The 72089-nt window shown below is 44.9% G+C and overlaps 3 protein-coding genes across 3 annotated transcripts; 1 reads left to right on the top strand and 2 right to left on the bottom strand.

Moving 5' to 3' along the window:
- Positions 1-25572: 25572 nt before the first annotated feature.
- LOC123431283 (pollen allergen Lol p 2-A-like) lies at positions 25573-26271 on the top strand. The gene has a single exon (XM_045115104.1). It carries the CDS (start codon positions 25612-25614, stop codon positions 25969-25971), a length of 360 nt encoding a protein of 119 aa, XP_044971039.1. The 5' UTR covers positions 25573-25611; the 3' UTR covers positions 25972-26271.
- A 23037-nt stretch (positions 26272-49308) lies between these two features.
- On the bottom strand, positions 49309-50659 carry LOC123428932 (classical arabinogalactan protein 4-like). Its single transcript, XM_045113026.1, has 2 exons — positions 50151-50659; positions 49309-49487 (listed from the first exon to the last, which is right to left on the bottom strand). Exon 1 carries the CDS (start codon positions 50657-50659, stop codon positions 50183-50185), a length of 477 nt encoding a protein of 158 aa, XP_044968961.1. The 3' UTR covers positions 49309-49487; positions 50151-50182.
- A 6703-nt stretch (positions 50660-57362) lies between these two features.
- Positions 57363-62761, bottom strand: LOC123428490. The gene has a single exon (XM_045112702.1). It carries the CDS (start codon positions 62750-62752, stop codon positions 57800-57802), a length of 4953 nt encoding a protein of 1650 aa, XP_044968637.1. The 5' UTR covers positions 62753-62761; the 3' UTR covers positions 57363-57799.
- Positions 62762-72089: the final 9328 nt, after the last annotated feature.

Raw genomic sequence — 72089 nt, 5'->3', positions numbered from 1 at the left:
GTCGTAGCGGACCAACGGTCGTCGTGGTCGTCGTGGAAGTAGTCGTACACGCGCCGGTAGTTGAAGTAGTGGTACACAATCTTCGGCGACGGTGGTCGTTCGCTTGCGTCGGTAGACGATCTTCGGCGTCGGGAGTCAAACATGTTTCCGAAGAGGTCGGGGTCGTCGTGGATGTCGTGGATCTCGTGAACTTGTCGGCGTCTCATGGTGGCGGGGATGGTGCACGCAGCGACGTAACCAGCGACAGCAAACAGCAACGCGACGCAAGCAGCGGGCAACCAACAGCATGGCAAACTAGCATGCCGCAACCGACATCCTAGCATCTATCTAGCGTCAGCCAGCAACAAACTGCAGCAGCTAGCAATTACTAACTAGAAGCAACAGGCTAGGCAACTAACCTAGAAGCAATGCACTAGGCAGCAGAGCAACTAAGCAACAACACCAGTACAAGCAACAACTACCCGGCAGCAAGAGCTACAACCGGCACACAGCGACATACACCAGCATCTAGCTCGGCAGCTACAACAACATCATTACGCAACAGCAGCAGCCGCTCGACAGCAACAGCAAAATGGCACGGCAGGCAAGCAACTAGAGCAGCAGCACGCGGCATGGCAGCAGCAACCAACAACAACAGCATCGGTACAGCTACAGCTAGCAACAAACAACAACTACAGCCGCAGGCCAGCTGCAAAACGGCGGCAGCAATAGGGACAGCAACAGGCAGCATCGGCAACAACAACAACATACTCGCAGCAGCTTGGCATCAGCAACAGCTTCGGCAGGGGAACGCCAAGGCGGCTCGGCAGGACGACAGCACACGGAGGACCAAGGCATGGCGAGGGACGCGGGGCGCGGGGCTCCTGCAGGCGGGCGGCGGCAGGGAACCAGCGCGGGAGACGGCGGGGCCGAGGGGGCGCAGCACGGGACTGCCGGCAAAGACGACCACGAGGCGGCGCAGGGAGCTGCTGCTCGGCAAGCTCCTGCTGGCGCGCGGGGCCTGGCGGAGACCAGGGCGATGACGGAGCACGGGAGGCCAAGGGCGAGGTCGGGGCGAGCCATGGCGGGGCGAGGGAGGCAGTGCGGGAATGGCGGCTTGCGGCGAGGGCGTCGGGGACTGGGGAAGAACAGAGGGGAGGCTCGCGAGGTCTCCGGTGGCGTGGGGGCGAGGCCATGGCGCAACCATGGCGGCGAGGCAGCTCGGGCCTGGCAACGAGGGAACGGCGGCGCAGCGCGGCGGGGTGGAGCAGCTCCTGGCCTGGGAGGAGGTATCGGGAGGAGAGGGGATCGCCGAGGGGGAAGAGGGGATCGGGCAAGGCACAGAAACAGAGGGAGAGGGAGCTACATGGGAGGAAGAGGAAAACGGCGCAGAGGAGGGGATCGGGAGGCCTACGCTAGGGTTGGGCCTAGGATGCTTGGGCCTCGGCCTGACCGACTGGCTCCCTCCACTTTCTGGTTTTTTTTCCTTTTAAAAAAAACAAAACACACCGCAAGAGGAAAAGGTTTAAAGAAAAGGCAATAAAATAAATGCTTTCGGGCTCCTTGAAAAATAAACCCCAACTATAAGAAATAGATTGGGCTTTTTTTTAACGAATAAAAATAAAACATTTTTGAAGAATAAGATAAAACCCCGTTTTAGAAATAGAAAGAGACTCTAATTTTAAAATAAAACAAGAGGAGAAAATAAAGAAAACCCAAGGGGTTGCCCCCACATTAAATAAAAGGATTTTAAAAGAAGACGAACTTTTAAAATGGGGTTAAAACTGAAATCTCTTTAAACAGCCACGAAATAAAACAAGAGTTGAGAGAAGGGTTTTAGGTCCACGGGCAATAGGGTTTTGAGGTGGCTCTCACGCACCCACTCTCATCACGCCAACAAATGACGCCACACTCGCATAGCACTCACACCCAACAACATGGAGCAACAAGCAGCACCGACAAAACACAGATGACATGATGCCATGCATGATGCCATGATGCAAACTACATGATGATGCAACAAATAAAAATAACACACGACGGAAACAGAAATAAAGGGGGAATCTTCTGGAACGTCGGTCTCGGGCTGTCACATCCTCCTCCTCACTCGTCGTCGCCGTCGGTGCGGTACGAGAGAGTGTGCATGCTGCCGTTGGGGAAGGTGATGTCCAGATCCGTGAAGATGTTGTATGTTGTGAATGCGATAAACTCGCATCCACACCAAAAAAACACGACCGAGGAGGTTGTAAGCATCGATGTTGTTGGTGAACCTCACAATAAGGCCGATAGGATAGCCATTGTTGGTCAGCTCCTCCACGTGGAACATCACCGGAGAACCCCTGGGGAGTTGGCGGTAGCCGGCGGAGAGGAAGAACTCGGTGAGAGCCCTTGCACCCCTCCACCTCGAGATCGCCCACACCCGTAGGGTGTTCTCCACCTGGACTTGGGGAGGGTAGAGCATCTCGGGGACGGTGGGCGGCACACGGTAGGTCATCCCGGTGTAGTTCATCTTCCGGCGTGAGAGGTGGAGAAGATGGACTAGGAGATGAAGAAGAAGGCCGGGTGGGAGAAGATGATGTTAGGGGGTGCTTAAAACTCGTGCTTAAATAGGGGTGCTAGCCATGGTGTGCATCGAGTGTGAAACGGCTACCGCATGGCATCGAGGGGGCATCGAGTGTGTACACACCCCACGTAGCACAGGGTCAATTAAAACAGGGTACACGTCGCACATGAGCAATTAAAACGAGCCGAAAAATGACTGCTGCGTCGGTCGGGTTGGGCGACGAGCTTCTGCATGGCTGAGCCGCTGCGTGCCTCTGTTGCGTCGGTCGGGTTGCTGCTCTCTATGGCGTTGGGCGTGCTCCCGCTCGATCGATGCGCATGCATGCAGTGTCGGTCCAACGGGCGAGCGAGGGGAGGCAGGGCAAGCGAGGGGAGGCACGGCTACGCGCATGCATGCAAGGTTGATACGCGTCTTCTCGTCAAACGGATAAAAGGGTGGGCCGCCTTTAATTAAGCCCAACAACGCATGCACGCGTCTTCTCGTCCAGCAATAAAAAAGAGGGCTAAAAAGGCCAGCCAATCAGAGTGAAGGCCACGGATCGCTGTTGACGTAGCCCTAATGCGCGATCCAGATCGTCCATTCACGGCGATCCAATGGTCCGATGGGGTGCTGGGTTTTGAGAGGTTTGGACGGGGTTTTGAGGGGTTTTGATGAGGTTTTGAGAGGTTTTCAAGGGTTAGGGTAGAGCATAACTAATTCAAAAAAAATCAAAAAAATATAAAACTTGTGCCAATCATCATTATATGTGACTAGGCTGCTAGGAAAAATAATAAACTTGGACTATGAAGTTTTTCATGAAAAACCCTTCACAAAAGTGGCTATAACGTACGAGGTTGTACGGTTTTCAAAAGTTAGGGTTGGCTATAACTAATTCAAAAAAATCAAAAAAATATATAACTTGTGCCAATCACCTTTCTATATGACTAGGTTGCTAGGAAAAATAATAAACTTGGACTATGAAGTTTTTCATGAAAAACCCTTCACAAAAGTGGCTATCATGTACGAGGTTGTACGGTTTTCAAAAGTTAGGATTGGCTATAACTAATTAAAAAAAATCAAAAAATATATAAAACTTGTGCCAATCATCTTTCTATATGACTAGGTTGCTAGGAAAAATAATAAACTTGGACTATGAAGTTTTTCACGAAAACCCTTCACAAAAGTGGCTATCACGTACGAGGTTGTACGGTTTTCAAAAGTTAGGGTTGGCTATAACTAATAAAAAAAATCAAAAAAATATAAAACTTGTGCCAATCATCTTTCTATATGACTAATATGTCAAGTTTCATTTTTTGGCTGATTTGAAGAAGGTCAAAAAAAAACTTGCTTACAAATGTGGCTTTGCAGGGGGCTTGGAGGGGGTTTTGGAGCTCATTTGGAGCACATTTTTCATGTCCAAAGTTTCACATAATAAAAGTTCTCCGATTAATCACGTAACATGTGTAATAGTACATAAATCATTGTAACACCATATGACATAACAAATAACTTCAAATTTGAATTTTGGCTCAAATTTGAATTTTGGCTCAAACTTGAAATTTGTCTCAAACTTGAATAGTATTACACAAATACATTTCATATAAAAAATACAACACCATACCACATACCAAATAACTTCAAATTTGAATTTTGGCTCAAATTTGAATTTTGTCTCAAACTGGAAATTTGTCTCAAACTTGAATAGTATCACACAAATACAATTTCATACGAAAAATACAATTTCACGCAAAGTTTTATTCTATAGCATAGGACAACACCCAGTTCACTTCACTTCAGCTTATTCTTCTTCTTCTTTTCATCACTGCATCAGCTGGAATATCATCAAGCTCAGTTGGCAACAGAACTTCCAATATAGGCTTAGTTGGCACCACATCTTCTGGAAAAACAGGGTTAGGCAACACAACTTCTAATATAGGCTCAGCTTGCACAACATCAGCTGGAAGATAATCATTTGGCACCAAATCCATATCTTGCTCATTTTGCACCACATCTTCTGGAAAAACAGGGTTAGGCAACACAACTTAGGCTCAGCTTGCACAACATCAGCTGGAAGATAATTATTTGGCACCACATCCATATCTTGCTCATTTTGCACCACATCTTGATTTTGCAGCACATCCAAGTCTTGCTCATTTTGGACCACATCTTCATTTTGGAACACATCCAAGTCTTGTTGCTCATTTTGCAGCACATCCAAGTCTTGCTCATTTTGCTCAGTTTGCATTGTTTCACCATAACTTCTCTTTTTTCTACAACCATTGCCTCTTTTCTTTTTCTTTGGCCAGCAATCTTCAACAAGGGGCTCAGCTGCACACTTCCTCCTAAAAAATTTAAGCATGTCAATTGGTTTGTAATTGAAAAATGCAGCCAAATAGTAAACATAAAAAACATTAGCACACATACTTTGGCCTTTTAGGAGTGTAACAACACTTGGAAGATCCAGCTCGGTGCCCAAGTTCCTGGCACAACTTGCATCTATTTTGGTTACCTTTTTGGGACCTTTTTGGTTTTCCATCCTTCTTTCCCTTTCCTTTTTACTACTCCCACCTCTCTCAAACCATGCCTTGAATCTGCTCTCTTTAGGCCTACCAGCCTTTCTTTTTGTTAGGGGAGGACACATGGAAAATTCGATGTCCACTTCAGGCCACTGAGACTGATCTGTAAGTGCTGGAATTGGAGTTGCATATGCAGCCCTGAATTTTTCTACCGAGTAATATTCGTGCAAATAAGGGTGCATGTTTATCTTTGGTCGGGAGGCCAAGAAAAGTATGGCATGATCACATGGTTTCCCAGTGTGTTGCCACTCCAAACAAGTGCACTCATGCATTTCAGTGTTAACAACATGCCTTCTACCACTTTTGGTATCTCTAACTTCAGCACCCCACACAAAAGATTTTTCAACACATAAATGTGTAAGATTTCTGCTCCTGTTGACCACCTGTTGTACCACTGCAGGAAGCTTGTCCCCTTGCAGACAATCACCAATCCTTCTTCTCAATTCCCACAAGCGCATGATCATGATCCTGATTTGGTCAACCATGTCATGCACAGGAAGGTTTTTCAAATGCTTCACCTTGTTGTTAAAACTTTATGCCAAGTTGTTGTTGATATGATCACACTTGATGGCAGTGTTAAATCCTGACCTATACCATAATAGAGAATGGTAGGTGTTCACCCATGGACCAAATTCAGGGCATGCTGTCATTATCTTACCAAGATGATATGAATATGTCTGTTTAGTGTAAGATCTTGTTGCTGGCCACATGCGACCAAATTCTTCCCCTCTAAACTTTTTGATCAAATTCATCCACATATGGCCGAAGCACTCTCTCTCTCACAATGGGGGAACACATTCTTGACTGCATTTTCTAGCCCTTTGCATGCATCTGTGTGGACTGCCAAAGGTGACACTGGACCTATGCATCTCTTCAACTGCATCATGAACCATGTCCATGCGACCTCTGTTTTTGACTGAAACAAGCCAATAGCAACAGGGAACACCCAGTTGTGTCCATCTAAAGCATTCCAAGCTGCCAATTGACCATTCCACTTGCCGGTCAAAAACGATGAGTCTATGCTCTAATATGGACGACAACCTGCCTTGAAGACATCGATGCAAGGCTTTAAAGCCATAAAAAACTTTGAGAAAAGGACTCGTCCTTCCTCTGTTACCTCAGTATCTATCTCCACAACACTGCCTGGTGACCTCTTCTCCACCTCTGCTTTGAAATTATAAAGCATCCTAAATGTATTTGCCCATTCACCATATAATTCTTTCATTGCCCTTTGTTTTGCCTTCCACACTGTGTTATACTTCACCTTAATTGGGTACTGCTTTTCAAAGTCTACTTTAAGTTTCTTTGCAGTAGTATTTGGTTTCTTGGCTAAAATAGGAGTGACCTTTTCGGCAATCGAAAGTTTTGATGTCATGGTTGATACTCTGTGTGAACTTGTAATACAAGTATGTTGGTGTGGGATTTGATTGACCCTAATGGTACTTCCATCAGGTTGGCGTCTAGCAGATATGTACCACTTGCTATTGGGGAACGTCGCATGGGAAACAAAAAAAATTCCTACGCGCACGAAGACCTATCATGGTGATGTCCATCTACGAGAGGGGATGAGTGATCTACGTACCCTTGTAGACCGTACAGCAGAAGCGTTAGAGAACGCGGTTGATGTAGTGGAACGTCCTCACGTCCCTCGATCCGCCCCGCGAACAATCCCGCGATCAGTCCCACGATCTAGTACCGAACGGACGGCACCTCCGCGTTCAGCACACGTACAGCTCGACGATGATCTCAGCCTTCTTGATCCAGCAAGAGAGACGGAGAGGTAGAAGAGTTCTCCGGCAGCGTGACGGCGCTCCGGAGGTTGGTGATGATCTTGTCTCAGCAGGGCTCCGCCCGAGCTCCGCGGAAACGCGATCTAGAGGAAAAACTATGGAGGTATGTGGTCGGGCAGCCGTGAGAAAGTCGTCTCTAATCAGCCCTAATTGCTCCATATATATAGGAGGAGGGAGGGGGGGCCTTGCCTTGGGGTCCAAGGACCCTCAAGGGGTCGGCCGAGCCAAGGGGGAGGACTCTCCCCCCCCCCCCCCCAAACCGAGTTGGACTAGGTTTGGTGGGAGGGAGTCCTCCTCCCTTCCCACCTCCCCCCCTCCTTTTTTTTCTTTTCCTTTGATTTCTTATCCTTGGCGCATAGGCCCCTTTGGGGCTGTCCCACCAGCCCACTAAGGGTTGGTGTGTCTCCCCAAAGCCTATGGGCTTCCCCGGGGTGGGTTGCCCCCCCCCCCCGGTGAACCCCCGGAACACATTCGTCATTCCCGGTACATTCCCGGTAACTCCAAAAACCTTCCGGTAATCAAATGAGGTCATCCTATATATCAATCTTCGTTTCCGGACCATTCTGGAAACCCTCGTGACGTTCGTGATCTCATCCGGGACTCCGAACAACATTCGGTAACCAACCATATAACTCATATACGCACAAAACAACGTCGAACCTTAAGTGTGCAGACCCTGCGGGTTCGAGAACTATGTAGCCATGACCCGAGAGACTCCTCGGTCAATATCCAATAGCGGGACCTGGATGCCCATATTGGATCCTACATATTCTACGAAGATCTTATCGTTTGAACCTCAGTGCCAAGGATTCGTATAATCGCGTATGTCATTCCCTTTGTCCTTCGGCATGTTACTTGCCCGAGATTCGATCGTCACTATCCGCATACCTATTTCAATCTCGTTTATCGGCAAGTCTCTTTACTCGTTCCGTAATACAAGATCCCGCAACTTACACTAAGTTACATTGCTTGCAAGGCTTGTGTGTGATGTTGTATTACCGAGTGGGCCCCGAGATACCTCTCCGTCACACGGAGTGACAAATCCTAGTCTTGATCCATACTAACTCAACTAACACCTTCGGAGATACCTGTAGAGCATCTTTATAGTCACCCAGTTACGTTGCGACGTTTGATACACACAAAGCATTCCTCTGGTGTCAGTGAGTTATATGACCTCATGGTCATAGGAATAAATACTTGACACGCAGAAAACAGTAGCAACAAAATGACACGATCAACATGCTACGTCTATTAGTTTGGGTCTAGTCCATCACGTGATTCTCCCAATGACGTGATCCAGTTATCAAGCAACAACACCTTGTTCATAATCAGAAGACACTGACTATCATCGATCAACTGGCTAGCCAACTAGAGGCATGCTAGGGATGGTGTTTTGTCTATGTATCCACACATGTAAATGAGTCTTCATTCAATACAATTATAGCATGGATAATAAACTATTATCTTGATACAGGAATTATAATAATAACTATATTTATCATTGCCTCTAGGGCATAATTCCAACAGTCTCCCACTTGCACTAGAGTCAATAATCTAGCCCTCACATCACCATGTGAATTACATTGTAATAAATCTAACACCCATACAGTTCTGGTGTCGATCATGTTTTGGCCGTGGAAGAGGTTTAGTCAGCGAGTCTCCCACATTCAGATCCGTGTGCACCTTGCATATATTTACGTCCTCTTCCTCGATGTAGTCGCGGATGAGGTTGAAGCGTCGTTTGATGTGTCTGGTCTTCTTGTGAAACCGTGGTTCCTTTGCTAAGGCAATGGCACCCGTGTTGTCACAGAACAAGGTTATTGGATCCAGTGCACTTGGCACCACTCCAAGATCCGTCATGAACTGCTTCATCCAGACACCCTCCTTAGCCGCCTCCGAGGCAGCCATGTACTCCGCTTCACATGTAGAATCTGCTACGACGCTTTGCTTGGAACTGCACCAGCTTACTGCACCCCCATTAAGAATAAATACGTATCCGGTTTGCGACTTAGAGTCATCCGGATCTGTGTCAAAGCTTGCATCGACGTAACCTTTTACGGCGAGCTCTTCGTCACCTCCATATACGAGAAACATCTCCTTAGTCCTTTTCAGGTACTTCAGGATATTCTTGACCGCTGTCCAGTGATCCACTCCAGGATTACTCTGGAACCTGCCTGCCATACTGATGGCCAGGCTAACATCCGGTCTAGTGCACAGCATCGCATACATGATAGAACCTATGGCTGAAGCATAGGGGACGGAGCGCATATGCTCTCTATCTTCATCAGTTGCTGGGCACTGAGTCTTACTCAATCTCGTACCTTGTAAAACTGGCAAGAACCCTTTCTTGGACTGTTCCATTTTGAACCTCTTCAAAACTTTATCAAGGTATGTGCTTTGTGAAAGTCCTATCAGGCATTTTGATCTATCCCTATAGATCTTAATGCCTAGAATGTAAGCAGCTTCTCCTAGGTCCTTCATAGAGAAACTTTTATTCAAGTAACCTTTTATGCTCTCCAAAAGTTCTACGTTGTTTCCAATCAGTAATATGTCATCCACATATAATATTAGAAACGCCACAGAGCTCCCACTCACTTTCTTGTAAATACAAGATTCTCCAACCATTTGTATAAACCCAAATGCCTTGATCACATCATCAAAGCGTTTGTTCCAACTCCGAGATGCTTGCACCAGTCCATAAATGGATCGCTGGAGCTTGCACACCTTGTCAGCATTTTTAGGATCGACAAAACCTTCGGGTTGCATCATATACAACTCTTCCTTAAGGAAACCGTTAAGGAACGCCATTTTGACATCCATCTGCCAGATTTCATAATCGAAAAATGCAGCTATTGCCAACATGATTCTGATGGACTTAAGCATCGCTACGGGTGAGAAAGTCTCATCGTAGTCAACTCCTGGAACTTGTGAAAAACCCTTTGCCACAAGTCGAGCTTTATAAACGGTCACATTACCGTCAGCGTCCGTCTTCTTCTTAAAGATCCATTTGTTCTGAATAGCCTTGCGGCCCTCAGGTAGTATCTCCAAAGTCCACACTTTGTTCTCATACATGGACCTTATCTCGGACTTCATGGCTTCTAGCCATTTGTTGGAATCTGGGCCCACCATTGCTTCTTCATAATTCGTAGGCTCATTGTTGTCCAACAACATAATTGATAAGACATGATTACCGTACCACTCTGGAGCAGCGCGTGATCTCGTCGACCTGCGTGGTTCAACAGAAACTTGAACTGGAGTTTCATGATCATCATCATTAACTTCCTCCTCAACCGGCGTCGCAACGACAGAGGTTTCCCCTTGCCCTGCGCCACCATCCAGAGGGATGAGAGGTTCGACAACCTCGTCAAGTTCTATCTTCCTCCCACTCAATTCTCTCGAGAGAAACTCCTTCTCGAGAAAAGCTTCGTTTTTAGCAACAAACACTTTGCCCTCGGATTTGAGATAGAAGGTGTACCCAACTGTCTCTTTCGGGTAACCTATGAAGACGCACTTTTCCGCTTTGGGTTCCAGCTTTTCAGGCTGAAGCTTTTTGACATAAGCATCACATCCCCAAACTTTAAGAAACGACAACTTTGGCCTTTTGCCATACCACAGTTCGTATGGTGTCGTCTCAACGGATTTTGATGGTGCCCTATTTAAAGTGAATGCAGCTGTTTCTAATGCATAACCCCAAAATGACAACGGCAAATCAGTAAGAGACATCATAGATCGCACCATCTCTAATAAAGTACGATTACGACGTTCGGACACACCATTACGCTGTGGTGTTCCAGGCGGTGTTAACTGTGAAACAATTCCACATTGTTTTAAGTGAGCACCAAACTCGAAACTCAGATATTCACCCCCACGATCAGACCGTAGGAACTTGATCTTCTTGTTACGATGATTTTCTACTTCACTCTGAAATTGCTTGAACTTTTCAAATGTTTCAGACTTGTGCTTCATCAAGTAGACATAACCATATCTACTTAAATCGTCAGTGAAGGTGAGAAAATAACGATATCCGCCGCGTGCCTCTACGCTCATTGGACCACACACATCGGTATGTACGATTTCCAACAAGTCACTTGCACGCTCCATTGTTCCGGAGAACGGAGTTTTAGTCATCTTGCCCATGAGGCATGGTTCGCACGTGTCAAGTGAATCAAAGTCAAGTGACTCCAAAAGTCCATCAATATGGAGTTTCTTCATGCGCTTTACACCAATATGACCCAAGCGGCAGTGCCACAAAAATATGGCGCTATCATTGTTTACTCTAACTCTTTTGGTCTCAATGTTATGTATATGCGTATCGCTATCAAGATTCAATACGAACAATCCTCTCACATTCGGTGCATGACCATAAAAGATGTTACTCATAGAAATAGAACAACCATTATTCTCAGACTTAAAAGAGTAACCGTCTCGCAATAAACAAGATCCAGATATAATGTTCATGCTCAACGCAGGCACTAAATAACAATGATTTAAGTTCATCACTAATCCCGATGGTAGCTGAAGTGACACTGTGCCGACGGCGATTGCATCAACCTTGGAACCGTTTCCTACGCGCATCGTCACTTCATCTTTCGCCAGCCTTCGTCTATTCCGCAGTTCCTGTTTCGAGTTGCAAATATGAGCAACAGAACCGGTATCGAATACCCAGGCACTACTACGAGAGCCGGTTAAGTACACATCAATAACATGTATATCAAATATACCTGATTTTTCTTTGCCCGCCTTCTTATCTGCCAGATACTTGGGGCAATTGCGCTTCCAGTGACCCATACCCTTGCAATAGAAGCACTCCGTTTCAGGCTTAGGTCCAGCCTTGGGTTTCTTCGGCGGATCGGCAACAGGCTTGCCGCTCTTCTTCGAATTGCCCTTCTTGACTTTGCCGTTTCTCTTGAAACTAGTGGTCTTACTCACCATCAACACTTGATGCTCTTTACGGAGTTCAGACTCTGCGACTTTCAGCATCGCAAACAACTCGCCGGGAGACTTGTTCATCCCTTGCATGTTGTAGTTCAACACAAAGCCTTTATAGCTTGGTGGCAGTGATTGAAGGATTCTATCAGTGATAGCTTCTTGCGGGAGTTCAATCCCCAGTTCAGCTAGACGGTTTGAGTACCCAGACATTTTGAGCACATGTTCACTGACAGACGAGTTTTCCTCCATCTTGCAAGCATAGAATTTATCGGAGGTCTCATACCTCTCGATCCGGGCGTTCTTCTGAAAGATAAACTCCAACTCCTGGAACATCTCAAATGCTCCATGACGCTCAAAGCGACGTTGAAGTCCCGGTTCTAAGCCATACAAGACTGCACATTGAACTATTGAGTAGTCCTCCTTACGTGCTAACCAAGCGTTCTTAACATCCTGATCAGCCGTAGCGGGTGGTTCATCTCCTAGCGCAGCATTAAGGACATAATCCTTCTTCCCAGCTTGTAAGATTAGCTTAAGATTACGAGCCCAGTCTACAAAGTTGCTTCCATCATCTTTCAACTTAGCTTTCTCTAGGAACGTATTAAAATTCAGGATGACTGTCGCGTGAGCCATGATCTACAACACAAATATATTCAAAGTGGACTTAGACTATGTTCAAGATAATTAGAGTTCAACTTAATCAAATTATATGCTAAACTCCCACTCAAAAAGTACATCTCTCTAGTCATTTGAGTGGTTCATGATCCACTTACACTATCCCAAGTCCGATCATCACGTGAGTCGAGAGTAGTTTCAGTGGTAAGCATCCCTATGCTAATCATATCAACTATATGATTCATGATCGACCTTTCGGTCTCATGTGTTCCGAGGCCATGTCTGCACATGCTAGGCTCGTCAAGCTTAACCCGAGTGTTCCGCGTGCGCAACTGTTTTGCACCCGTTGTATGTGAACGTTGAGTCTATCACACCCGATCATCACGTGGTGTCTCGAAACGACGAACTGTAGCAACGGTGCACAGTCGGGGAGAACACAATTTCGTCTTGAAATTTTAGTGAGAGATCACCTCATAATGCTACCGTCGTTCTAAGCAAAATAAGGTGCAAAAAAGGATTAACATCACATGCAATTCATAAGTGACATGATATGGCCATCATCACGTGCTTCTTGATCTCCATCACCAAAGCACCGGCACGATCTTCTTGTCACCGGCGCCACACCATGATCATCTATCAACGTGTTGCCATCGGGGTTGTCGTGCTACTCATGCTATCACTACTAAAGCTACATCCTAGAAAAATAGTAAACGCATGTGCAAGCACATATGTTAGTATAAAGACAACCCTATGGCTCCTGCCGGTTGCCGTACCATCGATGTGCAAGTCGATATTTCTATTACAACATGATCATCTCATACATCCAATATATCACATCACATCGTTGGCCATATCACATCACAATCATACCCTGCAAAAACAAGTTAGACGTCCTCTAATTTTGTTGTTGCATGTTTTACGTGGTGACCAAGGGTATCTAGTAGGATTGCATCTTACTTACGCAAACACCACAACAGAGATATATGAGTTGCTATTTAACCTCATCCAAGGACCTCCTCGGTCAAATCCGATTCAACTAAAGTTGGAGAAACCGTCACTTGCCAGTCATCTTTGAGCAAAGGGGGTTACTCGTAACGATGAAACCAGTCTCCCGTAAGCGTACGAGTAATGTCGGTCCAAGCCGCTTCAATCCAACAATACCGCGGAATCAAGAAAAGACTAAGGAGGGCAGCAAAACGCACATCACCGCCCACAAAAAACTTTTGTGTTCTACTCGAGAAGACATCTACGCATGAACCTAGCTCATGATGCCACTGTTGGGGAACGTCGCATGGGAAACAAAAAATTTCCTACGCGCACGAAGACCTATCATGGTGATGTCCATCTACGAGAGGGGATGAGTGATCTGCGTACCCTTGTAGACCGTACAGCAGAAGCATTAGAGAACGCGGTTGATGTAGTGGAACGTCCTCACGTCCCTCGATCCGCCCCGCGAACAATCCCGCGATCAGTCCCACAATCTAGTACCGAACCGACGGCACCTCCGCGTTCAGCACACGTACAGCTCGACGATGATCTCGGCCTTCTTGATCCAGCAAGAGAGACAGAGAGGTAGAAGAGTTCTCCGGCAGCGTGACGGCGCTCCGGAGGTTGGTGATGACCTTGTCTCAGCAGGGCTCCGCCCGAGCTCCGCAGAAACGCGATCTAGAGGAAAAACTATGGAGGTATGTGGTCGGGCTGCCGTGGAAAAAATCGTCTCAAATCAGCCCTAATTGCTCCATATATGTAGGAGGAGGGAGGGGGGCCTTGCCTTCGGGTCCAAGGACCCTCAAGGGGTCAGCCGAGCCAAGGGGGAGGACTCTCCCCCCCCCAAACCGAGTTGGACTAGGTTTGGTGGGAGGGAGTCCTCCTCCCTTCCCACCTCCCCCCTCCTTTTTTTCTTTTCCTTTGATTTCTTATCCTTGGCGCATAGGCCCCTTTGGGGCTGTCCCACCAGCCCACTAAGGGTTGGTGTGTCTCCCCAAAGCCTATGGGCTTCCCCGGGGTGGGTTGCGCCCCCCCCCCCCCCCCCCCCCCCCCCCGTGAACCCCCGGAACCCATTCGTCATTCCTGGTACATTCCCGGTAACTCCGAAAACCTTCCGGTAATCTAATGAGGTCATCCTATATATCAATCTTCATTTCCGGACCATTCCGGAAACCCTCGTGACGTCCTGATCTCATCCGGGACTCCGAACAACATTCGGTAACCAACCATATAACTCATATACGCACAAAACAACGTCGAACCTTAAGTGTGCAGACCCTGCGGGTTCGAGAACTATGTAGACATGACCCGAGAGACTCCTTGGTCAATATCCAATAGCGGGACCTGGATGCCCATATTGGATCCTATATATTCTACGAAGATCTTATCGTTTGAACCTCAGTGCCAAGGATTCGTATAATCCCGTATGTCATTCCCTTTGTCCTTCGGCATGTTACTTGCCCGAGATTCGATCGTCAGTATCCGCATACCTATTTCAATCTCGTTTACCGGCAAGTCTCTTTACTCGTTCCGTAATACAAGATCCCGCAACTTACACTAAGTTACATTGCTTGCAAGGCTTGTGTGTGATGTTGTATTACCGAGTGGGCCCCGAGATACCTCTCCGTCACACGGAGTGACAAATCCTAGTCTTGATCCATACTAACTCAACTAACACCTTCGGAGATACCTGTAGAGCATCTTTATAGTCACCCAGTTACGTTGCGACGTTTGATACACACAAAGCATTCCTCTGGTGTCAGTGAGTTATATGACCTCATGGTCATAGGAATAAATACTTGACACGCAGAAAACAGTAGCAACAAAATGACACGATCAACATGCTACGTCTATTAGTTTGGGTCTAGTCCATCACGTGATTCTCCCAATGACGTGATCCAGTTATCAAGCAACAACACCTTGTTCATAATCAGAAGACACTGACTATCATCGATCAACTGGCTAGCCAACTAGAGGCATGCTAGGGATGGTGTTTTGTCTATGTATCCACACATGTAAATGAGTCTTCATTCAATACAATTATAGCATGGATAATAAACTATTATCTTGATACAGGAATTATAATAATAACTATATTTATCATTGCCTCTAGGGCATAATTCCAACACTTGCAAGGCTTGACACTTCCGTCGAAACCTCTGCATCTTGCATAAAACTTTTTTCTGTCAGTCCACTTTGTCTTGGCATCAGACTCATGTTTGATGGCATAAGTCTTGAAACACATTCTAAATTCATCCATGTTTGGGAACAACTTCCCTACTGCAATAACAGGGTTTTCCTTGTCATAGACATTTACCAACTCATCATCATGTGCATCATCAACATCATCTGCAGCATCTTCCATCAGCTGTCCATCCACATCTTCACATATATCTTTTTGAGCATCAATAAGCGGGTTAGTAGTTTCATCATTCTCTTCCTTATCTTCAACAGGTATTGGAATGCCAAAAAATTTGGCCATCTCAGTGTCATCCATTGGTGCAATGACTAAATCAGTTGGTTCATTTAATTCAACCGAATTCCAATCAACAGAAAGAACCCTTGCAACACCATCAGAGCCCTCCTGTGCATCTGCATCAGCCCCCTCATGTAATACTGTCACCTCACCCGTAAACATGGGCATTATCTGCCTCTCTGAAGCCCAATCATCATCTACCATTTGTGCAGCCAGTTTTGAGGGAACATATCCAACCTTAGAATCTGATTTCAGATCAACCAGCTTTGCACGAAACGTAGTTTGTTTGGTTGTCCAGCCATTTTGTCGATCGATTTCATCAACCATCACTTCGCCATCCTCAATTCTCACATACTCTCCTTTCCAATTATCAAACCATAACAATGCTACCTCTTGCTCTGGACCCCAAAAAATGCTCTCCCCAAGTTTTGCCACCACATTCCTCACGGCCTTCTCTTCCATGCTTTGTAGTTCTTGTGGATCAATCTCTCATAATTCAACCTCCCATTTCACAATAGTATCTCCCTCTATGTCTCGCAAGCTACCATCACCTAGCTTCGCCTTAGAAGGAAAGAATTCGATAGTGAATTCAAATGTGTGAGCATCATCGGCCCTGTTTTTCAATGGCGCGCACTGTGAGCTAGCGGAAGCAGACGTAGCATCGCATAGGATGGAAAGGATGCACAGATTACCTAGTCAACGTTGTTGTTGTCTCTGGCGGCTCCATCACCTTTAGCCCCCCTCCGCCCCACCCAAATCAGGATCAAATCGACCAAAAAAACAGAGGAGGAAACAGGAACTGCAGTGAGATCTAACTCGACACAGAAGGGAACGGGCTGGACAAGGGTTCCGGATTCACTCACCACCGCCGCCGCCGTCGCCGAGATCGAAAGCTCCGCCACCGTCTTCGGCTCACCGCCGGGAGCAACAGAGCTTCAGACGGGCGGCTCAGACAGACAGGCCAGGCACGGGGACACGTCTCACCTGATGCACTGCCAAGTGGGGCCCGTTAGTAGATGCACTGTCAAGTGGGGCCGTAAGTAGACAATCTGCCAAGTAGGACCCACATGTCTTAAACATAACCTCACTCCCGTTGACGACCATTTTAATCGCCCGAGTGGGCCTTTGGCTATTTGGGCCAGAGAAACATCGCACAACACCCAATTCGCATCAAATGTGTCGCACAGGATCCAATTCGCATCAAATGTGTCGCACATGAGCTATTGACCCGCGTCCATACACACAAAAGAGTAATTGTTAATATTAATTTTGCATGTATGCACACATGCTACATTAAGGAACCTCGTATGGTTAAACTTTTGCATCTTGCAAAACAAATAAATAAAGCTAGTCTATCTAAATCTGAAGAAGCAAGCAGGCAAATTGAGTACAGGCCAAATAGTTATGTACCTTGGTTATGTTGAATAATAGGTACTATCCAGAGAGTAGCCAGATAGAAGCCAAATGTAGTTCAGGAGCCACTACAAGCTGGAAAGAGAGCAAAACTTAAGACGACCAAGGTTTCTGTACCAATGTATGTAGAAATGCCTTAGACAAGCAAATCGGTGTTATTCCTTCCACCTTTTTTTTTCTTTTGGTAAAGCCACCCATGAATCCTGTGCTTGTAGCTGCTAGATTTGAAGGCCTTCGAAAGGGATAAAGAAAAATGCAATGATTCCTCTCCTGCTAGTGTCTTGCACCTTTTTCTTTGGTAAAGCCACAAATCAGTACTTTGCTTGCAGCTAGTCAGTTGCAGAATCAGAAGATAAAGTTAAGAATAAAAGAAAGAGTACAATGATTCCTCTCTTGCTAGTCATGGAACTTCTTCGTGAGAATACACACCCATATTAAGGACAGTAAAACTGAACCTAATCCCAGTCCTCTCACACCATTAACAGTTTTGACCGTTGTCTGGCCATTTTCGACCATCTGATCGCTGCCTCACCCCGCTATCAATTGCTAAGTGGGGTAGCTGTCCTCAGGCTGGCTACTCCGGTGAAAAAATCGGTGCATTGTGGTTAACTGGGCTTGCTCCCGCACAAAGCCCATCGATCCGTAGACGCACCCTGTCCTCAGGTTGGCTACTCCGGTGGAAAAATCGGTGCATTGTGGTTAACTGGGCTTGCTCCCGCACAAAGCCCATCGATCCGTAGACGCACCGATTAGGTCTGCATCCCTTCCATACTATCGCTCCTCTCGTGAGCGCTCCTGTCCTGTCTCACGACCTGGATGAACCTAGGCGTGCATAGGCGATGCGGGTGGCACGTCCTTCCCGGTCGCGGAGACCATGCCGAGTTCGTTCGAGCCACCCGGCCCGCATGCCGATGCAGGTAGAGATGAAGCGGCGTTCGACTGTTCGATGGCGGACGACAGAAACTGTCTTGATGGGGTTAAAGGAGGCAATCAGTTACCTGTTCCTGGGAGCATTGACTAATTAAGGTGTGCGTTTCTTTTCCCCAATCTGTAGCTGCTTCCATTCATGTGTGTACATATAGCTTCATCTTCTGGTGCTCTCAACAAGCTGGCTGCCTATAACGTGAGAGTGGGGATTGATTGCCCGGTGGCCACACCCTAGATCGTCAAGCTGACCAGCGTGTAAAAGTGGCGGCAGCAAAGCTACGGGTGGCTTCGACAACGGTGGCGAATCTCCTCCAAGGAGCTCCTCGTCAATCCCTCGGGCTCGCTCCGTTTATGGATAGTTGATGGGGATTCCTCGATACCATCAATCTGCAGGCGACCGCCGCCTTCGGCGACCACCACATACACTGACGCACGCGCCCTACGACACCACATCCCCGGCTGCCTCCTTACCCTATAACCATCTGACCCGTTGTCGTCCTCCCAAGCCTGGGGCTGTTTCCCATCTATGTGACGTAAGCACCCAGTAACATGCTGCGCAACCGAGCATCCCACTCCCCTTCCTCCATCTGCAGTTCATAACAAGGTGAGCAACTGAACACCCCAATCCCTTTCTGCCTTCTGCAGTTTTTTTTTGTTCAGATCTTGCTATTGATGGAACGAAGTGTTTATGTATGTCTGTAAATGGAACTCATGATTAGATTTGTGTCTAAAATTATGTCTTAGCCATGTTGCAATTCTGATTGACTGCTATGGACAAGTTCTTGCTTTACAGCAGTCAATCTATAAAATAAGCTTTTCCCACATGCATTGTTTGATCCTCTCCATCGTGCAGTGCTAGGGAATCGTGTTTCAATGTTTCCACTAGATCACTAGGACTATTTTTCCATTTGATCATTAAAAAAATTTATCTAGTAAACAATCCTGTCATTTATAGGAAAAAATTCTTGGCATTCTGTTTCTAATATAATTGCTTGTTTAATATCTCATCAGGATAGGCAAGATAAAATGTGTAATTTCGAAATTTTTTTTGGTTTTACATGTCAAGGCATCAAGGGTACTAATTAGTACTCCCTCTGTAAACTAATATAAGAGTGTATAGATAACTAAAATAGTTAACTAAACGCTTTTATATTAGTTTACGGAAGAAGTACATGTGTTTCTTATAAAACAATAAGTACATGAATTTGAGTGGCGTCACATGGAAGAGCCGCGTCGTTACTACCTCTACTCGTATAGCCCGCTGCCACAGCCACAACCACGACACCTCGATAACTATATTACCTAATCATATGTGAATGTGAGATTTTATTACCTTATTTTCGTCCAATTTGAGGTTGCTTGTTTTGATAGTTTGTGAGAATATCTGGGGTCAGATAAGGCATGATGGTAAAATGGCGATTAAGAATCTTTGTTCAGGAATCTTGAGCCGGTTGCCTGGTTTCTGATGCTTTTAAACGATAAATATGAACAATTAGGAACGATGGTCAGATCTCGATTAAATTCTATAAACAAGTTAGTATCTATTGATTAGTATGAATGCCACGATATTAGGTATTGTTTGGTGCTTAAGGCCACCCAGATTCTGGTGAGAGGGGATCCTACAAATTAGAAGCCAATATTTTTTATCCAAATGTTCTCAAATTTTGCAAGTGGCTGGCTTGCGACCTTACTCATTCTTTACATCAATTAGGCATCTCTCAGTTATACAATTGGGTACGGCTCTTCCGAAAGAGTGAAACAACATGATATGTTAGTGGTCATTTATCTATCTTAATATTTCGTTGTGTCATAAAACAAGTGGCTAAAGTTTGCTCCACCATTAGAATGTGGAAATTATTATAATTATTATGGGTACATATACACGCATGCACGTAACAATTATTAAATTTAGGGAATTCCCATTTGATAAACATGATCTAGATTTTATTTTCCTAGTTTCAAAGACACATTCTTGGTGTTGTTTTTTGCCACCATGTTATTTCTTAACAGGGAGCAATTATAACTGCTTGGCTTGGGACATTACTCATGTAGTTATTTCATCGATTGATCTGCCTTACTAAGAATCATTTTTCTGGACGTCAATGTATGAATTTGTAAGTTTTTTGGGATGTAACACAACTTGAGTGACTAACATTTTATTTGATACTGAGTTTAAGGAAACTTTTCCTATTGACCATATAGTATTCCTCAACATCAAATCTGAGAAAGCACATGTTCTGTCATCTATGCTGAAGCAATGGAATTGAAAAGGCGCACTAGAAGCCAGCAAGACATGGTAAATGAAATGATTTAGTTATGGATAGGACTGTGATTATGTGTTGAAGGACGTTTGGTGAGTCTCAGGGTTCTGGTTTTGCCTATTTATGTGTATAGATTTATTTTGTATGGTGCGTAAATAAATGACACGTTGTATATGCACACTTGTTTGATTATGAAATAAAGTATGGAATGATTGTACCATTTATCGGTTACTTGCCATGGGCTATTTCTGATGATATTATTTGATATGGTCTTCTATGTATAGCTGCAACTTACATTGATGATGTACTTGCAAATTACTTGGCTAACTTTTATTTGAAACAACTCATTGTGTACCTACAACTTTGAACAATTATATGACTAACTACATGAGCCATTTTTTACTTTTCTCAGATATTTGTTTTGTTATTTTCCCAGAATGGATGGGCAACTTACCGCTCTAATTATATAACTGGCATATTATTCTCCTAAGAACAAATGTTTGTTTTCTTAATCCAAAATTTTAATTTTGTATTGTCCTTGAGTTTCAAACTGCCTGGTTCATTTTAACCAATATATTTAATGCAACAATATACATAGGAATACTCCTACCATTTTCTTGAAAAAATAGACGGCGCAGCAACGCGCGCCAGCATGATGTAGTATGTATTATGATAGAGCCTTTTGGATTTGCGCAAGCAAAGCATACGCGTCCATGACTCCCTGTCATTGAAAGTAGACTTGTTCATCTTGCGTGGTTATCCATTTCCTTATCTTTGATTTATGATACAAATTTTTGGATTCCCTAGTCCTAAAAGCGAATGAGGCGTCCATGGCTCTCTTAATTTGTCATCCAAATTCTACCGTATTGGACTAGACATAGTATAAAGGGTGTGGGCCTTTGCGTTGGTACCGACGTGTAGTGTAGGCATGTATTTCGTATATAGTCATACGTGCTTATGAAAAAGAACTTGCATGACATCTTTTGTCCTACCCTCCCATGCCAGCGAGGTCCATAAGGAAACTAAGGGATATTAATGCCTCCTTTTAATAGAGAACTGAAACAAAGCATTAACACAAAATGAACACATGAACTCTTCAAACTATCATCATCACCGGAAAGAATCACAATTATTGTCAGCTTGGGGGTATGCGGATCATAACACGTAATAGGTGCATATAAACTTGCATGGTAGGATGTAGAACACAAATATATTGGTGAACATATAAAATGTTCAGATCTGAAATCATGACACTCAGGCCCTAGTGACAAGCATTAAGCATAGCAAAGTCATAGCAACATCAATCTCAGAACTTAATAGAGGATGATGGCGAATCCCGCTCTCCGGAGCCTAGAACGGACTCCAGATCTGGCCTCCTGATGAAGAACAGGAGGTGAAGGCGGCTGTGTATCATAAAACGGGATAAAACAAGAGCAAAAGTATTAGGGAAAATAGATACGACGAAGACGTATCAGCCACCACCGCCCGATCCGCGAAGATCAGGTTTTCACCTGAAGCAAGATCACATGAGGTGGAGCGCGATGACAGAGCCTTCAGGAAGGGTACGACAACCACGTCCGCCGCCACCGTTGTCCAGTAAAAGGACGGGGCAAGTGGTGTACCCCGGCACTCGCCCCTACCAGCGCACCCTAACTCCATCAACCACCCGCAACCACGCCACCCACAAGGCCATGGTTGCCCGCCAGCACCTGACACGCACGCTCCGCCCACGGACGTCGCGCCTCCCACCGCTAGAGCCACCGCCCTACAACCAGACATCGTCGAGACCTACACAAAGACCCCAGCTTTGGATCAACCGACGGTCATCGACCAATATAGCCACCCGCAGACGCTCCTAAGGTAGAGCTGCACCAACCCGCCCGTTGTTGAGGAACGAGGGAGAAAGGGGAGCGGATGAATCCGGACTAGCATTGCACTGGCGACAGGTGACATGACCATGTCGAGGCCACCCATCCCTCCAACCCAGGTCCCCGCCGAGCATGAGGAAAAAGGAAGGGGGGAGGAGCACCCTTGTGTTGCCCAACCATCATAGCTGGCACAACTCTTCGTGAGGCCATCCGCAAACGTGCGCCCACCGACGAGGGAGACCAGATCGACCTACCGCCGCAACCGATGTAGCTCACCAGGGAAGCCCTCCAGCGTCGAGCGCCGCCATCCAGCCGCAAGGGCCCGACTGAAAGGGATCGCTCTCATCCACCGCTGCAGCGCCTCCCCCACACCATCACGCCACGGAGAGAGAAGCCGCCTGCGACCCGCAGCGCCAGAGGTGGATCCAGACGCATGGAGCCACCGCCGACGTCACCGTCAGCCGGCCTGCACCACCACCAAGCCTATCATCGCACTACCTCCATGCCCCCGTCACCGGCCCGCGTTGGAGCTCCGATGTGCTCCCTTGCCCGGCCACCAGCACTGCATCCCGACCGCGAGGTTCGGTCCATGTCACACCTCCCAAGCAAGGAGCCAAAGGGGCCGCTGACGCAGGCAACGCACGGGCTTCGCCCGCGTGCGCTCCCTGGCGGCGACGGGAAAAGGGAGAGGAGGGGAGGGGAGTCGGTGGATCTAGGTTTGCCTCCCTCGGGTTTCCGCGGGAGCGCCTCTCGAGGGAGGAGGAAGCGAATTGAAGGTCTGCTTTCGGCCATTGGTTGGACCCATCAATGTTGACTAGCAAATATGCCCGTGCGTTGCAACGGGAGACAAAAAATTACGTTATAGTCAAATAAGCATGGCTCAATACCCCGACATATGAGCATCCTCAATTTTTGTACTTAACACGGTGGCCTATCATGTTGCCACTTATCTTTTTTTTCATCCTCGTCAATGATGGTCATGGTTAAATTTTGTTGATTGATGCCCACTATCTTTTTTCTGAAATGCATGGACAGTTTTTTACTTAGTCTATGAACTTTCTTTAAATGGGGAATAAATTTTGAAATTCAAGATTTTTAAAAAAATTCTCAACGTTATTTTTACTTCATAGACATTTTCTTCGAATTCACAAATATGTTTTGAATAAATGGTCATTTTAAAAATCATGAACATTTTATATTTGCTGACTATATTTTTCAAAATTGTGAATCATTTTATAACATGGAAACAGTTTTTAAAAATCATCAATTTTTTAAACCGTGAACGTTTTATTATTTCCCGAACCTATGTTTCAATTCCCAAACATTCTATGGTTTCATGAACAATATTTTTCAGAACTCAAAAAATTTGAATTTTGAAAAATCATGAATTAATTAAAGAAGTACAAAATAAATGGTATAATAAAACATGGGCTGGCCCGTGAACTCGTGTTTGCTGCTATAAAAAGAGAAAATCAGTGTCCATGTGATCAGGTTTTGTCGATTGATGTAAACTTATCTTTTTTCTAAAATGCATGGACAGTTTTTTATTCAGTGAACAATTTTTGAATCGATGATTTTTTTTGTAAATGGGGAACAACTTGGGTATTCGATTTTTGAAAATTCATAGACATTGCGTGAATTATTTTATAATATGCAAACATTTTTTAAAACAATCAACATTTTTTGAATCCGTGAACATTTTCTGATTTGCTGAACCTTTGTTTTAATGCCCAAACATTCTATGATTTCATGAACATTTTTTTCAAAACTAAAAAAATGGATTTTTGGAAAATCATGTATTAATTTAAAGAAAAAAATATATTGAAATAATAAAACATGGGCTGGTCCATTAACCCATGTTTGCTGCTACATACAAAGAGAAATAATAGGGATGGAAAAATGTGTGCCTACCAGGGGTCAAACTGTGTGGAAGGCAGCCGCTCTAGCCACCAAACTGAGCACATGCTCATGGTTTTTAGTTCTCATATCTTAATAACTGCACGCGACGACGACTTTGACAAAAAAAAATCTGAACCGTTTTTTTCACTTACGGATGGCATAGTGGGTAATTTAAGCCAACTTTAAAGGTAATTTTAATGACCTATCATAAAAGTATATATATGCTTTATTAACAGGTAAATATAAAGATGTACGTTCGGCAATCCCTTCTTGAAAGGATTGTCTAGGACTAGAATACGTTTTTCTTTTTCTTTTTGACTAACAAGTAGTGTACTTTCCGTTGGGTGTCCTGTTGTTCGATATGTTATGATACATGTCAAAGAAGACCACAATCACGAGGCAAGTTCAATAAGCTGGCCTTAGGTTATTTTCCTTTTCTTGTGTTATTCGTTTGTTTGACATCAATGCATGGCATTTTTATATTTTTTTGCGAGTAAAAAACAAATACATAAAAATATCAGGTCAACAAAACTACTCCCTCCGTTGTTAAATATAAGTCTTTTTAGAGGTTTTACTAGAGGACAATATACGAATGTATATAGACATAATTTAAAATGTAGATTCATTCATTTTACTTCGTATGTAGTACCTTAGTGAAATCTTCTAAAAGACTTATATTTAGGAAAGGAGGAAGTAGTAAAGACCGTTCACAAAATTAAAAAAATAGAAAGTGGAATGTTCATATGAATGCACAAAGCAGGACAATTACAATACAAAGTACTCTCTGTTCTTAAATATAAGACTTTTTAGAAATTTCATTATAGACTACACACGAAACAAAATGAGTGAATCTACATCCTTAAATATGACTACATATATCTGTATATAGTTCATAGTGAAATCTTTAAAATGTCTTATATTTAAAAATGAAGGGAGTATGTTTTGGGGCATCAACTAGAAAGCACAATCGTAATACACACGATTTTGATAGGATTTAATTTTTGGGATAGGAATCAGGGTTTGGCTACCAAATAAAAATTTGCATGCACTTTTCGTTGTGTTTTAGAGTTGCTCTTAGGTGTGCAAAATAAAATCATGTCCACGAAACTAATTCTGAAAAATCACATATAGTGCACGCATATCTTTTAGAGAATTAGTATATCTAATTAAGGGAGGCAGCTACACGGAAAGTATGGTCAGTCACATACGAGGACAATGCATGCAAATAATAGAGAGCCACACACACATATATATGGTTGATATCACTGGCTTACGGGCATAAATACCACCACATGCATGCACTCCATCGACACAACAGCTCACAATACTTGCGAGCTTAATTTGAAACCAAGATGGCATCCTTTTCTTCGGCGTCCATGCTCGCTCTAACCATCATGGCGGTGCTCATCGCCGGTGCCCGGTGCGCCACCTCGGGGAAGGTTGGCTTGGCACTCGCCAAAGGCTCCACCCCCACCAACCTCATGGTGGCCGCCAAATGCTTTGGCGGCACTGCCGAAGACATCTCCAAGATGGAGGTCAAGGGGCAGGGCTCGGACAAGTGGATTGACATGAGCAATGCGGGGAGCTCCGGTAAGGGGAACTCCGTCTGGAAGGCCGTATCCTCTACCCCGCTCAAGGCCCCTCTTGCCATCCGTTACACAACAAAGGAGGGCGCGATTACTGTGAATGACGACGCCATTCGTTCATTTTAGAAGATTTGTCTATCCAGGATGCGCCACTTAAGGGTGTTATTTGCTTTTTATTTTGTTACCTTTCATAATTTTGACCTACATGCTAATATGATGATCGCCTTCCAAGGACAAGGAAAGGTGTAGCAGAAATAATAATCCCTTTTTCTTTTTCCTTGTTTTTGAGGGGAAATAGTCTCTTTTTTCGGAAGGCCTAGTTTCATGGCATGTCTTCCGTGACCTGTGAATGTACACTGGAAAAGCGGATCCAGTTTATGACTTACATGTATTTAGGGACTATAGCACATGCCTATGCTAGGGGTTGTATTTGTTACACGGACCGGGACTAAAGAGTTTCAGATTTTGTTTATTTTTGGATTTTTTTTGAATGAAATTATTTTTGGGTTTTAGGGTTTTAGGGTTTTGGTGTTCGGGAGATTAACGTGATGCCTCGTTTGGTGTTCGGGAATTAGTTTTCATATAATTTAAATAGAAAGAATTATGCATATATATATAAGATTAACTTATCTTGCAAGCGAACATATATATACAATTATATGGAGATCTGAATTATCGGGACTAGAGCCCGTCTATTCGATTACATGGACGAACATCAGTAATGGCCCCTAGCTACACTAAATCGTCATTTGTCATCTATAGCTTCCGTCCTCAGAAAGGTCGCAAGCTCCTCTGCAACAGCAATCGCGCGTTGCTCTGGTAGGACCTTCGTCCTCATGGCCGTGTACTATATAAGAAGAGGAGATGAATATGAATATCAATCATGATAACAAAGAATGACGGGTAAAAATAGAGGTGTGAATGTTCATTGCTTACGTCGAATCTGTGATCCTTGTGCTCAGAGGTAAACGTGCGAATGGTCTCGCAAACATAGTATCCGCATAGATGCGTTCCCCGTGGCTGCTGGTCGCACTTTACGAGAATAGAATATATATAATCAAAATAATAATCTAGCATCATAAATGTATTGAAAATAGAAGTATATCATACTACTAAGGTCAGCTTCTCAGGCTCAATACCGGGAGTCACGCACATGAACCTCTTCCAAACCCTGCCCGACAAGGATAATGATTTGCTAAGTTTTTCATTAATTGATATATCACAAAATCGCCGAAAGAGACCGATAGAGTGCAAGAATGATTGAAATTACCCTTGAAGCATGTCCTGTAGGCTTTGGAACTGTTCCAAGGGTCTCGATAATGGGTCGAAGGCATCAACTCTTTCCTTATCAATTTGAGCATAGTATTCAAAGTAGGAGTACTTTTCCAATTTGAGCATTCAATAAGTAAAACCAAATCATAAAATAAAGTAGTATTCAAATTAGCATGCATTCAATTATAAGCAAATACATCATCTCTTTTGTCCGTACATCGTCGAATATTATCAATAATACTCCTCGAATACTATCATACATATAGCATCACTGATACATCTAGAACCGTAGCGCCCGACGGGTATCGGCGCGGGCGGTGGACACCCAAAGAGAAGGAACCATCATAGGATCATAGCTCCAGTGAGATCCCCGAAGAACCTGCCAGGTATGCTCAAACCTGCCCTCCAACGCAACCATGTAGCGACGGACGTGCTCATCCTCCTCGCTGACACGGTGACGTACCACCTCTGCGGTGTCCGGAAGCCTCGGCACCCTCACTGGCCCACGCGACCGCCACCAAATAAGGATCGGGTCAACGACGGGCTGGCTCCTCACCAACCTACGCCCCCCGGAAGGTAGCACCTCCCAATACCAGCCGGGCGGAGCCCAGTCCCGGACAGGGCCCCTCTGATCAAGCAGGTGTCCTCCGCCGAGTTGACGACCAGGATGCGGGATAGGCATCGTAAAATGAACTAAAAAATAAACTAGTTCTATTAATTTTTTTGCTAAAAATAAACTATTAACACTTAAGCATATACAATAGCAAAATTAAACTATTAACACTTAAGCATATACAATAGAAAAATTAAGCAATAATCTAAGAAACACTATTAACACTTAAGCATATACACTATACAATAGCAAAATTAAATGACAAAAATAATATTTCTTCTTCTTGTAACCCTAAACTAATTTTTCCTCTTCTTCTATTTCTCCTCTTCTTCTACTTCTTCTTCTACTTCTACTTCTCCTCTTCTTCTACTACTTCTCCTCTTCTCTTCTTCTACTTCTCCTCTTCTAATTTTTTCTCTTCTTCTACTTCTCCTCTTCTTCTATTTTTCCTCTTCTTCTCCTCTCCTCCTCTTCTTATTCTCCTTTTTCTTCTTTTCTTCTCCTCCTCTTCTTATTTTCCTTTTTTCTAATTCTAAATATTACTAACCCTAATAATCTAGCACAAACCTAATAACAATAGGAATTAAATGACAAAAAAAAATCTTTTTCTTCTTTTCTTCCCTTTTTCTTCCTTTCTTCTCCTTTTTCTTCCTTTCTTCTCCTTTTTCTTCTTTTCTTCTCCTTTTTCTTCTTTTCTTCTACTGGCCGGAGTGTTGGGGAGGAGGGGGCGGGGGGCTTACCGGCCGGAGGTGTCGACGGCGCGCGGCGAGGAGGACGACGGCGACGGCGAGGAGGACGGCAGGCGGCAGCGAGCAGGACGGCGGCAGCCTGACGGCGTCGTCGAGTTCGTCGCTGTGCCGCGCCGGGCAGGGGAACGAGGAAGAAGGAGAGAAGGAAATGCGATTTGGGTTGGAAATTTTCTAACTCCCGCTTATATAGGTGGATCTTTAGTCCCGGTTCGGGGCTCGATCCGGGACTGAAGACACCCTTTAGTCCCGGCTGGAGCCACGACCCGGGACTAAAGGCCTTTTTCGGCAGACCAAAAGGCGGGAAGCATGGGCCTTTAGTCCCGGTTCGGGGCTCGATCCGGGACTAAAGGGGGGTCTTTCGTCCCGGATGGAGCCACGCACCGGGACTAAAGCCCCTCCTCGGCAGGCACGATAAGTTTAGTCCCACCTCGCCCAGCGAGGGGGACTAACACTTGTTTATAAGCCCCGTCGCAGCTTCTCCATCGAGCTCCTCTCTAAAGCAGGCTTACGGGCCTAAACTCACTCAAAATTGAAACTATATTCGAAATTATGGAGAAAATTCAACCTGAATTCAAAGTGAGTTCCATTTGAATTTAGATTGAATTTTCACTATAAATTCTCATATAGTTTCATTTTTTTCTATTTTCATAATTAATAATTTTGACTATCCAAACTATTATCTATTTTGTTATTTTCAATTAAAAACTATGTTTATTAAAATTCTTTTTGCATATTTGAGAATTTGACAAAACTATGATAATGAAAAGTGTTTGAAATTGAATAAATAATGCAAAACTATTTTCTGTTCTCAAAAGTAATTATTTTTACTATCCAAACTATTATCTATTTTGTTATTTTCAATTAAAAACTATGTTTATTAGAAATTCTTTTTGCATATTTGAGAATTTGACAAAACTATGATAATGAAAAGTGTTTGAAATTGAATAAATAATGCAAAACTATTTTCTATTTTCGAAAGTAATTATTTTGACTATCCAAACTATTAACTATTTTGTTATTTTCAATTAAAAACTATGTTTATTAAAATTCTTTTTGCGTATTTGAGAATTTGACAAAACTATGATAATGAAAAGTGTTTGAAATTGAATAAATAATGCAAAACTATTTTCTATTTTTAAAAGTAATTATTTTGACTATCCAAACTATTAACTATTTTGTTATTTTCAATTAAAAACTATGTTTATTAAAATTCTTTTTGCATATTTGAGAATTTGACAGAACTACGATAATGAAAAGTGTTTGAAATTGAATAAATAATGCAAAACTATTTTCTATTTTCAAAAGTAATTATTTTGACTATCCAAACTATTAACTTATTTTTAATTTGAGCTAGTTGACCCTGAAATTGAAAAGCACTACAAATGAACTCTGAAAATGTTGAAAGTTGGCATGCTATCATCATTTCACCCACATAGCATGTGTTAAAAAGTTGAGAGGGCTACGCCAAAAACTGGATGCACTTCATGTACAAAACGGACAATCTCTCTCGAAGTATCAGCGTTTCGAACGAGAACTCATCTCTTACAAAGGGATTTCATTTTTTTGGACTTATTTGAACTCCATACTTTTTGTGTGTTCAAAATGCACCATTCAAAGGCACATCACAAAATTTCAACAGTTTCTGACTTCATTTGGTATTCTTCGTGTATTTACTTTTTTTTTGAGCTAGTTGACCCTGAAATTGAAAAGCACTACAAATGAACTCTGAAAATGTTGAAAGTTGGCATTCTATCATCATTTCACCCACATAGCATGTGTTAAAAAGTTGAGAGGGCTACGACAAAAACTGGATGCACTTCGTGTACAAAACGGACAATCTCTCTCGAAGTATCAGCGTTTCGAACGAGAACTCATCTCTTACAAAGGGATTTCATTTTTTTGAACTTATTTGAACTCCATACTTTTTGTGTGTTCAAAATGCACCATTCAAAGGCACATCACAAAATTTCAACAGTTTCTGACTTCATTTGGTATTCTTGGTGCATTTACTTATTTTTTTTGAGCTAGTTGACCCTGAAATTGAAAAGCACTACAAATGAACTCTGAAAATGTTGAAAGTTGACATGCTATCATCATTTCACCCGCGTAGCATGTGTTAAAAAGTTGAGAGGGCTACGACAAAAACTGGATGCACTTCGTGTACAAAACGGACAATCTCTCTCGAAGTATCAGCGTTTCGAACGAGAACTCATCTCTTACAAAGGGATTTCATTTTTTAAAACTTATTTGAACTCCATACCTTTTGTGTGTTCAAAATGCACCATTCAAAGGCACATCACAAAATTTCAACAATTTCTGACTTCATTTGGTATTCTTCGTGCATTTACTTATTTTTTTTGAGCTAGTTGACCCTGAAATTGAAAAGCACTACAAATGAACTCTGAAAATGTTGAAAGTTGGCATGCTATCATCATTTCACCCACATGGCATGTGTTAAAAAGTTGAAAGGGCTACGACAAAAACTGGATGCACTTCGTGTACAAAATGGACAATCTCTTTAGAAGTAGAAGCGACCCCCACAATAAGAGACGACATTCTTCTTCTCTCATATATGGTGGACACTAGTTCACCTGATTTTTCAACCGTCGATGATGGTCGCTACTCATACTTCCCCTAGTGCATAACCAATATCTAGCACAAGGAGAAGAAGGAGAAACGACCCCCCACAGCAACAGTCGACATTCTTCTTCTCTCATGTATGGTGGACATTCCCTCACCTGATTTTTCGACCGTCGATGAGGGTCGCTACTCTTTCTTCCCCTAGTGCATAAAAAAATATCTAGAACAAAGAGAAGAAGGAGAAGCAACCCCCACAACAATAGTCGGCATTCTTCTTCTCTCATGTATGGTGGACACTCCCTCACCTGATTTTTTGACCGTGATGATGGTCGCTATTCCTTCTTTCCCTAATGCATAACAAATATCTAGCACAAGGAGAAGAAGGAAAAGTGACCCCCACAACAAAAGTGGTTCCGCGGCACGCCACATGGTTTTGCTGCACGCCACGTGGTTCCGCTGCACGCCACGTGGGACTAATGGTATTTCATTTTTAAATGACTATTTTAATCAAAACCAGATCTGTTACAAAAGGGATTTCATTTTTTGAACTTATTTGAACTGAAGACTTTTTGTATATATATGTGGTCGAAATGCATGATACCATGAAGTTAGAAAGGGCTAAACCATTCAAAAGTAGCAAATGAAGTTAGAAAGGGCTAAACCATTCAAATTTGGAAACTATAATGGCACAAATAGAAACTAGACATATATAAATTGGTCCAAGCAGCACATGATACTAGTCCAAACAGTACATAATAATAGCTATCATAGATATATATATTCGAGGTGACGCTGGCCATAGTTGACGACTCGAATCAGAATGTCCACCTTATTCGAGGTGACGCTGGCCATAGTTGACGACTAGAATCAGAATGTCCACCTTATTCGAGGTGACGCTGGCCATAGTTGACGACTCGAATCTTGCGGTACAACTCGTATGAAACGTATGCATCTTTTGCTGCATACTCAATGTTGATACGATCAAGTGGGGCCTTCTCCTAAAGTTTGTGCTGAGACTTTGGGAAATTGGTCTTCATATTACCATATTCCTCGTCGATCAAGGCAACTGCCATATGAGCCATCGAAGTCCTGACATGTCGAAGCCTGAATACCATTTGGAGATCAATGAGGCAACCAGTTGGTATCTCAATACCGAAGTTGTACCTCATCTTCAGCTTGTCGTTCCTTATGTCAACGGTAGCAAAAGTGATGCCGCTGCGAAGGAAGTCCATGAGTTCTGGAGAATGCTTGTCACTACTGCAACACAAACAAATTAAAATGGAACAAATGTTACATACTGCTGCAATAAGGAAACATGTTTCACTACAACTAAAGAGAAAATTATCTTTAGGATTCAAATAGAACATATTGCTATCCTATGCAATTTTCATATCCTACGAATTGATCAAGATACCGTAAATTAACTATGATATATATATATATATATATTCTCCCACGGTTTTGCAAATATTCAATAAGCTAGACATGTTGCATATTGCTATCCAATGGAACCTAGAGAGATCACTATATCTATCCAATGGAACCTAGAGAGATCACTAGCTATATGCAATTTTCATGACTATGACATATCATATTGCTATCCAATGGAACCTAGAGAGATCACTAGCTATATGCAATTTTCATAACCTTGGATCAAAGAACACCGCATAAAATTGTATCACTACAACTATGATTTCAATGGAACATTTTGAACCAATCAGATTTTTCAGATTGTGGAACACTACTCCAATGGAACATATTAAACACTAGTCCCTTCAACTATCACTACAACTATTCCCTTCAACTAATCAAAATTGTTTCACTACAACTATTTGAAGCGAACCAACTATGATTCCAATGGAACATATTAAACACTAGTTGATTCTAATACGATTTTTCAGATTATGGAACACTATTCCAATCAGATTCTGTTCCCCTTCAACTAATCAAAATTGTTTCACTACAACTATTTGAAGGGAACCAATTATGATTGAAACAAATAAACTTACAATGTCATTACCTTGGATCAAAGAAAGCCTCAAAACTTACCTCGCCCATTAGAAGATCAAGATATGGTGTGCGAAACATAGTTGGATGACGGAAACACCGCGTTGATCGGCCGTGTACTCCAGATCAAGCCCCAAGAACTTCTCATGATCCACTGCGGCGTCAAGCCATCGTTCCTTCAACTGTCTAAGAAAATGCGGCACCTCCCTGCTCTCGTTCGTGTACACGACATCGAGCTTGGTCTTGCCATGTGCGAGCACCTCTCCAAAGCGAGTTGGCATGGTGGAACAAGAGAAGGGAAGAAGAGAGGAGAAGAACAGCGCGAGAGCGAGAGAGGAAGAAGAACAGAGAAAGAAGGACGACGCGACACAGACTCTGCTTTGGTTGTGGTTTTGTGAAGCGGGATGCAAACCGTTTTGGGCCTTTAGTCCCGGTTTGAGCCACCAACCGGGACTAAAGAGGCATACCAACGGTTGCCACCACTACAGCAGGCCACGTGTTAGGCCTTTAGTCCCGGGTTGAGCCACCAACCGGGACTAAAGGGGGATACGAACGGTTTCCACCACCACTGCCCACCGCGTAGCCCTTTAGTCCCGGTTTGGGACACGAACCGGGACTAAAGGCTCCTTACGGGCCGGGACTAAAGCCTCGAGGAAGGCATTGAGAATTGAGGCAGGCCGGGACTAAAGTGTCCCGACCAAAGGCCCGTTTTCCATTAGTGTAGCGACGTCGGGTGCACGTGGAGGGGGAACTAGGAAGCCACGAAAGTGCACGCGCTTATAGAATATTGAAACACAACCAAATGTTTTGGTGTGAAAAAACAAGCTAACACACTATCACAAAATGAATCATTATGATGCACTCGAAAACACGACGAAAAGTACATGTGTATTATTTTTATTTTATAAAATAAAACAAATTTGCGTGATTCACCTTCAAAGCGCAATAAACACAATTAAAGACTAATGAATTCCAGAAAATAGTGAAACTCGAGAAAAGTAAATAAAAATGAAAGTTTTTTTTGGTTGTGAGTTGTAAGAAAAAAAATAGCTTTCAAGAATATACTTAATGAACTTTTTTTAAACACCTTGTCGGAAAGAGCACAATTGTTCAAACCAGATATAAATCAAAGATACCATTCAAAAGACATTAGGCATCTAAAAAAAGAAGCGGGAAGACATTTGCGACATAGAGATGTAGTGTGAAAGGTGGGCCGGTGCGGACATGTAATGGAAAAGACCGAAAACGTGTTTTACCGGTTCAGGGAGCTACCGGTGAAGAATCAACCACAAACATTAATTGCTTCCAGATTGGTGTGGCCGGAAGACCCCGCAATGCTTTAGTTTCTCTTTTTTAGCAATACAAATCTTATACAAACAGATATACAGGGTTAAACGGAGTCCACAACAACACCTTTTGTCAGGTGGCAGGGTGAGAGAGTATAGATGGAGGAAGGCTGCATGGACGTCCTAAATACTTCCGCTTTATTTTTTAAGTGGCATTTTGAAAGGTCAATAACTTTTAAATTAAATATGCATTTTTGAAACTTTTTATATTTTTTAATTCAGAGTGACAAGACCTTTAAAACAAGACCAATCTCGGACACACTCTGGTTAGTTTGAATTTTACTATTTCACTCATTTCAGAACGCATTTCAGTCAGTTTCACATTTCACTAGTTTTAGAAAACCTTTTAGTCAGTTTCACATTTCACTAGATTCTGAAAACACATTAGAATCATTTATAAAATATAGATTTCACTCATTTCAAAAAACACATTACACTCATTTATATGTTTGATGAGAAGTGAAATATGGCAATCGATACTTCTGGAAGTGATGTTGATTTGGAAAGCAAGTGAAGTTGATACTTCAATGTGTTGTTGCAATTTTGAAACTATTTTCTGGGAAATATGAAGTTGATATTTCTTTTATGTGTAATTTGTTACTTCAGTGTGAGATGTTTTGAAATAGTTGCTAAAATACAATTTCACTCTTTTTGGGTGAAATGAATTTAGAATTATTTATGAAATATGTATGAAATCCATTGAAACATCGTTTGCAAGACATGATTTATGAATTGTGGAATCCATTGAAATCAATTGTATTTATTGAGAAGGTAATAAATGAATCCAATTATTTGTTATTTGATTGTGTGAAATCAAGATTTTTTTCTTTCTGAAATAGATAGTAGAACTGAACTTTGTTTCTGGCTATGTGATACTATATCAAATATGTAATAAGAAACAAATTATTTCAGAAATGAGTGACAAAAGGTTATTTCAAAAACTGAGATACGTCCTTTGATTGATTCTGAAATTTGTTCTCGGAATTACTGAAAGCATCTTGTTGAAATTTCAAAAATCATTATTTTGGAATAAGTCGAATTAGTTTCTTGATATAATTGAAACATCTCATAGAAAAATATATATCTGTTTTTTAATTTATTGAAAAAGGAACTGATATGTGTATCTAAGTTATTGAAATTAAAAGTTAAAAATATGAAATAGAAACTGGTATGTGTATTATTTATTTGGAAAACCACTTTTTTAAAATATGTGAAATTGGTTTTGAAAAAATAGATTAAAACATTTTCTTTGAAACGAGAAACTTTTATTCAAATGAAACGAATGATTGTTTTTTGAAATTCAATTGTATTTTAAAAACATTTCAAATCAGTTCAAAGTCAGATAGGTTGAAGCGTTGACGGAAAACATGGACTCGCACTTTATTTATGAAGTAAGAGAGATTGATCACTCATACGTAAAGTGAGGGCATGTGAAATCACGTGAGTAGGACTTGGCTGACATCACGTGGTGGGCCCTCATCTGATCAAATACGATGTCTTAAATGGAGAAATGGTGGGATACAAAATGGTATACAAACATACAACTTTTGAGAAATGGTGGGACAACCACTGGTACCTTCCGGACCGGTAAAAAACACCACACCATCTTACACAAGGTGTGAAGAAAGAAGGTAAGTTTATGAAAGTGCGCAACTGCTCGCGAGCTCAAATGAGCTCGCATTGTGAAGTTTTTTGGTGGTAAACTTTAACAAATGTTTTTAGAGCCTGCAAATTTTTACTTTGAAATGGCATTCGTGGAAGCCACAGCAAAAATAAATAAATCAACATTTCAAAATGCTTTTGAAAATGGCTTTTTTGGAGCACCGATTTTCTTTTTGTCACCACTTAGACAAATGTGATTTCATGATGAAAAATTTCAAGCACTCAGAAAATTTGTCCATATTTTGCATAAAAATGAATCAATAGTTTTTTGATTTGTCTTCATTTTTTTGCGAATCTACTGTTGGAGCTCAGAATAACTGTGTCCGTAAGTATAGCACCACTCTTGCCAGTATGGATGGCCAAATTGATCGACAAAGTTTCCTGTGGGAGGGCAGAGAAGTGGCATCTGAAAGAAAATAACTTGTCAACTTGAAGATGGTATGCAGACCAAAGCAATTTGTAGGCCTAGGAATCACCAACCTATCGGCCCAAAGTATGGCTCACAGAATGAGATGGTTGTGGCAATCATGGAACGATCATAACAAGCACCGCCGCAGTAGACGACTTGGACAACGTCACCGATCTCCTTTCTATGGCCTACTCACCACCTTCCCCCAACCTTGCCGTCGGACGGGGCCGCCGGGACAAAGCCCCTCGCGGTGGGCAGCGACGGCCCCCTGTTCTTTGGTGCCTTGGAGGGCCGGTGTGGGGCGGTCTCGCCACGCGGTGGGGTCGGGAGGGCGTGGAAATGGGCGGCGCAGCAACGGTGGCTCACGGCGGCGTCTTCCTTATCGAGACGACGCGGTGGGGCTGGCACGTTGTACGTTGGCCGTGTGCCCACTGCGGCGGTAGGTCAGATCAGATCAGATCCCGACGGCGGAGGCACTGGTTCTGGACTTCGGTCAGACCCGATCCGACTAATACGATGCTTGGCGGCGATGTTTGGTGGCTGTCCCATGCACACGATGTTGGATGAAGGGTCCTCGAGCGGATCCGGGTGAAAACCATACTCTTGGCACATTGCCAAAGTCGGCGATGGCAGCGATTTTCTATGTCCCCCCTTTCTTGAAGGCATCATCGTGGAGAAATTCTAGACCCCTATCCCTCTATCCACTACCTCTGATGGAAACGCTAGATCAGTCGATCGGACGACGACACTCATGTGTCGTACCCCTCTTGAGGGCGTTATTCTTGAAGGTAGGAATGAAAATGGAGTGGAAACTTTTCACTTTTCCGGAGGAAAATGAAAATGGAGAGGAAATATGAAAACAGAAATGAAAATTTGCAAAACGGAAATGGAGATGGAATGTTTTATGCGAAAACGGAAACAAAAATGAAACAGCGTTTTCTGACGGAGTAGAGGTGAAAACGAAACTTTCCATTTCCGCGAATATGAAATTTTAATTTTTTATATAGGCCTATGACTACTTTGTAGCCCAACTGCCAAACAACGCACAATCATACAATGATCATAATGGGTCATTTGAGGCTCAATTACCACATACATGCTCAACTAGACCCTATACACAATTGTCAACTACAACTACTATACTATCACTAGTAGAAAATGACCCATTTGTCCCGGTTCCAAAGGCCCATTAGCCCCTATTCTTGAACCGGAACTAAAGCCCAAAACCTTTAGTCCCGGTTCGTAAGAATGGTCTCCACGTGGCCCCTGCGGGGAGCCCGGGCAGGAGGGCCTTTAGTCCCGGTTGGTCACACCAACCAGGACAACATGGCATCCACGCGTCAGCATCTGGCCTGAGCTGGGTTTTTTTTGGGGGGGGGGGGGGGGGGGTTGGAGGGTTAATTGAGTGGTTCCATATTGTGTTAGCTAGCTAGTAGAGAGAAGTGTCCTCTCTTTCTCCGCGCTTGGTCGACCCTAGCTACTATACATATAGATAGAACATGATGCTAGCTAATAAGAAAATGAAGGAAACCATTTACAATACTTAACATCTTTTATAATATAACATCTTTTACAATGTCTAACAGCATCTACCTAAGATCCAATCACAAATAGCTCACATGGTATTCTCCGTTTTTAGGTATGACGTGGTTAAGAAAGAATCCCGCCAATTCCTCTTGAATTGCTCGTATGCCATAATCTGATAGGGGTTCATCCCGCTTCTTCCAGATCTAATTTAAAGAAGGGGGTCAATACATGCATATATATATGAACAAAACTTAATACAATTGATGGTAATATATAAAATAAAATTGTGAATATTATTTACGTACTTCAAGTTGTTCGTCAGAGATGCCCCGCCCAGATGTCGCATACGTAGTATGTATATTTTTCAGTCCCAACTACCTGGTACAAACACTTTACGAGAATATATAGAGTTCAATTAAACTGATAAGCAATCATGATAATGATATATTGATGAAAATTTAAATCAATTAGAGATGCGCGGACCTAGCTAGTACTACTTACTCAGGAGTGCGTAAATTGCAACTCTTTTGGGTATACCGCGAACCTTATTCGTGAACTTCTTCCAAACCCTGCCACACAAAGAAAATGATTACTTGATATCAGGAAATTAACGAAAGTTGCATGCCGGTATGGTCCCGGTATTGAGTGAACTTACTTCTTGAGCATTGCAGTCATGTCCGCATAATCCTCGGGATCTTTACGTCTTGAGTCTAAGACAATTACTTTTGCCACGTCAAGCTTAATGGATAGCAGAATAAAGTGGTAGCTGCGCACGCATATATAACTCATCAATTACATTTACTTAATCTCGAGTAAGTGAAACCGAATATACAAAGAAGACAACAACACTCACTGGAAGTTGTAAGGAAAGAGTATTTCCCTTTTGTTTTGATTTGCAAGCAACGACTTTAGCAACTTAACCTCGGAATCTTTCGTTTCATTTCGTATCGACAATAAATTACCGATTCTCGGCTAATGAACCCAACATCAAAGATTTCTGCTTTTTTTAATTCAACGATCTTCAATCTGCATAATATATATAGTGAGGACAATTATAGATACATGCAATGAACGAGCTGAGCTAGAGACTTAACTATAGAAGTAATACTTACAAACAGTAGGAAGTCAGGAGTTGTTTGTCGAGGGCCAGTTTATTGTATAACTGAAATAACTCCTCAAATTGAACAAGCAACACTGTAGCTCCAATGAAATCGTGATCTTTTTCACTCTCATATACACCGAGTCTTTCCTAGTCTCCCTGAAGATGTTCATATATCACTCATGCAATTCGTGCATCCTCGGTGTTAGAGGAGGATGACCAGGTTTGATGAGAGGCTTCCCGGGCACGTATTTATATGTTTCTTCATTTGTTACCTTAGCTATCTCAAAAATTACTGAATCGTTCACGTAATCACCAGGATTGGTACCGGGCAGCAACCCCGAATCACTAGCGACGACGATATCGCTAGACACCTTGAGCGGGGGGAGGGGGGCACGATTGCTTCTTCTGTTGGCCGAGATGGGGAATTGTTATTCCCACTTCTTCGTTTTTCTAACATTGCATCACTGCTAGCGGCCAGAGCGGCGGCGGAGTCCGTCTTCCACTTGAGAGAAGGAGAAGGAGGCGACATCTTTCTTACTTGTGTAATTTTTGGCGGAGCGGCGACGACGTCTGTCTTCCGCCATGGTGGAGGAGGCGGACTGCTCCGACGCGCCTGAGGAGGAGCCGAAGGAGGACGACTGCTCCGACGCGCCTGAGGAGGAGGCGAAGGAGGACGACTGCTCCGATGCGCTGGAGGAGGAGCCGGAGAAGGAGGCGGAGTGCTCCGAAATGTCGGAGGAGGAGCCGAAGAAGGAGATGGACTGCTCCGATGCGCCGGAGGAGGAGTCAAAGAAGGAGGCGGACTACTCCAACGCGCTGGAGGAGGAGGCGAAGAAGGAGGCGGGCTGCTCCGATGCGCCGGAGGAGGAGCCGAAGGAGGCGGACTGATCCGACGCGCCAGAGGAAGAAGGAGGCGGAGTGCCCTCACGCGCCGGAGGAGGAGCCGAAGAAGAAGGCGGAGTTCCCTCACGCGTCGGAGGAGCTGGAGTGCCCTGATCATTCGCCGGAGGAGGATGAGGAGTGCCCTGATCACTCACCGAAGGAGGATGAGGAGTGCCCTGATCACTCGTCGGAGGAGGAGTAGGAGGCGTCCAGTTTGTAAGCTTGATGTACTCCTTCGGACATAGACATGTACTCCTCTAAGCATGAACCAACTTATTCTTATCTTCACCTGTAGGGTGGTCAAGCTCGAGCTGGTCAAAATCCTCCTTTACTTCATCCACCATCACAACAACATAGCCACGTGGAATCGGACGATAGTGAAAAGTTTCATTGGATTGAGGAGGTGCAACAACGCCGATAGCAGCCTTGAAAGTGAGGTTCTGACATTTCGTCAAAAGCTCTCAAGGTTGAGACTCCGTGATAGTATCCACGGGGTAGCTAGGAGCCGTGAAGTCAGGATCAACGAGCTCCGTGGAAGCCACGCTTCTTCTCCGCTGAGATGGCGGGGTAAATTCTGGGGTAGTTTTGTGCCGCTGAGATGGTTGGTCGGCAGCTCGCTGGCTCTCAAGTTCCTCTAGAATTTGTAGTCTTGCATTGATCTTCTGCATGTCGCTCAGCTCCGCTTTCCTCTTTCTCACTCGGCTTCTGTAACCGGCTGCGTCGAGAAAACCCAATCTTCCACGAAACGGAGCCTGGTGTGCCTCGTTTTCGTCCAGGGTGCTCAGCATTCCCTAGGGCCTCACTCAGCTCGTCCTTCTCTCTTTTGGGAAAGAACGCCCCTTCCCGCGCTGCAGTGATACACTGCTGAAGCTTGTTGATGGATGTTGCAAGTTGCTCGTCCGTCCAACGACACTCCCCTGTTTTAGGGTCCAAAGTTCCCCCAACCCCGAAGAACCAATTCCTTGAACGGTCGAGCCAGTTCCATGTTTGTGGTTGGACCCCTTTAGCAATCAGGTCATTCTCAGCTTTGTCCCACAATGGACGGCCTTTGAGGTAGCCACCTGACCCCGTGTGATGGTGATACTACTTCTTTGCAGCATTGTTCTTGTTTCTCTCTCACATTTCCTTACTCTTGTCCGATGACTTGTAGGCCACAAATGCGGGCCAGTGATCTCTCATCTTCTCAAATCGGCCGACGAATTATGGAGTCTTCCCTTTGTCGACATGCTTTGATTTCAACTCTTTCTTCCACCTCATGAATAGTTCTGCAATCTTCTTGATAGCACACGCCTTGACCAGTGGCTTTGTAACTGGCTTATTCGGATCCTCCTCTGGCGGTAGGGTGAAATTTTCCTTCAACGCAGTCCAAAGATCATCTTTCAGCCTATCGGTGACATAATCACCTTCAGGGACGTTGTCGCCCTTAGGGTTATTCCATTGCTTGATGCTGATCGGGATGTTGTCCTTGACAATAGCTCCGCACTGAGCAGAAAATGTGTCCCTGGTCCGCTTGGGTTCAATCAGTAGGCCATCGTTCAACAGTTTTGTGATCGTGAACTTTTGATCCTTTCCCAACCTTCTCATCGGGCCTCGTCTCGTTACCGAAGTTTCGCTCGATCCGAAATTTTCAATAGCTCCCTCCTCCATTCGGTCACCGGATCCGTCATCATGGTCTCCTTCCTCTGGGATTAATGTCCTTCCTCCTCCATTGTTCGATCACCGAAGCCGTAATTCTCTCCTTCCAGACCATCAATGTCGCTGAGCAAAAATTCGACATTACTACCGTCGCCGTGGATTATATCCCCAAAAATTTGTTCTTTTTCCATGTCTCTTGGAATATCCATTGTTTCTGCAAATATTACAAAGTGGGGGAAGCATTTTATACATAATCCCAAATATTAACATAAAAACTTAATTTGTAATTTAATCTAATCTAAATATTTTTATAATTTTTATAACTTTATTTGCTATTGTAACTGAATCTAATCTAATTATTTTTATAATTTTATAACTTGTGTCACATTGGGGAGTTAAAAAATGTACCCAACATATTCTAATACGACTGAAATATACACACATGGATTCGCAATTAGACTACGTCTTCTCACACACATGGATCCGCAAATAGGGAGATGGAGATCGATGGATGTGCAATGACGGCGACGGCGACGACGGGCAGCGACGGGCGACGACGACGACGGTGATTGGCTCGGGGGCGACGACGACGATGATGGGCTCGGGGACGACGGCGACGACGATGGGCTCGGTGGCGACGGCGACGACGATGGGCTCGGGAGCGACGACGACGGGCTCGTGAGCGACGACAACGACGACGAGGGGCTCGTGGAGGAGGCGCGGGCCGACGGCGACGGGCTCGGGTGTGACGGCGACGAAGAGAGAACGGGGGGAATGGAAATTGGTGGTAATTTCGACAACTCCGGCAATATACGAACACATTTGTTCCGGCTGGTGGCTCAAACCGGGACCAAAGTATACCTTTAGTCCCGGGTTGTTACACCAACCGGGACTAAAGGTCAATTTTGACAACTCCCGCACTATATGCGAAACCTTTGGTTTCGGTTGGTGGCACCAACCGGGACCAAAGCCGCACTTCCGCTGGCCCAAAAGGGCGGGAAGAAGAGTACTTTCGTACCGGCTGGTGGCTAGAACCGGGACAAACGGTCCGTCGGCCCATTTGATATTTTTCATACATTTACTGATTTGTTTTTAGCTAAATGACCCTTAAATTGAAAAGCACTACAAGGGAGCGATATGCATGATTGTGGGTTCATGCCCCCTGATGTCTAGCTTGAGTGATAGAAACATGACACTAGGAGATGTGATGTTGCCACCAGGGAGAAAACAACGGTGATTGAGACCATGGTTGCAAGGATTGTTTACCTTGCGCGAAGTTCGTTAATGGAGTTGTCCGTTGCTTTGTGTTTATACTTTGGGTGGGGCTCGCAACTTAATACCAGCGAGATGTTCTGGATAGATATCTCAAGGTGGATGATTAGTAAGTATATGTTGATGAATAAATGATCTACTTATCTTGGCGTACTGCCCATTACTTTTAAGCCTCTAACTTTCTAGTAGCATGATTAGCATTGAAGTGCATTTATAATTCTGTCAATTGCCCAGGTGTAATTTGTTTATCCAGCATAGTTGTTTATCGTCTTTTGGGAGAGAAACATCACTAGTGAACACCATGGGTCTCTGGTCCATATTACCATCATTGTTTACACCTCCATCATTTATTGTTTTTATTTACTTTTCCGTTGCAATCAATATCACTATTCCCGCTTGTGTTTTGATCCTTTGTAAACTCCAAGGCCGGAGAAATTGACAACCTCTCTGAACTCGTTGGGAGCAAAGTTATTTGTTGTGTGTGCAGGTCCACGTCTTCTGCTAGCGCTAGAGCAGCGGACACCTACTTGTTGATCCTCGGAGTCCTCCTGGTTCGATAAACCTTACAGTCCCCGTGTAAGGAAAATCTGCTGCTGACTACATCTCCACCTTCCACTTGGGATAACCAACGAGGGGCGAGAAGTATATCCATCAACTCGTCATCACCACGTCATTCCGATCTCGCGGCTGGCTGAAACCGCGCGGAGCCTCGCCATGAAGATGTACGCCGCCGTCGGTACTCCGGCAGAGATCCTTCAACCCTTCATCGTTCCCTCCACGCGCCGCCGGTCGGCGCAAGGCCACCCCGCGGCGGATCCGATCGGGGCATTGGATCCGTAGCCACCGCCGCCACCATCTTCACACAGATCAACCAACCCCGTCAGAAGGGGCACTGCCACCACCACCGCCCTTCAGGGCCGCCGCTCCGTCGGACATGGAGCTTCGGCCACCGCCACGTAGCATAGGGTCGCCGTCCTAGCCGCCGTCCTCGGACTCCCACGTGAGGCGCCCCTGCCGCCTCAGATGGGATCCCGCAGCAACCACCCGCCCCGGTGCCTTCGACACCGAGGCCCACGCCGGCGACAGCGGCGGCAGGAGGAGGCGCTAGGGTTCAGGGGGCCCTAGCGTCGCCCAGGGGAGGCGACGTGAGGGGTTGTGCAACATTACAAGGAGTAGTATTTTTCTTGCAGACGCCCACATGGTCAGCCAAGTTGAATCAGTGCTTCCCCTGTGTAATAACAAGGCCGCGAGTGGACTCTTCGTCTGATTATCAAGGCGTATTTAGTAGATGGTCACCTCCACAAATCAATGGCTATTTGTGATAATGCAACGGTGCAACTGTGCAAGGTATACGTGGTTGATTCCTTCAGCTTTCTTTTTTTAAGAAAAAAAGGATTACCTTCTGTCTCCGCATCAGCATGATGCATACATCCTTTTTTATTAAAATAGACAGTTGATTCCTTCAACAGTGTGTTTGATTCCTGCAGCCTCATGCTAACAAATGCTTCTGAATCTTATGGCCAGAAGAAGAAAATTTGAGTTAATATTTAACAACTTTGAGACATAGCCAAACTAATTTTAGGGCTCACACAGTTTATAACTAAACCTTGATGATCAAAATTCTACGACAAATCCTCCAAAAATACTACAAACTGAATGAGATCTAATTGTGAATCCGTAGTAATGCATACCAATAAATTTGTTCGTTTCTTGGAGGTGGCCTCTTAGGCTAGAAGGACATTAAGTTGGCGAGATCGATGGGACCCTCTATAGGCTTAGAGGCAACTTTAGATCGAAAATGACTACACCATGGATGCTTTTAGGAAATGAGGAAGTGACAACTTCATCATGTTTTGGGTTTCCCCGAATGGCCATTTAAAAGTCTTATTTTGAGATATGTTCCAAAAGTCTTTTTTTTTTATCTCAATCACATCTTCATAGTCTGACTCTTGAGCCTTGCACAACCCTCTGTCGTGATCACTTTTCCCTACAAATTTCAAGTTGAGTACACATGTGAGTATCCTCTCCTTCACTTCTTTGTACAGTTGTGGCCTCTAAACATACGCTTTCTTTTTATAATGACTATTTTTCTGAAGTTTAGGTCGAAATAGGAAATCTTCTGGAGTTGTTTCAAACAGTCCATATCCAAGGGTTGACACAAGGGATCCAAGAAAAAATGGCAAAGAAAACCGAAGTCCAGAAAAAATCGCTGATTAATATTCAAGAGCCACTATAGTCTTGAATATTGGAGGCAGTCTTAGTTGTTCCAGATTAGTAAACTTGATAAATGCAATTTCCTTTCTGGTTCCACCAGACAATTCAGTTTTAGTATGAGGTACTTGACCACTTGGGTATGTTTGATTACTATAGTACAGATTGTAGCAACAACCAGCATTGTTCATGATCTATTTTAATGCTAGATCATTAGCAGTATTGTTGGCTTTTAAACCGTAGATCAAAACACCCAGGAGCATTACGTATGTGTACGTGGAAAGCTAACTCGAACAAGTACGCTAGCAGCTTGATCGATTAACCCTTGTACACACGTACGTGCAACTAGCCAGAGACTTGTGTATGAATACACTTCAACCGGCTAGTTTCGGTTGATTGGATCAATCAGGCGGCAACGGATCAACTCGGCTCTCTCAACAAGAACGTAAAAACTCGAAGGCACTGATCGTTGATGGCCACAAGCTCGTGTCGAGCCTGTCGTAATACTTTGTATTGCTTTGTTATCTGATCTTGTGTTACAAGCACCACCCCTAGGGTGCCTTTTATACACATCCACAAGGGATTATGAAAATAGACTAGGACTAGGTATCCTAATACTACTAGGACTCGGTTTGGCTTTTTTCCTAATCCTATGTGTACAGGGCAACGTGATTAACTCACAAGTACAACATCTTTTTTGGTTCATTCAAATAGTTCTTTCCGATCTTGTTGATTTGGACAGTTTTCCCAAATCCTTAAGCCAACTTCAGATTTTTAGCCTTGCTTGATCATTGTGGATTTAGTGTCAGTTTTGGGTACACGTCTCTTCAACAGAATAAACTACTGATTTTGTGTCCTAAAATAAATGCTACTTGCTCATGGTGACTATGTGCAGGAGTACGATCTCGGTGGAGGAGATTCTGGAGACCGCCATGAAGTCGGGTGTACGAAGGACACAAACAACACCTTCCTAAAAAGAAAAATCTGAAATTTCGGGTACATTTATGTGTTTTAAGAAGTTATTGAGATGTACCTTTTATATTAACATTACAATATGAAATTATATTTCTAGATATTTCACTTTTCACATGAGCCAAGAAGCCATTTTATTTGAAAATAATTTTTTAAATTAAAATTTGTGAATAGATTTTATGATGTTCATTTGTCTGGATTGTGCTTTAGCTCAAAATAAGAGAGCAAGCTGCAGAGGCGATATGAGGATAACTGTCAGAAACAGAATAAACTTGTGTCTATGAAAATTGTACCTACTAGCAAAAGGGCCCATACGTTGCAACGGGAGAAAAAAATACCACACGCTCTTAATTTATAAAAAATGGTCTATAATCTGAGAATTTGTAGTTACGACACAAATAAAGACGGTCTTATCCTACAAAAATGCAGTTTAAAATTTCACAGGTCTTCTATTTTAACACGGCTTGCATGTAGATTTAATACGTATAAAGAATCAGTCAAGTGACATTCAGTTTCATCTATAATCCTGATTTTGTTGACGTGTTCATCCCCAACCCGGATGATTACCGGTATGAAAGAAAGACGAATAATGACTTATTTATTAAGATTGCACCTTAGATAGTATTTTTATTAAACGTTTAACAGATAAAATAATATCATGTTTAAATTCTACATATTTTTCTAATCAAATTCCATATATAGTACGTTAAATTTGGAGTTACGGTTTAAAAGATATGAGTATTTTAAAAAACATTTAATATATACTACGAGTTTAATGTCATAAACAGTAAGTTTTTTTTTTAAATCACCTCGGTGGGTTTTTCGACGGAAGCGATAGCCTCTTTATTATTAGGTAAAGATATCGCGGTGCAAGCCTACGGAATAAAATTACTTATTCTTTTAATCAAATATTACTCGCTGAACAATTATTGTTATAAATATTATTATTTTTCCCCGTGGCAACGCACGAGCATGTGTGTTAGTAAGGCCCTGTTTGGAACCACAATAGATTATGATAATCTGAATTATGAAAATAGATTATATAATCTGGTTTATAAAAATAATCTAGGTGGGTATGTTTGGAGACCAGATTATATAAACTGTAATCCAGATTTTACATTGCATAATGACCTGTCCGCCCTTTGTTTTTTTTAAAAGAGGAGGGTAACGGTGGCAGGAATGTAATTATACAAGGGTAATGGATCATTAGAAATCCGTAATCGGATTTTAGCTGTGGTAGAGTAGATTATGAGTTTTTAATAATATGTCTATCTATTTTTTATAATCTACACCATAAACCGTTATGTTTGAAGACAAAATCTATACCTAATAATAAAGCGGCTATTGCTTCCGTCGGAAAACCCATCATGGTATTTTTATAAAAAAAACTGTAATTTTTATGATAGGTAGAGTCCCTGCCCTAATATTTCTTAATAAAGAAAAGTTCTGTACCCATCACCGATCGTTGCACGAGTTGACGCTCAATGGATTGACATGATGCATGCTGGCCAGGTGAAGGAGCCTGTAGTCAATAGATAGCCGGACGTGAGGGGAGCTTGCATGCAATAACTCAAATATTGACATTGACGCGTGCATGCATGTGAGCAAATTGACGGGCGAGGGTTGCTGCCGTGTTCAGTACACTTGTCCACTAGCTGCGCTCATCTTCCTCCCCATCGGCTATAGGTCAGGCAGTCCTGAAATCTTAAAAAAAAGATCATTGGTGCGACTCCACGCCACCGAGCTCGCCCGCGGAGAATCTAGATCTCCTCTGCTCCCTCGCCTGCGAGTCTCATCGAAATCGAGCTCCTGGAGAAGCAGGAGCTTGCCTCGCTACCTTGGCTGCGCTGGTTGCCGGTCTTCGGCCGCCGCACTTGCGTAGTTACCTCGAGTGCCTCCAAGCGACACAGATCTAAGGTAGGAAGGGACTTTGCGTGGAAAAAGAGAGATGGGGACTTGGAGAGACGATGCATGGACAAAATCGCTGGAAAGAGAATAACGACAGGCAACCAACCGTCGATAGCCTATCCATCTTAGCATCAAACCAAAACAAATATGGATCCCACAAAGGGACATGCGATGAGTAGCACAATTGACTGCGTGATGTGCTCTAGATTTCCTATTATATTTTTTCTGATGCGTATACAATATATGGTTCATTTTGAGCTGAAATTTTTGCATGCACAAGTGGATTTTGTGCCTCCTAATGATTACGCATGTCTTATGGATTTGTGGCTACTGGCCTACTGCTTGTTTCTCACATGATTAGTCATGTGGAGATGGATTTCTGGGTACAAGTGATTAAGCTTGTGATTTTATGATCCTTATCTTCATTCTTTTCTTGATCACGCTTTTGCACCATCAATTTTTCTCATCTTCCCTTTTAATATGTTTTTTTTCTATCATGCCTACTATTTTTCGTAGGTGTTGGGCAGAAAGGTTATGCATGGACGGATCCATCAAGATACTACTATACCTCGACCCAAGATCATCACATGTGAGAGGTGGGTGTTTCGGTCACACAAAGACAAAAATGAGCTATAGTTGCATAGTTTAATGTTCAAATTTGAAGTTGTTTGTTCAAAATCCATACTAAAATGCGAAGAGTCTTGCCTATAAAATAATTGTATTTTGCGCATAAAAAAATAAATATTTTTTTTCCCGTTGCAACGCACGGACATTTGTGCTAGTAGATTATAAAAGCTGAATTATATAATCAGAGTAGTTTCAAACAGGGCCTAAGAAACAAAAGAAAAATGGAAACCGTATTCGTGCCAAGTAGAGTAGTAACATAGTCGGTTGTTTGTGCAGCCCGCTGGCTGGACCGAGCACCCCTCAGAGCATCTCTAGTAGTACCCTCAAATCTTTAAATCTTTAAAAATATCTGCTTTTTACAGTTTGTGAGCAAAAAAAGCATAGACTAGAATATATTAACCCTCAAACCCTCAAAAATATTTGAGGATTCGACGTGCAAACCCTCTCCCAACCTGTACAAATGAGGATTGGGGAGCAAAATCTACCCCAACCCCACTTGCGATCCATCCGAGCGCGGGAGGGAAATTTCCCATCCTAACTCCTCCCGCGCCCACCCGAGCCGTCGCCGCCGCCCGCACCACCTCCCCAGCCGCCGCCGTCGTCTCGCCCCCCTGCCGCCTCTCCTCCCGTCCGAGCCCGCCCCGCCCCTGACATATCACAATTTTCATCATCTCAATAACACCGAATAGTACTTTCAAACACATAAATATATTTCAAAATAATTATACCGTTGCAAAGGCCCAGAGCCATGTTTTAAACATCAAAAGTTTAGGTTTGAAATCCAATTCTCTCATTAGCGGTGTTGCTCTTCCCACTCAGATCTGATGGCAGAAAGAGCCTTTTGTGCAACCCAAACAGCATCATCAACCTGATAGTCAAAGCAGAAACCATTTAATGTTTTTGTAAGATGGAACAAACGATAACCACAATAAGTTTTGTTGATAAATCTGGCGAGCTATACTTGGAGAGCTTCAATTTCAAAATCGTTGAAGGTAGCCAAGATCGTGTAATAGCTAGGCAGCTGAGACAAATAGAGGTACCAACTAGAACTCTTCCCCTTTCAAGCAAACTTCTACATATACGGGAGGATTTTCCATCTCCTGTAACTGTCGGATTCATGTAATCATACTTGCAAAGTTGAACATATAAATGTGTATAAATAACAAATTGTACCAGAAGAAACAAACTGTCTGCAAAAACAAACCCCTACAGTAATCAAGTGGCGATTAATTAGTTATATCCATATGAATTAGTTTGCATTGTACTCCTAGTCCTCTTTTATCCCAGAAACTTGGTAAATTACCAATGTTTTAAATAACGGGCTATGGCAAATAGCGGCAGGCCTGAAAATCAGCTATAGCGGAGCTATAGCGGGCTATATCAGGCTATAGCAGCATATTCGTACGGATACCATTTAGTAGCACCCTACTGAAAAGGATACCATTTAGAACTATGTAAATTACAGAACAATTCACACATGACATGAGCATGTTTTAGTGCATCAAACTGCTGCCTGAAGATACGGCATTACCTGGATGCTAGAGAGGCGAGGGCGATGGGCATCTACGCAGGAAGCAATCCTGGGGTCGTCGGCCATGACGCGGTCGCTGGTGAGCAGGACAGCGCGGGGCACGCGTAGCACCAGCTCGCCGCGCCGGAGGTCCCGAGCCGGATACACCCAGCTCGGCCACCCACCGGAGGAGCGCCTCCATTTGCGGCGGCGACGTGGACGAGGGAGCGGCCGTCCTCGTTGCGGAGGGAGAGGGCAGTGGCGAGGTCGGCCGGGGCGAGGGAGGCGAAGACGCTGGCGGCCCCGGACTCCGTGGCCAGGAAGAGCTCCTTCTCCGACGGCTTCTCCCCGACGGCGTCCACCTCCATTGCTGCGGCCACCACCGACGGCACCTCCGGCGCTGGCGGAGGGAGCGAGGACGGGGCCGCAGGCGTCGCCGAGGCCAAGGCCGGGGGCGGGGCGACGGGCAGAGGGAGGGAGGACGCGGGCGGGGCGGCCGGGGCGACGGAGGAGTCCGGCGGCGCCTCCATGGCTCGCCGCGGCGGCAACGGGAGGGAGCGCGAGGGGAAATTTCCCTCCCGCGCAACGACCGGTGGAGTGCGGGTTGGAGGTGGGTTTCCCTCTCCAATCCTCACTTTTACAGATTGAAAGGGCAACCCGAGATTCAATCCGTAATTTTTTTTTAAGGGTTTAGGGGTTTAGAGGGTGTATTATTTACTGTTTTTTCGTTTTAACTCGTAAAAAACGGTTATTTCTTTTTATTTAAGGGTTTAAGGGCTTTATTAGACATGATCTTAGCTCGGTGTTGTCCCTAATTTACAAAAACAAATCTCAATCCGGGGGAACCGACGGCGTTGGTGTCGCATCACCGGCGTCAGATGACGTTGTCACACCGGATACCGTCACATATGTGAAGGCGTTGCCCGGCGGCGAACCCCTCCCTGACCAGCGTCTGTCAGTCGGCGAGCTGATCTGCATCTGCCGAGCTTTGGTTGGTGCTCATCCTTCCTCCTTCCTAAGGCAAGTCCCACACTCGATCGATTGCATTTTTCCATTTCGAATGTAGACGCAGAAAAACGATAAGAAAAGACTCAATCGCGCGCAGACAAAGCTAAGAACGCGAGGACGGATTCCTCTGCCTTAGCTGTATCTGATCACGCACACCAGGTGTTCGACACATTGCCGGTGCCTGTTTCTGCCCTCCATTTGGCCAGGATAACTCATACCATGTCTCGTACGGATGGAGGCATAGACCAATGGCGAAGTTCGCAGTTCGATTTGGAATGGAATGCAGCCAGGTGGAGTAAGGTGTTTGATCAAATGCCAGTTGCAGAGGCTGTGGTTCATATCTTTTAAGATAGAGAAAAAGTGAATACCACCACAGGAAGAACTAGAAGGTGCTGCAGGTAGGCATTGAATCCTGTTCCGACGCATCTAGCATTGTGTGTGTTCCCTAGTGAATATCACCAGGCTCAAGGCAAATATTCAGCTATTTTAGCGATGTGGCTGGTGATAGTCTTGACCAACAACTCGAGCATATGGGGTCACCACATCCGACATGGTGGACTCATATGTTAACTGTAGCTCTAGAAGCCTGTTTGCATAATTTTAAAGCAGAATGGGAAGTGCCTACAAATTAACATGGAATGGAAGAGAGAAGTAAAACAAGGCCAGTAGGCGCAGGCGCAGAGGAAGCAAGAGCGGGATATTGATCACTTCCTATACTCTTCTTTTGATCTACTTCCAACTACAATTATTTAGGTAGTTCTCCCCAACTATAATTATTTAGGTATAGAGGGAGTATTTGATGGGGAAGCTGTTGGTTTGGCATGGTCCTGACAGGGGGAAATAGCAGGATACAACTACAAGTGACTCACAGTTCCTCACTTGGTGGTGTTCTCAGTTTGCAAAGTAAATATAGCCTTGTTCCTGGAGAAGAGATTTCACAGGAAAACTTCCGGGCATGGCAGAGCTCCATCGGTTCTCTGAAAAATGAAATCTGATGGCACCTATTATGCTACCCATATTAACTTGCCGTTTTCTGAGAATAAAGAAACTGAAGGGGAGTGGAGCCCCCTGATAAGAAGATCTAACAAAGTTCTAGATGTGTAGGTACTGCTAAAGTAAGTGAAATCTCTATGATCAGCTTTAGGAAATTTCTTGTCTGGTCATGAGTGAGCATGTTGTTAAACCGCATGTATATCTTGGATAGAGATAGACTTTAGGTAGTTACTTAAACCTCTTATCTCCTCATGTATTCAAATATCTAACTCTAGTTATCTTCCTCTCCAAGATGTAACTCCCTTCAAATCTTGTACCCATATCCAGGCTTGCAACCTGTTATATAAACACGCACCACGTCGCCCAGCAAGGGTAAGACGTTTCCGCAAGTTCGCACATGGTAATCAGAGCTTTCCTTTTCCAAACCATCTAGCGAAACAAACCCTAGCTATGTCTTCCTCCGGCGCCTCCCAGCCAAACCTCAATGGCCAAGTTACGGAGAGGCTTACCCGCACCAATTTCATCCTCTAGCGTGCGCAGATCACGCCGCAGCTAAGAGGAGCGGGTGTCTTCGGCTACGTCGACGGCACATCACCGGAGCCGGCCAAGATCCTTACCTCCAAAGACAAGGATGGGAAGGAATCCTCTGAGCCCAACCCCCTAAACCCGATCTGGGTTCGGGAGGACCAGCAAGTGCTGGGCTATCTGCTGAACAACCTCTCCAAAGAGGTGCTTGTCCAGGTGACCGCGATCACCACGGCGCAGGCGCTGCGGACGACTCTCGTCGGCATGTTCTCCTCCCAGTCCATGAGCCGCGTCAACAACATCCGCACGGCTCTGGTGGGCGCGCAGAAGGGCACACAATCGGTGCCCACCTTCTTCGCCCACATGCGCGGCCTTGCTGACGAGCTGGCGGCCGCCGGCAAGCCCATCCCCGACGATGAGCTCATCTCCTACATCCTCCACGGCCTTGACATGGAGTATCAACCCCTTGTCTCCATTCTTAACGCTCGCGTCACCCCGGTTTCCCTCGACGAACTGTTTTCCATGCTCAGTAACTTTGATCAGAGAATGGCTATGTTCCAGGGATCCGACGGCTTCAAGTCATCCGCGAATGCTGCGACCCGCGGCCGCGGTGGTTCCTCCTCTCGCTACCGTGGTCGCTCGCGGGGTAGATCGGGAGGAAATGGTCCCTCCTCTGGAACAAATCCCCGTAACGGCCCCCCTTCCTCCACCAACACAAAGGGGCGCCGTGGCGGGCCAGCAGGTCTCGCCGAGATGCCGTGCGCTGTCAGATATGCGGCAAGCTCGGGCACACGGCTAAAGACTGCTAGTACCGCTTCGACGAGGACGAGGCATCCGGTGATGATGAGGAGAAGGTTGCAGCTGCTACCGATGGCTCCTACGGCGTCGACACAAATTGGTACCTCGACAGTGGGGCTACCAACCATCTCACCGGCGAGCTCGAGAAGGTAACCCTCCGTGAGAAGTACCACGGCAAGGATCAGATCCACACGGAAAATGGTGCAGGTATGAGAATAAGTCACATTGGTCACTCAGTCATTCATACCCCTCATCAAAAACTTCATCTTCGAAAAATCTTGCATGTTCCTAGCACCCACAAAAATCTGCTCTCAGTTCATAAAATTGCTATTGACAATCATGTCTTCCTCGAATTTCATCCCTTTTTATTTCTCATAAAGGATCAGGCCACGAAGAAAATACTCTACCGCGGTAGATGTGTTCGAGGACTCTACCCATTGCTTCCACAAGATCAAGGATCAAATAAATATGCCTACGATGTTGTCAAACTTTCTTCAACACGGTGGCATGATCGTCTAGGACATGCATCTTTTTCTTTAGTTGAACGTTTGCTTAGGAAAAATAAGCTCATGTTTGTTGGTGAGCATAGTGTCGAAACTATTTGTGATTCTTGCCAAAGAGCTAAAAGTCATCAGTTGCCTTATCCTATTTCCACTAGTGTTTCTACTCAACCACTTCAATTGATTTTTCGGATGTTTGGGGTCCTGCCCCCAGATCTGTTGGTAGACACACCTATTATGTCAGGTCCATTGATGATTACAACAAATTCTCATGGATCTATCTTCTTAAGAAACGATCTGAAGTTTTTCAAGTGTTTCAAAATTTTCAAGCACTTGTTGAACGCAAATTTGATCGCAAAATACTTGTCATTCAATCTGATTGGGGAGGGGAGTATGAAAAATTAAATTCCTTTTTTCAACATCTTGGCATCTCTCATCACGTGTCATGCCTTCATGCCCATCAACAGAATGGCTCTGCTGAGCGCAAGCACAGACACATTGTTGAGGTCGGCTTAGCTCTCCTAGCCGGGGCCTCCATGCCCCTAAAATTCTGGGATGAGGCGTTTCTCACAGCCGTACATATCATCAACATGCTTCCTAGCCGAGTGATAAACAATGAAACACCCATCGAGAGACTCCTTCACACCAAACCAGACTATAAATCTCTACGTGTTTTTGGCTGTGCATGTTGTCCTAACCTCCGTCCATATAACAAACGAAAACTCATGTTTCGGTCTACTCAATGTGTTTTTCTTGGGTATAGTGCTCAACACAAAGATGTAAAATGCCTTGATGTTTCTTCTGGTAGAGTGTACATCTCTCGTGATGTTGTTTTTGATGAAACAAAGTTTCCCTTCTGTGAGCTTCATCCCAATGCGGGAGCTCTCCTTCGCCAAGAAATTCTTCTCTTGCCATCCCACCTATCAGGTACAAATCAAGGGGTTGATGACTATGCTAATCATATGTTGACTAACTCTCTCACCCCTGCCCCTGAGTTTTGTGATGATTCAGGGAAAAATAGCAAAGAAATTGGAGTTTTTGATGCCCCGGACGGCTTACTGCCTCCATATCACATGTGCCTCCCCGCAGGAAGAAAATCCCCCTCGGGATCCGCTACGCAGTCTGACGCGTCGGCATAATCCCCCTCGGGATCCGTGCAGCAGCCTGGCGCGTCGGCCGTTCCCTGCCCAGACACGGGTGGCGGCATGACAGGCGGGACAGGCGTATCCGCTCCGGTCCCTGTGCCAACTACCCCGCGCCACACATCGCCAGGTGTCGGGTGCGGCGCCGCTGATGATGTTGTCCCCGCACCGCGCCAATCAGGAGCGGGCGCCCCGCGGTTGGCCACCCACTCGCGCTGTGTCTCCTGCGCTTGCCTGCTACAACCGACGCGCGCTAGCCGTGGTGGCCCCCACCTTCGGACAAGCCGACCCGGCCGATCCCGAGACCGTATCTTCATCACCTATCGAGGACGGCTCGCTGCATCTGGTGCCGGCTACTGTTCCCGAACCAGCTGCACCACCATCTTTTGCCTCTTCGACGCTGCCTCGCACACGGCTACAGGGAGGGGTAACAAGACCTGTTAATTACAAGCACCTCACCAAGTATGGTATGGTATGCTCTACAAGTGAATCTGGTGAACCACACACACTTGAGGAAGCCCTTGGCGATGAGAGGTGGGTACAGGCTATGAATGATGAAATCATGGCACTACATAAAAACAAGACATGGCATCTTGTTCCTCCACAACAAGGTAAAAATATTATTGATTGCAAATGGGTATATCGGATCAAAAGAAAATCTGATGGAACAATTGATCGCTATAAAGCTAGGCTTGTTGCAAAAGGTTTTAAACATCGGTATGGGATTGACTATGAGGACACTTTTAGTCCTCTTGTAAAGGCTGCCACCATCCGCCTTGTTTTATCTATTGCTGTTTTCAGGGGCTGGAGCCTTAGACAGCTAGATGTACATAATGTGTTTCTTCATGGCGTTCTGGAAGAGGAAGTGTACATGAAGTAACCTCCTGGGTTTGTAAACAATGCTGCTCCCTCTTATTTTTGTCGACTTGACAAATCATTATATGGGTTGAAACAAGCTCCAAGGGCATGGTACTCACGTCTCAGCCACAAAATGCAAACACTTGGTTTTTCTCCTTCCAAGTCTGACACATCACTGTTTATCTATAATAGACACAGCACATGCATATTTGTTCTGATATATGTTGATGATATCATTGTCACCGGTTCTTCTGATGAGGCCATTACAGGGCTCTTAAAAGATCTTAGTACAGAGTTTGCTCTCAAGGATCTTGGAGATTTGCACTATTTTTTTGAGATTGAAGTAAAAAGGCATGAACATGGTCTTCATCTCTCTCAAGAAAAATATGGAGCAGATCTGATAAAAAAGGCTGGCCTACAAGGTTGTAAACCTTCACCCACTCCATTATCAAGTTCAGAAAGATTATCTCTTGCAGAACGACAGCCCTTGAGTTCAGATGAGAGCACTAAATACAGAAGTCTTGTAGGTGCTCTCTAGTATCTAACACTTACCAGGCCTGATATTTCATTTGCTGTTAATAAAGTCTGTCAGTTTCTACATGCACCTACCACAGCTCATTGGACTGCTGCCAAGCGTATAGTCAGATATATCAAAAATACTCTCAATGTTAGACTTAGCTTCAATAAGTCCTCCTCCACACTTATTAGTGCCTTCTCAGATTCTGATTGGGCTGGATGTCTGGATGATAGGCGTTCAACAGGTGGTTTTGCAGTATTTTTTGGACCAAACTTGATCTCATGGTGTGCAAGGAAACAAGCCAATGTTTCTAGATCCAGCACAGAAGCAGAGTATAAGGCTTTAGCAAATGCTATAACTGAGATCATATGGGTCCAGTCCATGCCAAAAGAACTTGGTCTCAGAATTCCTCAACCACCATGCTTATGGTGTGATAATCTTGGTGCAACTTACTTATCAGCTAATTCAGTTTTTCATGCTCGCACAAAGCATATTGAAATAGACTTTCACTTTGTAAGAGAAAGAGTTGCGAACAAACAACTTCAAATCAGATTTGTGCATTCTCGAGACCAACTTGCAGATGGCTTTACAAAACCACTAGCTACAAGACAGTTTGAAGATTTCAAGCATAATCTCAACTTGATGAAGTTGTAATTACGGAAGGGTGTTAAACCGCATGTATATCTTGGATAGAGATAGACTTTAGGTAGTTACTTAAACCTCTTATCTCCTCATGTATTCAAATATCTATCTCTAGTTATCTTCCTCTCCAAGATGTAACTCCCTTCAAATCTTGTACGCATATCCAGGCTTGCAACCTGTTATATAAACACGCACCACGTCGCCCAGCAAGGGTAAGACGATTCCGCAAGTTCGCACACATGTTACTAAATTCTGTCAAGATGAACAAATATCTGAGAAACCTTCGGTCTGCATAAAACTCCGCTCCAAGGGACAATAATTAAGTGCTGCTGATATTACAGCTGCTAGCTTCGTTATTATGTAAACATATACAGTATAACATACACCAGCCCAGCCAAACGTACATGATATAGCACACAAGTGTATATAATAATAAGTCAAATGTGTGTACAGGCATTGCACTTATTACATGGAACCATATTGTCCAGAGGAAAGCCACACACGTGGACCTGTAAGTAGAATTAGTAACTGGACTCCCACACCCACACCACTCAAACCAATCGGCACAAGCACAACACAAATGCACACTCAGTAGACAGAAACACACAATGGCAAACCACACGAGCACACACAAACACATACCATGGCAGGAATTGATGATGAACGGAAGAAGTAACAGGATGGCCTTCAGTTGCTCCAGCACCAATCCTTCACCTTCCACAAGGATTTATCCGCTTCTCTTTTATTTTTTTTATTTTTTTTGGGCTTATCCGTGGGTTTGTAGTCAAGCCTAATCTTCCGTTTTTTAGTCTCTTCTTCCAACATGTTAGGGACACTGTCACCACCGTTCAACTCCAGCTCCTTTAATGCAGGAAGTTTGTTGATTCCTGACAGAGAAACAATTTCCTTGGATGACCAGACGATCTTCTCAAGATTAGGAGAGCTGTTGGTGAAGCTTATCTCGGTTATGTCAGACTCAGAGGAGTCAACAGTAAGAAGGTTGAGGTTTTGGAATTCATCTTCGAAGATAAGATGACGGTCATTATAAAACTTCCCCAAGAGCGCTAGGTAGCGCATCTTTTTATTGCCTGCGAGGATTTTCAGATCACCTTGCTCTAGCATTGTATCACGAAGAGTCACCTTGGCTATGTGCTTGGCATTGTCAAATAACGAATGCACCATCTTCTTGTCATTGACGCCCTTCAACTCGAGCTCCTCCAGTTTCTGAAGGCAGTTGACTCCACTGATAGAGACTATGTTGGTGGAGGACAAAACGATCTTCTCGAGGTTACTAGCAGCTCCCTTATCAAATTTGATTTCAGTCATGTTGTTTCCCTCAACAAGAAATTTGTTGAGATTTTTGAATTCTCCCTTATTGAAAGTGAGCTTGCTGTCATTGTACGCACTGTGTCGAAGCTTGACACAACGTAAGTTCTTAAGATTGGCAAGGACCTTCAGATGTTTTTGGCTCAAAAAAGTGCAACTTAGAGTTACCTTCGCAAGTTGCTTTCCATTTTCGGTCAATGACTCAAGAAGCTTCCACATTTGTGTGCTAGTGCTCTCAAGATCCTTGGGGCTCTCAAAATCCCTGGGGCATTTACTCTTTCCATTGATAGTTAGGCTCTCAAGATCCTTGGGTTTGTTTCTCAGGCTCCGCTCTGCTTCAGGCTTCTCGTATATGGCTATGTCAAGAGTAATTGTCAGAGAACGGAGAGACTGGTTTAGGAGGTCACTGATTGAATTAAGCAATGACTTGAGGTCACTCTCTTTGTTGATAACCACACCGAGCTTCTTTAGGTCATTTAGAGTTGCAATGTCTACCAAGTCTTGTCGATTCTTCGGCTTGACATTGGACAATACCTCCACACCCAGCATTTTTTCGATCTTGCCAGGGATCTGCACACTGAAGTAATCAGCAGGACTTGAATCAACATGACTAGGCGACAGACGCTTCCGAACATTCTGAAGCTTGGCATTGCACAGGACCTCCACTTTTTCTGTCTTGTCAGCAGGACTGCTTTGACTAGCCATCAGATCCTTTAGCTTTTTACCAGCCAGCAGACGTTTCAGCTTTCGCAGCAGGACATTTCTTGTTGCAGATGCAGGGATCTCAGTCTCCCGGATATCCAATACCTCCAGCTCAAGAAGATTGTTGATTTCACTGGGCAGCCTGGTAACGCCCGTTCCCCTTAGGCTGAGATACTTGAGCATTAGTATCTTCCTGCATATGTCAGTCAGGTAGTGCTGGTACTCCGGGAAGCATACACAACCTTCTAGATCTAGCACCTTGAGCTTGGAGAACTGAGATGATTTTTTCAAGAAATTCTCTATTTTCTCAGAGCTGCGGAGACGGACATCACTGAAAATGGAGAAGTGATGAGCCAAGTGGTGTGACAGACGTGTCTCCAGAATTCGCTGCTTAATGGCGATCTTGGTAATGAACCCATAGACTAGCTTATCCACCATGCAACTCTTGACCTTTCCAGAAGCACCAATGTCAGCTGGACAAACAAGGCACCTAGCAACGAGTGTATCAAAACATTTCTCAGCCTCAACCACTGAAGAAGGCCAGCTCCACTCTTTGGTGGTTATCATCCCTTCTGCAACCCATCGTCCTATCAAGGTTGACCGTCTGACGGTTTGTCCTTGAGGGAAGATAGCGAGGTACAACAAACAGGACCTGTACTCTTTAGGCAGGTCCCTGTAAGAGAACTTGAACATCATACTGGGCAATGATTTTTGTGTGGCAACATCATGCAAGGTGTCGTGCAACTTCTTTAACTCGTCACTGCTCCTTTTGGGTTTGGCATACAATGCATGAGCGAAGATCTTCATGCAGAATTCATGTGGCTTGCACTTGCACAAGATGTTGTGAAGAACCCGATGGTCATTTATATACTGGCTTGTAACCTGGAGCACAATATCAAAGTAGAGGCCAACAGGAGAATATTCTATAAGCTCCAGCCCTGGACAGCCAAAATATTGCCTTGTGTCATCTTGAGTGGTCTTGGCCACAATCACAGCACCAGAGATGGGGCAGTTCGACCCCAACAGGCTCAAACTATTTCTGGTCTCTTCCCATTGGGGTACATACTTGTCAGAAACTTTGAGGATGACCAGGATCCTTTGATTATTATCTCTCAAACATTCTTTAATCTTTTGCGCGACCATTTTGATCTTGAGCTGCTTCATGATCTCCCTTACGATTTCTTCCTTCTTGTTATCTGTGTTTACTTGAAAATCATCTTTCGGGGCGGTTTGAGCTTCTTCACTGCCTGTCTCAGGGTTCTTGTCAGATTTGTCTACCCGCAGCTCATGCAGCATCTCCTTAACCTCTTTCTTGACCATATGTTTGATGATATCATCCACCAATGTTCTAGGAGTACTATTGGAAGCAGTGGTGGTCCACTTTGGGTTTGGGAACACCTCCCGCAGAATGTTTTCATATTCCTGTTTCTCTAGAATGTTTCCAAGTTTTGTTGCTGTATTCTTGATGATGTCATCGTACAATTCTGCCACCATGGATTTGCTCTTTTTCTCTTTTTCAGATGTAGCAGTAGTAGTTGAGTGGTAGGTGAGCAGCCAGAGTAGTATGTCCAGTGATTTATCTCTGACTAAGTGTTCCAAAGTTTCTTTGCCCATGGGTGATTTGCCTTCCGTATTTTTTCTGCCCTTGTGTGATTTTTGCAGCTCTGACAGCTGCTCTTTCCCATCCTCAAGATTGCAAATTTTGATGTCTTGAAGCTTCTTGTTGACATCCATTGTTTTTATCTTTGTCTTGATTTCACCCATCGTCTCCTTTCTGTAATCGTAAGTATCCCATTTTAACATGCAACTACGAGGACCAGCAGGAGGACCTATCTTTTGCTGCCGCTTGATCTCAGCCAGGATGTAGCAAAGAATCTTGTGCGGTCTTAGCCTTACAAAACTGTAGTGCACCTCCAGGACGTCGACCAAGACGACGTGTTCTCCGTCCTTGGTTTCCGATGATACATCTGCCTTAGCTTCAGGCGCAAGAGCGCCGCGGTCTCCCTTGGTCACCGGTTGCACGTCCCCCTTAGCTTCAGGCGCAAGAAGACCGCCATCGCCACTGGTCTTTGATGGCAGATCCGCCTTATCTTCATCCGCAAGAGGGCCACCGTCGCCCTTGGGCCCTGATGGCACATCCGCCATATCTTCATGCCCAAGAGCGCCACTGTTGCCCATGGTCCCGGATGGTACATCCACCTTATCTTCATGCACAAGAGGGCCATCGTCGCCGCCCTTGGTCTCTGATGGCACATCCACCTTATCTTCATGCGCAAGGGCACCACCGTCGCCCTTGGTCGATGATGGCATGCCCGCCTTATCCTCATGCGCAGGAGCGCCACTGTCGCCCTTGGTGCTCGCTGTCACATCCGCCTTATCTTCATGCACAAGAGAGCCGTTGTCACCCTTGGACTCTGATGGCACATTTGGCTTATCTTCATGAGCAAGAGCGCCACCTTCGCCCTTGATCTTTGCTGGAACATCCGCCTTGTCTTCATGCGCAAGAGCGTCATCGTCGCCCTTGGTCTCCAGTGTCACCACAGCCTTATCTTCATGCGCAAGGGTGTCGACATCCTTGATCTTCAGTGGCCCCGACGTCCTTGATCTTCGGTGGCATAACCACCTTATCTTCCTTATCTTTGAGCAAAGAGTGTTGACGTCCTTGCTCGCCGATGGCACAGCTGCCTTATCTTCATGCGTAAGAGCGTCGGCGTCCTTGCTCGCCGATGGCACAGCTGCCTTATCTTCATGCGTAAGAGCGTCGGCGTCCTTGATCTCCGGTGTCACAGCCTTATCTTCATGTGCAGGATCGGTGTCCCGTGGCACACCATTGTTTTTCTCATCCTCTGCCCTCTTGAAATAGGCTTTCGCCACGTCCAAGGCTTCATTCGGAAGAGCATCGGCATCTTTGTTCTCTATTACCACAAAGGTGATGGATGGCAGTGGTGGTTTTGATCCGGCCGCCTCCAGTTTCACCCCCGATTGCACCATCCAGTGGTCTAGCCTCCTCCTAAAGTAATCTTCCTTGTTCATCTTCATACTAGTCATGGACAAGGCCACCACCTTGAGTGGTGGATCACCCCCGTCTTGGTGGTGGTCGTCGTCTTCTTCTTCTTCATGGTCTTGAGTGGCTGGCAATAACGATGGCTCTGCGAGCTGCCCAGCTTGAGAAGATGGTGATGACTCCACCGGTTTGACCTCGACGCCATACCTTAATCGGCGGTTGCCGATATCCTGTGCCCGGTCCTTGAGCTCCCTCAGCTGGCCCGCGGCGCGATGCTGCGCGAGCAGCTTGCGCAGCAGCCAGGGAGCCCACAAGAGGTAGCGGCCAGGACCTTCCTTAGGCAAGTGGAGCGCGGGGTCCCCGCGGTAGAGGTAGAGGTCGATGCAGTTGTTGCAGTCATTGGCGAGGATCCGGACCTGGTTCATCCAGGTGCGGACCTGCTCGTCGTGCTCACGGCTATTCCCGGAGAGGTTCGCCAGGAAGCTGCCCATGCTCTCCATCTCCTCCTGGATGAACTGCACGTCGTGCCGGACGCGTCCGAGCCTCAGCGCCTCATGGCTGATCACGCCCAGCAGCGTCCCCACAGCGCCTGACGCCAGCTCCGCCATGGCTAAATCCCTCCGCCGCCGCCGGCGGACTGGTGTGTGTGATGGTGTCTCAGGAGTTTGATTGATCGGTTTCGCAGAATCAGGCTAGGCTAGCACCTAGCATGCATGCGTCTGTGTGGTGTGTGGGTGTGGCCTTGCATGCAATGCGATGCACACGTCTATCTCCGTGTGTGTGCGCGCCGTGAGCAGCTAGCAAAAGGATTTGTTCTTGTATTCTACCTGGAACCAACGCCACCAAGGCATGCGTGCAGGCAGCTTCTTCTTTTCCTTTTTCTCCATTCCTTACTTCTTTCAAAATGAGCCTTCATGATGAATGTAGGCAGGGGACCGCAATTTTCCTACTCTTCCAGGATGCATCATCCCATTACCCAACTTCTTCTTTTCTTTTCTGTTATTTCTTTACTTTAAAAAAGGCTGCATGAAGGCTGCAGATCCTTCATCATGATTTCTCATTTCATCTTTGATCGACTGGAGTGGTGTAATAGAAGGGATGACCTTAGGCCCTGTTTGGAACCATAATAGATTATAATAATCTGGATTATGAACATAGATTATATAATCTGGTTTATAAAAATAATCCAGGTAGGCATGTTGGAGGCCAGATTATATAAACTGTAAACCAGCTTTTAAAATGTACAATGACATGTTTGTCCTCAGTTTACAAGAAAAAAATAGGAAAGTTGCGGTGCCACTGCGTAATTCTCTTGAAGTTTACAAGGATAACACGTCATTTGTAATCCATAATCTCATTTTAGCTGGGGTAGAGGAGATTATGAGATTATAATAATCTGGTCATCTAGTTTATAAAATCTACAATATAAACTGTCCTGTTTGGAAATACAATAGATTATAAAAACCAGATTATATAATCTGGGTGGTTCCAAACAAGGCCTTAAACGATCTCTTGACTCTGATATCATATTGAATTAATGCATCAACCAACTCATACAAATGTTCGAAGTGATAGAGGAAGGCGGACAATATATTTGAACAGCGAGCAGGATGGAGTGCTCAGCATTTTACACTTTCTGATGAACGTTTTGTTTTAAAATGTAGGCAAGGGTGTTTTTATTAGGGAAAACAAGCAAACAGGTGAGATATACTTTGAGAACTAACTCCAAGCAGGAGCCGGCCTGGGTGCATCGGTCGGTGGAGCCCCATCCGAAGATGTGTCTAAGATGGCCTTGTTCTCACTGGTCTGTACTCTGTAGATACATAGTATATAAGTTCCATAAAGGCCTAAAAGTAATCTGCCCGCAGTTAAATTGTGTTGGTGGAGTTAGAAAAGAACCCATAGTTCTACAAGCAAGCAAGCACAACTGGTAAGTTCTCATGTCATCTTTGGTCTTCTGTAAGGATACGCCACTAATTGATTGGTCATCCCCCTGTTACAATTTCGCTATATATATGGTCCCTTTCGTGTGATAAACTGGTCGGCAACTCGACTACTTCACTGCCAGATGACTTTGATTTCATTCGGACCTTGGTCGTTTGGAAGGGGATAGCATTTGATTCTTCCTCCAAGCAGGAGTCGACCTTGGTGCATCAGCGCTACGCCACCCTACCGCTACGGATGTTTTGGAATGTTTTGTGCATAGTGCAGGTAACGTGAAGGGTCTTTGGTTCTCCCCTGCAGATGATGTTTCTTGGACGGCATTCTTCTCACTGGTTCATGTATACATACCACCTTGTCATAATTAAAGACCTCCAAATCTACAATGTGGCAACAGGTGAATCATGTCGATGAAGTAGAAAAACAAAACAGGATTCTACAAGGGAAAACACCACGGTGTCTATTGGCAATCTCAGGAAAAAAGGCGTTTTATTGGTAGTCTTCTGCAAGTTATCTCCAGCCGGAGCATCAACCCATTACCTAACTTCTTCCTTTTATTTTCTGATATTCCTTTACTCTTCAGGAGGCTGCTGATCCTTCATGTTGATTTCTAGTGTTATCTTCGATCTTGTGGAAGGATACATCGTCGATTGGTTCATCGTCCACGCCTACGTTATGATTCGTGCTATGGTCCCCTCCATGTGATAAACTTGTCGACAACTCGGACTACTTGATTGACAAGTGACTTTGATTTCATTCTAACCTTGCTACCTTTGCAACGAGATAGCATATGTGTTTCTTTCTCCTTTGCTTCCATTTTGCTCGAGGAACACTAAAGATGCTGCACTATTAAGCATGCACTTTGGGACAGTTACATTAATAACATTGATTAGCATGCTCAAAGAACAATTGCAATGGATAAATATGTTGAAATAGCAGGCATCACATGATATAGTTTTAGTATATTACCATAATATAGGGGAGTTTTCATTGATAAGTCACCTAAAACAAAGGGGTGCAGGCTGAATTCTTATTTGTCCATAAACACAACATAGGCAAAAGGTTGAATGGTTATACACGGATATGGCCTTTTGGGTTTTACTTTTCATAAAAAATGGCATCAAGTTTATTGATACATGGTGAGGATAATTATAGATACATGCAATGAACGAGCTGAGCTAGAAACTTAACTATAGAAGTAATACTTACAAACAGTAGGAAGTCAGAGGTTGTTTGTCGAGGGCCAGTTTATTGTATAACTGAAATAACTCCTCAAATTGAACAAGCAGCAATGTAGCTCCAATGAAATCGTGATCTTTTTCACTCTCATATACACAGAGTCTTTCCTAGTCTCCGTGAAGATGTTCATGTACCACTCATGCAATTCGTGCTTCCTCGGTGTTAGAGGAGGATGACCAGGTTTGATGAGAGGCTTTCCGAGCATGTATTTATATGTTTCTTCATTTGTTACCTTAGCTATCTCAAAAATTACTGAATGGTTCACGTAATCACCAGGATTGGTACCGGGCAGCAACCCCGAATCATTAGCGACAACGATATCGCTAGACACCTTGAGCGCGGGGGGGGGGGGGGGGCACGATTGCTTCTTCTGTTGGCCGAGCTGGGGAATTGTTATTCCCACTTCTTCGTTTTTCTAACATTGCATCACTCCTAGCGGCCAGAGCGGCGGCGGAGTCCGTCTTCCACTTGAGAGAAGGAGGACGAGGCGACATCTTTCTTACTTGTGTAATTTTCGGCGGAGCGGTGACGACGTCTGTCTTCCGCCATTGCGGAGGAGGCGGACTGCTCCGACGCGCCTGAGGAGGAGCCGAAGGAGGAGGACTGCTCCGACGCCCTTGAGGAGGAGCCGAAGGAGGAGGACTGCTATGACGCGCCTGAGGAGGAGCCGAAGGAGGAAGACTGCTCCGACGCACTGGAGGAGGAGCCGGAGAAGGAGGCGGAGTGCTCCGACGTGTCGGGGAAGGAGCCGAAGAAGGAGATGGACTGCTCTGACGCGCCGGAGGAGGAGTCAAAGAAGGAGGCGGACTGCTCCGACGCGCTGGAGGAGGAGGCGAAGAAGGAGGCGGGCTGCTCCAATGCGCCGCAGGAGGAGCCGAAGAAGGCGGACTGCTCCGACGCGCCGGAGGAGGAGTCGAAGAAGGAGGCGGAGTGCCCTCACGCGCCGGAGGAGGAGCCGAAGAAGAAGGCCAAGTTCCCTCACGCGTCGGAGGATCCAGAGTGCCCTGATCATTCGCCGGATGTCGTGGTTTTGTCACGGCAGATGTCCTCGTGAAAGGATTTAGTACGGGAGCCATCGCACCTTGGTGGCGACTCAAAGGGGTTGAACAGGAGGAACACGGCGGTTTACCCAGGTTCGGCCCCTCGAGAGGAGGTAATAGCCTACGTCCTGCTTTATGTGTATTGATGTGGATTCGGTTACAAGGGAGGCGTAACTCGCCTATCCTAGCACTCGATGATTTTCTAACCTCTCTCTCCCCCTTAAGGCTTGCCTTTATATATAGGTCGAGGCCTTAGGGTTTTACAAGAGTCCCTTTCTCCTTACAGATCGTGACCACCGCGGTCTCTAAGTCGCCGTCTTGCAAAACCCACAGACCTTCCGTAAATCATAACCGTCCCGCGGCCTTGAACCGCCCAGGCTGAGGCCCAAATAGCCCAGAGGATGAATCGCCTTACTAGTAACCCGGCCCATATTGGGCGGGTCACTTAATAAGCAATATCCCCAACATTAGGCCCCAAATTGACTTGAATTTTCATGCCAAGACTTCCGCTTTAGTTGAAGGTGATTCACTCCTTCGTTTTCCTCCATACGTCAGAAATTTTAACTCGCCATCCGGTACCGGAAAAATCTTGAGTCGCCAATCCATTTCCCGTCGGCACCTTCCTTATCCCTCGATCTTCAGGAAACTTAACATAATCCCAACGGATCTTTTAATGCATCATTACCCCAAAAATTTCGGACGTCATCATGGCGAATCTTTTATTCCCCAACGGTTCCCGCTCACGGCGCCTCGATCCCAGCGCCCGTCCTGATAAATGGGCGGAAGGGACAGAGCTGACGCTGGCCACCTACCAGTCTCGTCAGTCCCCCCCATTATCGCAGCAAAAGACCGCATCGCTTCCCGAGGGCTCCGCCGCCGGCCGCAACTTCCGCCCCCGTTCGAGGAGCTTCAGCGCCGCCCGCAAGCCGTCGCCGTCGTCAAGCTTGGCACCTCGGTCGATCCGTTCGCCGTCACTTGTCCATCGCATCACCACCGGCAACCTCGTTGCTCGCCCCGAGCTCCGCCGCCGCCGAAGGTCTCTTCTTTCGTCGGGACTCCCGCGCTTCTCCAGCGATCTCCGCACCGCCGGTCTTCTCTGATCAAGAACATCAGGTTAGGCCTCCGTTAACCTTCTTAGGAGTAGGTTTATTCCTCGCTTGTATTTCCGCCATTGCCGTAGCTTCGAAGCTTTCCGCTCACAGCTATTCATTCCCCTCGAATCGATTAGTCCGAGCACCGATAGGATAGCCAGTGCCTTGAATAATTTTAATCATCTGCTGTACTTGCGAATTTTTGAACACAATGTCTTCTCCAAATGAGGAGTATCACCTGATAGTAAATTGTTCGTGCTCAGCTATATTCGTAAGCTTTTATATCTGCTCGGCAGATCTATTCCTCATTTACTGTTCGCGAGGAATCTGTTTGTAGCCTTCATCCCCCCTTAGTGCTTTGGAACGAATAAACCTTACCATCCACAGAAATATAGTCTTTGGGAAGTAACTCTACTCCATAAGTCGCCATAACAACCCAACCCGGCCTCTTAGTCCGGCGGGTTAACATGAACAGATCCCGATTCACATAATAGATGTCCAAGACATATAACCTCACACTTCTACCTACTTGTAGCATGGGCGCCGTTTTCAAGAGCGATTGGCTTCCTACCAAAGTTGATGATGCTGTCTTAGCTAATTACGTGAAAGCGGGTTGCTTGGATCCTCAAGATGTCATTGGATGGTGCACCGGGTTGGGAGAAGATCTCCCTAACCCCAAAGAAGGGGAAATAGTAGTCTTCGTGGAACACTTGGAACGGGGTTTTAAGCCGCCCGGATCCAAATTTCTTAGGGACGCTTTGACCTTCATGAACGTCCGACTCCAGGACCTGGGACCCAATTCCATAAGCAACTTGAGCCAATTCCAAGTCCTTTGCGAAGCTTATCTGCGGATTGAACCTTCTGTTCCTTTGTTCTGGCACTTTTTCCATCTGAATCGCCAGACGGAATTCCACAACGGCCCCAGTCTGGAACTCGGCGGTGTCAACGTCCAGCGCCGTAGGGATAGTCCGTTTCCTTCACTCATCATGCCTAGCCATCCCAAGGGCTGGGGTGAATCTTGGTTTTATTGTCAAGAAACGTCCCCTGCTGGTGAGAACAAGCTTCTGGGCTACAGGCCAACCCGCCTTCCGGTTAACTTCAAGCTCCCCGACAAGCTCACCGAGGAAGAAGAGTCGGAGTTCATCCCAATATTGTCTGAACTGAGATCCCTGACGAACAATGGTCTTACCGGGGTTGACCTGATCCGCTGCTGGGTCGAATGGCGGATTCTTCCTCTGAGCCGCCGAGATGGTCTAATGTGTGAATTTGACGGCACTCTGGTGTTTGAAATATGCCCTAGAGGCAATAATAAAATGGTTATTATCATATTTCCTTGTTCATGATAATCGTCTATCGTTCATGCTATAATTGTATTAACAGGAAACAGTAATACATGTGTGAATGAATAGATCACAATGTGTCCCTAGCAAGCCTCTAGTTAGCTAGCTCGTTAGTCAATAGATGATCATGGTTTCCTGATCATGGACATTGGATGTCATTGATAACGGGATCACATCATTGGGAGAATGATGTGGTGGACAAGACCCAGTCCTAAGCCTAGCACTAGATCGTATTGTTCGTATGCTAATGCTTTTCTAATGTCAAGTATATTTTCTTTCGACCGTGAGATTGTGCAACTCCCGGATACCGTAGGAGTGCTTTGGGTGTATCAAACGTCACAACGTAACTGGGTGACTATAAAGGTGCACTACGGGTACCTCCGAAAGTGTCTGTTGGGTTGGCACGAATCGAGATTGGGATTTGTCACTCCGTGTGACGGAGAGGTATCTCTGGGCCCACTCGGTAGAACATCATCATGAGCTCAATGTGACTAAGGAGTTAGTCACACGATGACGTGCTACGGAACGAGTAAAGAGACTTACCGGTAACGAGATTGAACAAGGTATAGGTATACCGACGATCGAATCTCGGGCAAGTTCTATACCGACAGACAAAGGGAATTGTATACGGGATTGATTGAATCCTTGACATCGTGGTTCATCCGATGAGATCATCGTGGAGCTAGTGGGAGCCACCATGGGTATCCAGATCCCGCTGATGGTTATTGGCCAGAGAGGTGTCTCGGTCATGTCTGCCTGTCTCCCGAACCCGTAGGGTCTACACACTTAAGGTTCGATGACGCTAGGGTTATAGGGAATTGTTATACGAGATTACCGAAAGTTGTTCGGAGTCCCGGATGAGATCCCGGACGTCACGAGGAGCTCCGGAATGGTCCGGAGGTAAAGATTGATATATAGGACGGATGGTTTCGGACACCGGAAGTGTTTCGGGCATCACCCGTAACGTACCGGGACCACCGGGACCACCGAAGGTGGTCCCGGGGGACCACCGAAAGGGGGCTGCGACCCCAAGAGGTAAGATGGGCTAAGTGGGGGTGGGAACCAGCCCCTAGTTGGGCTGGTGCGCCTCCCCACTCAGCCCATGGCGCAGGGGAAAGAAAAAGAGGGGGGGAACCCTAACTTAGGTGGGCCTTAGGCCCACCAGAGGGGTGCGCCACCCCCTCCTCCCCATCTGGCCGCCACACCCCCCATCTGGGAGGGCTGCCGCACCCCCTAGGGTGGGAACCCTAGGGGTGGCACCCCCTCTCCCCTTCCCCTATATATAGTGGGCACTTTTGGCCTTTGGAGGACACGGTTTTCCCTCTCCCTTGGCGCAGCCCTGCACTTCTTCCTCCTCCTCTCTGCCGGCGCTTGGCGAAGCCCTGCCGGGAGACCTCGTCTCTCCACCAACACCACGCCGTCGTGTTGCTGGTCTTCTTCCCCAACCTCTCCCTCCTCCTTGCTGGATCAAGGTGCGGGAGACGTCACCGGGCTGCACGTGTGTTGAACGCGGAGGTGCCGTTGTTCGGCACTAGATCGGAATCGCTGTGAGTACGACTCCATCAACCGCGTTCTAGCAACGCTTCCGCTTAGCGATCTTCAAAGGTATGAAGATGCTCTTACCCCTCTCTCGTTGCTGGTCTCTCCATAGGAAGATCTGTACATGCGTAGGAATTTTTTTGAATTTATGCTACGTTACCCAACAGTGGTATCAGAGCCAGGTTTTCTATGCGTAGATTCTATGCACGAGTAGAACACAAAAGTTGTGGGCGATGGTTTGTCAATTTGCTTGGCGTTACTAGTCTTATTCTTTTCCGGCGGTATTGTGGGATGAAGCGGCCCGGACCGACCTTACACGTACGCTTACCTGAGACTGGTTCCACCGACAGACATGCACATCGTGCATAAAGGTGGCTAGCGGGTGTCTGTCTCTCCTACTCTAGTCGGATTGGATTTGATGAAAAGGGTCCTTATGAAGGGTAAATAGCTTTGGCATATCATCGTTGTGGCTGTCACGTAGGTAAGAAGGCGTTCTTGCTAGAAACCCAAATCAGCCACGTAAAACTTGCAACAACAATTAGAGGACGTCTAACTTGTTTTTGCAGGGTTTGACATGTGATGTGATATGGCCAAAGTTGTGATGTTGCATGTATGATGTATGAGATGATCATGTTATTGTAATAGGTTTCACGACTTGCATGTCGATGAGTATGACAACCGGCAGGAGCCATAGGAGTTGTCTTAATTTATTGTATGAGATGCAACGCCATGTGCTTGCTACTTTTACTTCATTGCTAACGGTTAGCCATAGTAGTAGTGATAGTAGTAGTTGGCGTGACGACTTCACGGAGACACGATGATGGAGATCATGATGATGGAGATCATGGTGTCACGCCGGTGACGATGATGATCATGCGATGCCTGAAGATGGAGATCGAATGAGCAAAGATGATAATGGCCATATCATGTCACTATATGATTGCATTGTGATGTTTATCATGTTTTACATCTTATTGCTTAAAATGACGGTAGCATAATAAGATGATCCCTCCTAAAATTTCGAGAACGTATTCCCCTAAGTGTGCACCGTTGCGAAGGTTCGTTGTCTCGAAGCACCACGTGATGATCGGGTGTGATAGATTCTAACGTTCGCATACAACGGGTGTAAGCCAGATTTACACACGCGAAACACTTAGGTTGACTTGACGAGCTTAGCATGTACAGACATGACCTCGAATACAAGAGACCGAAAGGTTGAACATGAGTCGTATGGTTGAATACGATCAGCATGAAGTTGCTCACCATGGTGACTAGTCCGTCTCACGTGATGATCAGACACGGGTTAGTCAACATGGATCATGTATCACTTAGATGACTAGAGGGATGTCGATTTAAGTGGGAGTTCATACTTAATTTGATTAAATGAACTTAATTGTCATGAACTTAGTCTAAAAGTTGTCTTTATAAATATTGTAGATGTCCAACGTCAACCTCAACTTCAACGCATTCCTAGAGAAAAACAAGCTGAAAGATGATGGTAGCAACTATGCGGACTGGGTTCGCAACCTGAAGCTCATCCTTGAAGCAGCTAAAAAGGCTTATGTCCTTAATGCGCCGCTAGGTGACCCTCCCGCTCCTGCAGCAGCCCAGGACGTTCTAAACGTCTGGCAAGCGCGAAGTGATGACTACTCTCTGGTCTGGTGTGGCATGTTATACAGTTTAGAAACGGGGCTCCAAAGACGTTTTGAGCAACACGGGGCATATGAGATGTTCCAAGAGCTGAAGCTAGTTTTT

Source organism: Hordeum vulgare, chromosome 2H, assembly GCF_904849725.1.
Source record: "Hordeum vulgare subsp. vulgare chromosome 2H, MorexV3_pseudomolecules_assembly, whole genome shotgun sequence".
In the NCBI taxonomy this organism is placed as follows: Eukaryota; Viridiplantae; Streptophyta; class Magnoliopsida; order Poales; family Poaceae; genus Hordeum; species Hordeum vulgare.
The sequence above is the reverse complement of the archived record's forward strand: the minus strand, read 5'-3'. Positions and strand labels throughout refer to the sequence as shown.

Excerpts from the sequence above, each read along its gene's own strand:
- LOC123431283 (XM_045115104.1), top strand. The coding sequence starts at position 25,612 with ATGGCATCCTTTTCTTCGGCGTCCATGCTCGCTCTAACCATCATGGCG.
- LOC123428490 (XM_045112702.1), bottom strand. The coding sequence starts at position 62,752 with ATGGCGGAGCTGGCGTCAGGCGCTGTGGGGACGCTGCTGGGCGTGATC.
- LOC123428932 (XM_045113026.1), bottom strand. The coding sequence starts at position 50,659 with ATGGAGGCGCCGCCGGACTCCTCCGTCGCCCCGGCCGCCCCGCCCGCG.